The sequence below is a fragment of the Dasypus novemcinctus genome, chromosome 10 (genome assembly GCF_030445035.2).
Source record: "Dasypus novemcinctus isolate mDasNov1 chromosome 10, mDasNov1.1.hap2, whole genome shotgun sequence".
Lineage (NCBI taxonomy): Eukaryota > Metazoa > Chordata > Mammalia > Cingulata > Dasypodidae > Dasypus > Dasypus novemcinctus.
This window is the reverse complement of record NC_080682.1, coordinates 23098098-23170186: the sequence shown is the minus strand read 5'-3', so window position 1 is coordinate 23170186 and position 72089 is coordinate 23098098. Positions and strand designations below refer to the sequence as shown.

Here is a 72089-nt window from a genome sequence, read left to right as displayed (position 1 = left end):
TTTTTATGTTTCTAAATTTTATCACCTTAAAAATATTTAAAATGCACATTTGACCCAAATGTGCATTTTAAATATTTTTAAGGTGATGAAATTTATATATATATATATAGTCTATTGATGGTCCGCTCATCTCATTCCTCACTTCTCTGAATTCCAGAATGTATCAGTCATGGTTCTCCAGAGAAAAAGAACCAACAAAACAATGAATGTTTGTATGTATTAATAGAATTGTTACAAGGAATTTGTTCATGTGATTGTGAGGTCTGGAAAGCCAAATTCTGCAGAATGGGCTCAGGGCTGGAAATTCAGGTAAGAGTGATGTTGAAGTCTTGAATCAGAATTCCTTATGCTGAACACTCAGAAAAGGCTGAGGGAGTTGTCTTGAAGCAAAGTTTGTTCTGAACACAGGAAGCTTAAATTCTAGCTCTTAAGATCTTTGGATTCAATGAGGCCCACCAAAATTATTAATGATAATCTCCTTTCTATGATGTCAATTGTTTGGAGACTCTAATTTCATTTGTAAAATAGCTCCACAGCAAGAGCTATTTTAGTGTTTGACAAACAACAAACACCATAGTCATACTTGCTGACTCATAAAATTAACCAAGATATTTCATTATTAGAATTTATTATTTTGGCATAATCCAGTAAAATATAAATTCTATGAGTGAATGTGATTTTGGAGTTTGTCTTAATAAATAAAATGCACATATACAAAATTATGGAATATGTGAAAAAATCAATCCAAAGTGTGGTTCACGATAGTCATACATTTTTATTTCTCAATTATATGTATTTTTTTGTTTTTAAACAATTTCTTTTCAGTCCACATTTTCCCTTCTTGAAGAATAGTCTCAAGTCCCAAAAACTATATTAATCTTATTATGAGCTCAGAAATTTTTCTTAACAGGCTATCTATGCCAAAGCAAATCAGAGAGTTAAAAACTGAGTTTCACTTACTTTGCTTAAATGATGGTGCATAGTTGAGAATTTTCTCTGTCTCTAATTATTTGGCTCAGAGGAAAGCATAAAATATACAATGGTGGTTTTTTTTCTTTGTTTGAAACAGAAAATAGTTGAAAATGATATAAACATCTGTCCCCAAAGTATTGTAGTACCTAATTTAATATAATTAGAAGAGTGTATATTACATCAATGAAAAGTATATTAATTATTACAATTTTGCTCATCATCTTTATACGTATATTCTATTAATGAAATGTACCTTATCTATATAGAGGCTTTATTGAGATTTGGGTGCTCTGCAGTGAGAATATTTTACCCAAGGATATTTTCCCTTTTGAGACATTATTCTTCCTTCTTCACCCATATAATATTTTTTAAATCCATTAAAATTATATTAGAGAATTGTCAATATTATCTTCAGTTTCTCTTAGTAGCTTTACTTCATATTCCCCTAAATTTTCACCTTTAATGAATTCTTTAGCCCTTCCAATCAGGTATCTTATATATCTTCCTTTTTATTCTTCCTTCTGTTCTCCATGTTCTCTGAATTTTTTTTTCTTTCTAACATTGATTCTTTCTAAACTGCCTGCTATCCTTGGAGTATGGCCATAAAAATCAGCAGGTAGTACATCGTGTATATTAGAAGAAATGAAATAAGATCACGTGCTAATTATCAAGTTTATCAAATCCATTTCACACTTACTTCCATTCATCATAGTTAACAAGAAATATTTATCCCAGTAGAAAAGGATAATTACAGCAGAGCAAATAATGTTTTCATGCTGTCAAAAGGATACACAGAAAATTTTCAGTCTCAAACGTTCTTTACACTGTTGTTTTTGGCTCAGAAAATGCAAAGAAAACAAAGTTGAGAAGATCCTTTTCCTTAAAGAAAAAAAATAAAATAAGAACAAATGGTTTAAGGACAGAGCTGTAGAGTATAAAAGTGTTTCATTCAAGGGAAGTATGAGGTTGATAGAAGCACAAAGAGAAAGTCTTTGCTTGGGACCCAAGGAGATATTAATTCTGTCTATTAAATATATTATCAAATGACATTTGTTTTTGTTATAATTTTTCTAGAACAATATTTGAGGTTGAATATTAAAATCAAAGATCATGGAATATTGAAGATTCTATAGCAGGCTTTTTTTACTTCTTTGTTCCTTAAGCTGTAGATTAAAGGGTTAAGCATAGGGATGACTAAAGTGTAAAACACAGAGACCATTTTGTCACTTTCAAAAGAGTGAACAGAGTTAGGTTGCACATACATAAATAGTAGCGTCCCATAGAACACAACCACTACAGTTAGATGGGAAGCACACGTAGAGAAAGCTTTTTTCCTGCCCTTAGCTGAATGCATGTGAAATATGGCTATCAGTATCAGCAAGTAGGACACCAGGATTAATAGAAGGGAGGAAATCAGATTAAATGCTGAAAATATTATGATCAGTAATCCTATTTCTTGTGCATTAGAGCAGAGCATAGCTACCAAGGGAACATCATCACAGTAGAAATGATTGATGACATTAGAGCCACAGAAGGTCAATGTGAAAATCTTAATGGTGAACAGCAGAGATTGAAAGGTGCTGTAGAGGTAGGGGATACCCACAAGCACATGACAAAGACTCTGGGTCATGATAACACTGTAGAGCAGAGGGTTACAGATGGCCACGTAGCGGTCATAGGCCATGGCTGACAAGATGAAAAATTCACTGATAATGAACATAAGGAAAAAGGCCAACTGTGTGGCACATGCATAATAGGAAATGGTATTTTTATCCATGACAAAATTTACCAGCATCTTGGGACAAATGACAGTGGAATTGCCAAGATCAATGAAAGCCAGATGTCTGATAAAAAAATACATAGGCGTGTGGAGGCGGGAGTCCACCTTGGTAAGGATGATCATGCCCAGGTTGCCCACCACTGTGGCCATGTAGATGATGAGAAAGACCCCAAAGAGAGGAGCCTGGAGCTCCAGGTGCCTTGTTACTCCAAGTAGAATGAATTCAGGCAGCACAGTCAGATTCCGTTGGCCCATTTTATCCAGTTGTCTCTTCAGGAATCAAACAGAGGAACTGTTACTACATTTTATGTAAAATTAAATAAACAAATTCTATTTTTTGTAGACATAATGTAGATTCTTTTTTATAATGGTGGTAGAAAATAAATTCCCACATCTGATTTTGCAGCTAAAATAAACTATAAAAGTTCCCTTTTCCTAATATAGGAGGCTTCCATATAAAACACAAGGTGCAATAATTGACAGACATAGATTAAATCTTAATAGAGTCAAAATATATATACACTAATAACAAAACCATGTATGTTTTAACATAGAAATACTAGAGATTATTTATGTACCCAATTACATAAGAGCTTTACTTTAATTTTTGTATGATTCTTTTTTCTTTTCATATTTTTAAAGAAAGAGGCAGAAAAAGGTAAAACAAATGAAGTTTATATTTCATGGTCCCTCATTTGCAGTTCAAAGACCCTGTTTGGAGCCTTAGTTATGCATTCACACAGTAATATAAATTTATAAGTGTTGTCATCATGATGATATCTGTCTTCTACTAAGGCCATCATCTTGTGCCAGTGTGCCTTCTGCTGCATTGTACTTGACCTAACATTTGGTGGCTTCAGAATATCTACAGGAATTTCTGGGGCCCAACTGTATGGGAATGGTTTTGAAGTTTTATTTGATATTATTGAATGTATTTATGTAGATCAAATCAGTGACATATATAATAAAATGATGCTACCTGTTCTCAATGTAAATGACTCCTAAGGGCACTGAGTCAGGGGCTTAATTAACAAAAATCATTTTATTAATGGATTTTATTAATTATCTGACCATTATCAGAACTTTTCTAATTGAATTTTTCTGTTTGTACCTTTTTCACTCTAAATGCATATTCATGTTTATGCCTCAAATTTCATTTGGGATTGTTTTAAGGCCAAAATTTGTATAAACTTCAAGAACAAATATATCTGGTCAATACCTGCTAAATTCTTTGGTTTACAACAACTTTCAGGACTTTTGGCTATTTAATTTTATATGCATTGTTTTCCCTGATACACCACCATGGAGGTGATAGTCTACATTGCATTTAAAATACATTTATGAATTTATTACAAAATATACTGCAACCTTTTTTCTGTAACTGTGAAAAGGAGAATTTATAGAATATAACACTGTGATTTTCAAAAAATTCTGTGATAAAACCTACCCTTTTTTTCATACTGTTAAAAAGGGAAAGTCAAGAAATCTAGTGGATCTGTCCTGATTGGAGGTAGAAAAGCTGCCTTAGCCTAATCCATTTGGAATCCTTTATAAATTCATCTTAAAGTCAAGTTCCTCTCAGTGTTAACCTAGGATTGCACAAGCACGATTTTCAGTTGCAATAATAATGCAGCTCCATCTATTCAGACAAAAAATGCAGGATGGAATTATACAATGTAGTGTAATATTCAAGTTTAGGCTACAAAACTAGCATGTAGGGACTTTCTTTCCACCTTCCTTCTTTCCCTCAACTCCAAGGTGCAAGTTAAATTTGGCACAGTTGAAGCCCAGAGCCACCTGGAGGCAGCTGTCAGGTAAGGAGGATTTTGGATCCTCTGGCTGAGTTAAACTTTACCGAAAGTGGCAGCTATTCTACGATTCTGCTCAATATAGCTCTTGATTTTCTCAGCCTGGTTAAGGAGATTGGAGGCAGGGCCTGACTGATTGCGATTCATACACGATCTCCAATTCCCCTTTCAGGACAGGATTGCTGAATCTACATTGAGCCTCATTTCCCATGTAGGCCCTTCTTCCACAGTGTAAGAACTTTAAGCTTATGCCCTTTTAAAAATTTCATCCCATATTTGAATTTTACTGTTCCTACTACCATAGGATTTTACTTTAGAACAGGTATGCACTGGATTGTACAAATGAATTCAGAATTCAAGTTCCAGTTACAGTGATTTGGTGTGTTTCAATATTTGCTAACAATTATTCTACTGCTTATTGAGCCAGCTCGATTTTCAGTGTCAGTAATTACTTCTCTGAAAATATTTGGATTCTTTTACCCTGCTCCTTCCTCTTGATATCTTATATTTTCTGAATATGTTAATAAGTGCGTTGCAATACCTCCTGTTGAGAATAACAATTAGAACAGACAGTCGACAAAAGTTTGCAAAGAAAAACTGAAATTATAATGTTTAGCCATGATGTTATCCTATAGGACTTATGTTCAGTTCAAGAATTCCTCCTAAATTCCACATCTCTTAAAATTCTTAATACTAATCAGTTTACTCAATCAAGATATAATGCAGATGCTGGGTAAAGTAGATCCAGTAGTAAGAGACTGGGTGGAAAAACAACAGCAAAAGCGCAACTATTTGCATGGGGCATACTTATTGATAAATTATTCCATTTATCAACTATGTATAGGGTATACTAATACTAAAACTATTTATATTTTATCATATCACTGGATATAATTTTACTAAAAAAATATTTATCATATACCAAATATTGCATGGGGCAAATTTATACTATATTTGTTTTTAATCTATTTCAAATGTCACTGGGTTTCTATATTGTATCTGGCAATCCTAACCTTAAGATTCTATTAGATTAAATTATTGATGATGTTTTCAGACACTTTATCTCCCTCTGGACTTGTATCCAAATGCCACTATCATCTCAAACAAAACAAATCTTGGGCACATGCTCATTTCATAGGAGGTAATGCTGGAAAACACTATACTGCAGGAGTGAACCACAATTAATAAAAGAGATAATATATGCTTGTACAGTACTTGATGAGATTAGCTCTCAGAAAACATAAGTGTCTATAAGCAGAAATTTCCAATATCCAAGTATAATCAGAATCAAAGACAATACTTACCCACTCAGCTTACATCAAGTACTGGATTTTTTTTCTCCCAAATTTCTCTTTTCTGTTCAGTAGGAATAATTTATGGTTTCAGTATCTCATTATGTTGCTCCCTGAGGAAGCCAAGTGTGATTCATTCTTATGCCCAAATCGTCTGAGAGACTAAAATTTGTCCTCATATAACTGCTAATTTTGTAGGGCTCTCTACATATACCCCAAAGAGAAAAGATGAGGGGAATTGAAGGAAGGAACAAAACAAGGTAATTATTTGAATAGTCCACGGGGACCAACAGTATGTAAAAGTACTCATTCACTCACTTAGAGTCACTGACTAAAGTTACAGTGGGGAAAAATAGGTATCAGTTCAGCCCAGCAAAACTGAAACAGTTGCAACATTCTTAAATAGTAGATGGCATTATAAAACGTAAAGAGTTTTTTTCTTGAATTTTTTAATCAAAGAAAAATATGAAGTCACTATGCTAAAATATATCTTTGCGAATTGAGAGTTCAGTAATTAAAAACATGTTTACAGGCAGTTGATTTTCAATGAGTGTTAAGGCCATTCAATAAAGAAATAATCCTTGAGAAACTGGATTTCTATACACCAAAGAACAAATCTTATACCCTTTCTCATACCATATGTGAAAATGAAGTTAATAGGGAAAATGTCCTTCATATACAAACAAATACAAAAACTCTTGGAAGAAAACAAAGGAGAAAATCTTCGTGACCTTAGATTGAGCACTGGATTCTTAAATATGACATCAAAAGCAAGATTAACAAAAGGAAAAAATAGATGAATTGGAATTTGACATACTTTAAACTTTTGCATCTCAAATAAAGTTATCAAAAAAGTGAAAATACACCTATATAATGGGAGAAAATAGTTATAAATCATATATCTGTTATGCAACTCAAAACCAAAGACAATCCAATTAAAAATGGCAAAAACTTAGAGACTTTTTCTAAAAAAGATATGCAGATGTCATGAAAAGATGCTCAGAAATGATACGTCCATTGTTAAATTGAATGACTTCCCTTTATTCCAACTTTGCTAAAATCATTTATAATTCATGTTCAAAATCTTTTTCAATGATTGAGATTATCATGCTTTTCTACCTTGTTTTCCTCAATGTGCTGTTTTACATTATTTTTTAAATGATAAACTAACCTTGTGTTTCTAGAATGCCCACCATCACCATGTATTTTCCTTTTAATACATTGATTCCATTGCATTTTTATTTATGTTCATTATTGTTTGAGTCTTTAATTTTTTTCTCCTAGGTTTTTTTCAGGTTTTGAGATCAAGGTGTCTGGCTTACAAAATAAGTTGGTTGTGTTCATTTCTATATTATTTTTGAAAAAGTTGGAGACAATTGGCAATATTTTTTCCTCAATTCTTGGTAGTATATATCTAAGGAACTATCTGATGCTGGAGATTTCTTTGCGGTGAATTTTTATCCTATTAAAAAACCTTCATTTATGGCTAAGAAAATATTTTTAAAATTCCTTCTTTTGTCAGTTTTGGTAAATTTTATTTTTCACATATGTTGTTCATTTTTTCTAATTTTTAAACTTGCATATTTCTTCATAATGTTTTCTTGCTATATTGTTACTGAATGCTGTGTTTGCATGTGTATTCCTTCTTACAAGAATGATAATGGTTTCATACCTTATGTTAGTTTTCTCTGTCTCTGTGTTGCTGTCTCTAATTTTCACTCTCTGTCTTTCTTATTAATTAATCTTTAGAGAGGTTTATTGATATAATTGCTCCCTATAATAAAACAATTTTCTCTCCTTTCATATTATTTATTATTGTTTCCATTATTTCCTAGAATTGTCTAATTGTTTTTATTATTTCCTTCCTTCTTAGTTTGGATTTAGCAGATGTTTCCCCCACCTTATATTTGCTAAAATCTGTATTTTCTATTATTCATACTTGAAAGTATACTTTTTCTTATTAGCACTGCCTTTAACTAAATAACAAAAAATATGACATTTGGTAGTTTATTATCATTTACATTGTAATCTTTTCTGATTTCCCCTATTTCTTTTTTAAAAAAAATAGGTTACTAGAAATTTATTATAATTTCTAATGCTTAAGGGTTTTGCATACATTTTATTAAATTTCAGCTTAACTCCATTTAGTCAGATAATGTACTCAGCAATATATTTTTGAAGTTAAATTTAAATAATATTATATTTAACTTTATAAAATGTAATATTTAGTTGCATTTAATGCATTCATTATACTATGCGACCACTGTAGCACTCTCATTTCAAAGCTTTTTCATCATCCATGAACAACCCTTCTTCATTTAGCAATCACTACTTCTCTCCATCCCCATCCTTTCAGCCAATAATCTGCCTTCATTCTCCATGGAATTGTCTATGCTGGACAATTCATGTAAAAAAAATCATAGAAAATGTGAATTTTGATTTCTGGTTTCTTTCACTTAGCATAATGTTTTTGAGTTTCCTTCTAGTGGTAGCATTTATCAGTATAAATATTTAATCCTGTTTTTTGACTGTATAATATTTTATTGCAAATATATACCATAGTTTGCTTATTAATTCATTGTGGGTTATATTTTGGGATGTTTCCACCTTTTGACTTTTGTGAATCCAACAATGAACATTTGTGTATGACATCTGCTTGAGTAGCTGTTTTTAAATAGGAGCGGAATTGCTAAGTCATATGGTACTTCTATATTTAATTTTGGGGGAACCTGAAACTGTTTTCTATAGTGGCTGCACTATTTTACATTTCAACAGACAATGCAGGAGGGTTCTTGTTTCTCCACTTCTTACCAAAACATTTTATTTTATATACTATGTTATAAAAGCCAACCTATGTGTGTGAGGTAGAACTTCACTCTGGTTTTGATTTGATTTCCTTAATGACCAATGCCATTGTATATCTTCTCATGTGCTTGTTTGGCATTTGTATAACTTTTTTAAAAAATGTCCTTTCAAATTCTTTACACATTTTTTAAAATGGGTTCTTTATCTTTTGTTGTTGTAAGACTTCTTAATATAACCTGAATCTTAAGCCTTTATCAGATAAATTATTTGAATATATTTCCCTATTACTTTGGTTGTGTTTCCCCTTTCATGATAATGTCCTTTGATGGACAAAAAAAATTCATTTTTGCAGCTTAATTTAGATTTGTTTTTTTTTTCCTTTGCTGCTTGTACTTTGGGTGTCAAATACAATGATGCATTGACTCATCTCTGGTCATTAAGATTACCTCTATGATTTTTTTACTTGTTTTATGGTTATATCTTTTATATTTAAGTCTTTGATTATTTATGAGCTAATATTTCAATGTCAATTAAGTTAGGAATTAAACATCATATTTTGAATGTAATTATTCAGCTGTCTCAACATCATATGTTTCTGTTTTAATTTTCCAAGTTATACAATTTCTCAAAGTGGCTTGGCTCTTTCCTAAATATGAAGTCTTTCTATATTTATGCTAACATTTCTGCATTAGTTCATTATTGTATATTGTAACATTGTCAGATATCATGACTTTCAATAAAATGAGGGAGAAAATGCACTTTAAATGCAGTAAAACTTGTACTTTTCTCTTAGAGATTCAAATGCCTGGGGAGACTACAATAACAACAACAAAACATAAAGGCTAAGAAAATTCATTTACTTCTTTTCCCAGCAATTTTATAGGCTAGATCAAATTATTTTAACACACTATCTATGCCAAAGCAAAGCAGAGTGAAAATCAAATTTAGTTTGCTTTCTGTAAATTATACTGCATGGTTGATAATTTGCTCCTATCTTTTTGAAAATAGAGAAGATGTAATAACTAATTGAATATTTCTGTCTAGAGTTTTTGATGACTAAATATAAAATAATGAGAAAATTTTATGTCCAAACACTCTACAGTAATTCAGTTTAATTTAACCCACAATCCTTTTATGTATCTTCTATTAATAAAAATCCTTTCTTCCATATAGTAGCTTTACTCAGTCTTTTTGGATTATGTGCAAAGAAAATACTTTACCTAATTTGATTTTGCTCTTAAACATGTTGTTCTTTCTTCTTTAACAGTAAAACATTATCTAAATCCATTACACCTTGTTGTTTTCACTTCTTGACTGTTCTCTGTCTCTGTTCATTATGTACTCTCTAGGTCTGATCGTCTTCTTTTTAGGAGGCACTGAAAACTGAACCAGGGACCTCCCATATATGTGGGAGGTGTCCAATAACTTGAGCCTTCTCTATTCCACATTTGTTGTGTCTCTCATTGTGTTTCCTATTGTCTCCTCGTTGCATCATCTTTTTGTGTCACCTCGTGCCAGCTTGCTGTTCTATTCGTTTTCTTTAGGATGCAACAGGAACTGAACCTGGGACCTTCCATGTGGTAAGCATACACCCAACTGCTTGAGTTGCATGCTTTTTCCTCATTTGCTTTTGATTTACAATCCCCTGATGACCAATGGTGTCCATGTTATTTTCATGTACATTTTGCCCATTTGTAAATCTTTTGAAAATTATCTACTCAACTCCTTACTCCATTTTGTAATTGAGTTTTTTGATGTTTTATATTAAATTATAAGAGGGCATATATAATCTGAATGCTACACCATTATTCAGTATATTATTAGCAAATATTCACCAAAATATTTTACTTATAATGAGTTCACACTCACAGGAATGGATTAACATTAAGAATATAATTTTCTGCAGTACATACAGTTTCAGTCTACATCGGCATTTAATATAATTGATGATTCCATGTACTTGATAAGTTTCTTCTTTTTCGTTCTTTTCAAGATTCTTTCTTTGTGTCTGTTTTTTGATATTTTGATTGCAATTATTTTAAATTGTGCATCAACTTGGGTTTCACTTTCTTGAAATTAACCGAGCTTCTTGGAGGTGTAGATTTATGTACTTAATAAATTTGTAAGTTTTAGGTCATTTTTCCTAAATATTTAGTCTATTCAATTCTCTACTCCATCCACCCCACTTCAAGAATTCCCATTATGAATACGTTCATATACTTAATGATATCCCAGAAGTATTCAGTTTTCATCTTTTTTTTCTCTGCTCACCAGAATGGATAATTTCAGTTGACCTATCTGAATATTTCCTGGTTTTAGTTGTCTCCCCAAATCTGCAGTTGCGATTCTTTATGAATTTTTAAGGTTTTATGTATAACTTTCAACTCTAGAAATTATATTTGGTTATTTTTATATCTAACCCTTTATTGATATTCTCTGTTGAATCATCATTTTCTTGTTTTTCTAATTTTTGTTCATAATTTCCTTTAGTTCTTTGAGATTATTTAAGGCAACAGATTTGAAGTCTTTGTCTAATAACTCCAATGTCTCTTCCTCCTCAGGGACAATTTCTGTTGATTTGTGTGTGTGTGTGTGTGTATGTGTGAATGGGTTATTCATTGTTGTTTCTTTGTACCCCACATTTTTCTTGAAATATGACATTTTGAATATTATAAAGTGATTACTCTGGAAATCTGGGTTTCCCCTACTCAGGATTTTATGTTTGTATTTGTTGTTATTTGTAGTTCTTATTTTTTTGCTGATGCTTTAAAACAGTTTTAAAGACTGAATTTTTTGTCAAATGGGGTATTTGAATGTTTGATCTTTAAAATTTGGATAGCTGGTGGCTTGACAGATTTTTAAAAAACACCTTGAACATAAAAGAAAGAAAAAAAAAAAAAGAGAAAATACTGCCTTATTCTTTGGAGATTAGCTCTATGATGGGGTGCTCCCGAAACATTTAGCCAGTCTGTTTACAACTCTGCCCCAGTCTTTACTTACAGCTTGTGCTGAGACTAAAGGTTACCTGGCAGTGAAAGCACAGTATCTCCTTAATTTTTCAGTTTTGTTTTTTTGGTGATTGTTGTTTTGTTTTTTGTTTTTTTGTTTTTGTTTTTGGTTTTGTTTGTGTCATGAGCATGTGTCTTGCACTCAGCAAGTCTGTGGCTTTCTATATTCTTTGTTATACATGATAGCTTTTCAAATACTTTATTTTAGAAAGTAATTCCCTTCCCTCACTTTTGCCCACAAACATGTGCAGTGTCATGATATGCCACAACTGTATCCTTTTGCTACTCATGGCAGCAGCTTGTTCATATGCCTTTCTTTGTTTCTGAAGAATTACTTCTGCTTAGCCCCTTTTCTATTAAGACATTGTTTCAATTTAGATAAAACAATGGCAAGCACCAAAACTTGTATCAGTTATTTGGGCCACATCCAAACAGGTCCAAATAGACAAACATAATTGCTGGGAATAATGTTTGTTGTAACATTATTCCTACAACCACATATCCATTCTGGAAATATGGGCTGATGAGGTCAAAATTGCCATGTGCCAGTGAGTAGTATGGCAAGGCATTTTATTTTTTTATTTTTTTATTGACTTTGTAATAATATTACATTAAAAATATATATATATGAGGTCCCATTCAACCCCACCACCCCCACCCCACCTCTTCCCCCCCCAGCAACACTCATTCCCATCATCATGACACATCCATTGCATTTGGTAAGTACATCTTTGGGCACCTCTGCACCTCATGGTCAATGGTCCACATCATGGCCCATACTCTCCCCCATTCCATCCAGTGGGCCCTGTGAGGATTTACAATGTCCGGTGATTGCCCCTGAAGCACCATCCAGGGCAGCTCCATGTCCCAAAGACGCCTCCACCTCTCATCTCTTCCTGCCTTTCCCCATACCCATCAGCCACCATGTCCACTTTTCCCAATCCAATGCCACCTTTTCTATGTGGACATTGGTTTCGTTGTGTCCATTGCACCTCTATGTCAAAAGGAGGCTCAGATTCCACATGGATGCTGGATGCAATCCTCCCACATTCAGTTGTAATCACTCTAGGCTCCATGGTGTGGTGGTTGCCCTTCTTCAACTCCATCTTAGCTGAGTGTGGTGAGTCCAATAAATCATGTTGTAGGTGCTGGAGTCTGTTGAGGCTCAGGACCTGGCTATCACATTGTCAGTCCAGAGATTCAAATCCCCTAAATATATCTTAAACCCCAACACTTACTGCAACTCCAGCACATTAGCATGAAAGTCTTATGAAGAGAGATCCCATCTGAGTCCAGATTCATCACACATAAACACCAAGAGTAGAAAGCCTTTCTTTTGTGGCTAAGTTGCCTTTTTCTTGAATTAGCACTTTTGTGTTTGCTACAAACTTTTGTCTATCTTACAAAATTCTAACAAAGTCGAGGTGACATATTGTTTATTTTTTCAGTACTTCTGTGGAGCTTTCTACTCTGCCATTTCTATTGTCATTCCTATATTCATAACCATTTTTAAAATGAATATGATATGAGATAAGGGGAAATGATCAAATAACATTAAAAAAACATAGTCTGTCTCATGATTTATTGAGAATTTTCATATTTCAAATTAACATATTTTGTTGCTTAACCCAGATAGGAAACTCATTTACTGGTTTCAGCAAAATTTAATGTGAAAAGAATTATGTCAAGGATTTTGTGAGTTTATTGTATATTGATGGGAATAAAGAGAAGATCATATACTATGCTGAAATCTTATTTTACCTCCTACAGTACAGTTCTTTCTTCCCACTGCAGTAGAAACCAATTTAATTCCTCCTTCCCCCAGGTACTCCCACCTTTTTGTATAAGCCTAAATAATCACTAAATATAATATTCAAAGACTCATATGTTAGAATAATATACTGTTGTCTTTTTAAGAAAGTTTATTTTCCTAACTTAAATAGATAGAAATATAAACATTTCTAGTCAAAATGCTTTCAAGGTTATTCTTACTTCCATGATATAGTAACTAGGACCAGACTTAGCTTCCTACTATAAACAAAGAGAAAACTGCACAAAATGTAGTAAAGAAAAGTTTTGACATTGAACAACAGGCAAAACAAGACTCTGATTCCTGAGAGGCAGGAAACAATGTGATACGCCCCATGATAAGTCTACTTAACTGCCTGAGGTGCTTTCTGGAATTCAGGACAGTCCAAGCAGGTAACAATGGCCTTGTTGAAATGAGGAGACAAATACTGGACTCTGGGAAATCAGTGGAAATGAAATACACCAGACAGAGTATATGTAACTCAGGAAAAAAGCACCAAAAGTATAAAATAGACTTTGCTCTAGAATACTAAATATCCATTCCAATGTGAAAGTACACAAGGCTGTGAATGAATGACTATGTATTTATAAGCTGAAAATTTCAAGGTAAGAGAGGGCAGGTAGACATGAGAATTCCAAACAAACAGAGCACTTGTTGAACACTCAGGCATCTGGTAGAGAGCATGGCCCACTGGGTGGACTGTGGCAGAGTGTGGGCTATGGTGTGGACCATTGACTATGAGGTGCAGCAGTGCTCAGAGATGTATTCACCAAATGCAATGAATGCCTCATGATGATGGAGGAGGTTGTTGTTATGGAGGAAGGAGTGGGGTGAGGGGGGTGGGGGTTATATGGGGACCTCATATTTTTTTAATGTAACATTAAAAAAATAAAGACAAAAAAATAAAGATCACTGGCTTGAATAAAGACATGAGTTAGAAGAAAAAAAATCTACTGTAAACCCCACTTAAATAACTTGAAAACCATTGTCAAAAGAGATAGCTTTTCCTTCTTTAAAAATTACTGCTCTTTAATTAACAAATACTCTCTAATGAACAAATACAACACTTATCAGTATATATTTTACAATACACAGCTTCCAACAAAACATTAAATATATGATTAAGTGAGAGAACATGTTATTTCTAAACAGGATATCTATCAATCAATTAAAATAGATCCTAAAGTTAGAGTAATGGTTAAATTAACAGGCACGGTCTTCTTTCAAATAGTCATTTCTAAAAATGAACATAGGATAATCTTTTTAACTTAGTGTGTAGCATACTGCCCAGAGTATACCACACCCCAATAAATATTAAATAAATGTAAACCAGATTTCTAATAGAATTGCTCCAAATCCCAGCTACATGTAAATTGAACATAAAGAAAGGCAACTGAAAAATGTGTTTGCATACAATGTGTGTTGTGTTTGTTTTCATATGCATATTGCTTCCTTATATTCTAACCATATGTTTTAGGAATTTCACTTTTCTAATGAATTCAAATATTTTTTATTATTGTCTCTACTACATTTTCCTGAATCCATAATTTCCCCATAACTTGCTTGATGTTTTTGTCAACTCTTTATAATACTGATTAATAATTCATGTTAGTGCAATGCATGATTCATGGGCAAATATATTTTCAATTCTTAGACATGTCATAAATTGCAGTGCATGACTATGATCTGAGAAAGTATGAAGACATTTTCTAGTCCCTGGCAGAGAATAATGGTGGGGCACAAGGAGAGCACATCAGTCAAGTCGACATGAAGACAAAAATCAGCATCTGAAAAGGCTGACGTGACTGGAATATGTGGAGCTGATTACTGGAGTGGAGAGAGCTAGGCAAAAAAAATGACTAAGAAAACTGCATATTCTGTTTGAGGTTTTGGTTGATCCCTCAGCTTTATACATTGGGGTGAGACACCATAAAGCTGTGTGAAGGTCAATTATGAAGACTCTTTATGAAGAAAATTGACCATACATCACATAAGGTTGGGAAGCAGTTGACTGAAAATCTAGGTCATACAGTGAAAACAGCATAAGGTAGAAGAGCTAAACTGTCCTATTGGAAAAAATTCAAAACCACATTCTAGTAGAGCTCAAAATTAACCCTCAAAAGAATTAAGTTTATTTGCAGGTACACAAATTCCTTGCCAAAACAAAACTCCATACTTTGTAAAGAAGTAATTTAAAAACACAGAGATTCAATAACATAATTTTCATAATGTCCAGCATCCAAAAAATATATTTTGATATGTTAAAGAAGCAAGGCGATGTTACCCATAATCATGAAAAAATTAATCATCAGTAATATACCCCAGAATAAATGGCTTGATTTAATTAGCAGGTAAGGGCTTTAAAACACAGAAATATTTAAAAATTTAATATTTAAATGTGAAAATAGAATCAAACAAATAAAAAATAGAAATAACCAAAAAATTAGTTTAGTTTCCAAAGCTTAATGTAATATCTGAAATGGAAATTTCACTGGGTAGGATTTGAAGCACATTGGACATTGAAGAAAAAGAAATTAACTATAATACCAAGCTATGGAAACTATCCACAGGTAAGTAGAAGAGAAAAGCAAGAAAAGAGTAAGCAATTTGAGAGAAATGGGATATGATATCAGCTGCTGATGAATATATTAATCTGAATTCAAGTGGAGAAGAGTAGAAGAAATAAAATATTTTCAAAAACATAATGGCCAAACACATTGCAAGTTTGATTTAATCTATAAATCCAGATCTTAAAGTTCAAAGTCCTTCTGAAAGTATAAACACATACACATATAAATAAACAAAACATCATAATAAGTTGCTCATGATCAACTCAAAAGACAAATCCTCAAATTGTTTAGAGTAGAAAGATTGTGACATCACATGAAGAAAAAAAAGAATGAAAGCAGCCTTCATGAGGAACAAGAATCTAAACCAGATAAAAAAAAAAAAAGGAGCACCCTATTTAATCATCAGGAAAATATGTCAATCTAGGATTCTACATTAAGCAAAAACATTATAAAAAATTGAAGACAAAATAAAATTTCCTGATCTGCTTCTGCAATTGACCATGAATGTTTTTATCAGACATGCTCCCCTATCATTAAAAATTTATACCTGAAAAAACATTATGTGACATATTGCAAAGAGATCAAAGCAGCCAAATATTTAAGAGCAACTGACACTAACTGAATGGGTGTTTTTCCCATTTTTATATCTTTATATTTAGGGCAGGCCCAAATTGCATCATTCACATAGAAATCTCATATGTAATCCATACTCCTGACCTGGAGAACAAGAAGACAGAATTTGGGACACCAAAGCCACAGGAAAATCAGGAATGAATCCCGGAATGGAAACAGGTAGAAGGAAACCCCCCAGAAGTCCCTTTGGGTTCTTGCCTGGAACCTGGAATTGGGGTACACATGGAGATGGTGGTGAGAAAAAGCGTTTATTAAGGCTGGTGGGAGGACAGGAGATGGGGGTGTCTCAAATCTGCCTTCCCTGAAAAAGGGAGGGCAAGGGATTTTTTATGGATTCAAACAGGGAATGGTGGAGTGGTTACCATCACAATGGAAAGTACACAGAAGGTTGACTCTAGTGTTGAAATAACCATAGGCAAGGGTAAGTTTAATCTAGCCAGTTTCAGTAATTCCAGGTATTAACTTTTGACTATTCTATCATATACTTAAAAATATAAGACCAAAAAAAAGATCTATATAATGATCAGTAATCATAAACATTTGTTAATTTTTAATCCTCAGTCACAGTATCAGGTTTCATTTTTAATTTAAAACAAGATGGATATTTTTGTTTATTAGCTAAGTGACTAAACATTAGGTATGGAAGATAAGACTGCTCCAATCAAAACCCTGGTATTTGTAGAAACTAAAGTGAGGTAGATTTAAATTGTGGTTCACAGACAGAATATTGTGAAAAAAATGATAAAATCTCTGTCCGGTATATTGGCCTTGAACCCTGTAGGTCTGGGACAGAAACCAGTAGCCAAGAGAAGGCTAAAAATATGAACAATATTTTACTACTATCCCAAAACAATTTTCATTTTTAATGAAATGTTAATCTCCTGTTAAATTAAAAAAGAATACACCAAATTTAAGGAGAATATTACAGAATTCAGATTATCTCCACAGAATAATAGTAACAAGAGACAAGTTAGAATCTAACATTTTTTGACATACAAATCTATAGGAAAATTAGAACAGGGCTCTAAGTGGGAGTATGGAATGATCATTTATCTTGCTTTCTCCTGAGCCTTCCTTCTGGTTGTGGCTTCATTAGCTTTCTCTCTCCCTCCAACCCATCCCAACCCTTGAGGCAAACTTGTTTCTATTTGTGGAGATCTTGGGTGGGAAAAGGATGTCCCTTCCTAGGGCAACACAATTATGTAAGTATCATTGAAGGATATTAGACCCAAGAATGTTCCCTGCCTCCTTCCCAGAGGCAAATAGTTTTGATTTTATCCTTTCCTCAGTAGCAATTCTCTGTTTAGGAATAGGTGTGGAGAATTTCTCTTCCTCTCCTATAGGAAGAGAACTTTTGTTTTTAAAACCCATCACCACCACCTATAGCACTTCCTGAGAAAAGATGGTTTCCTACTCTAGCCCCAAAAGCAGATAGGTTTGGTGTTATGCCTCCCAGAGAGACATCAGATATTCATTTGATTCCTGTGTAGCTGGATTTTGTCTAGGTTCTTGACTGTGCTGCAGAAATGAATTTCAAGAGCATGTCAGATTAGTTAGGTCAGTAATTTATTAAGGTAGGGAGGGAAGAGAGATGGAGGAAAATAACAGTTCATGCTCCCAGATAAAGAGAAAGGGACTGAAAAGTGATAAAGCTTGCTGAATTACAGACTACAATTTCCCATTATAGATTATAAATCCTTGAGTTTATACCCATGTTTACTTGCTTATTAATCTAGACAGGGATGAAGAAGGCCAGAATAGGGGTCCAAAGGCAAGAGAGAGCAAAAGAGGCTTTGTGCTTGCTTTTTAAACCACTAATTAAACTGCCCCTTTGCTAATGGCATGGGCGGAGTCCCACCTGTTTCTGTTTTTGATTGATTGCCCCACCCATCAATTCCCCTAGGAGGGCCAATAATAAGGGCCCTGGAGAATATCAGGAGCTCCTACTGGCTTCCAGAGGAAATATCATTTGAATTAGATTTCTCGCAAGAGTCTTCTAGTAGCCATCTTGTGGGTACCGAATGACACGTGGGCTTCTTGCCAGGTTCCGGATCTATCTACTGATTCCCTATCATCCTAATATGCTTCACCTAGAAAAAGAAATACAGGGCCTAAGTATATATAAAATGAACACATGATAGTCTAAATGGAAACTTTTAAGAACACACAAAAATAAAGGTTTTAATAAATGGATTTACAAACATTTCAGGATGTTAAGGTTTGCATATAAAATAAAATTGGATAATAGAAGCAAATGACTGATAAATTTAAAGCATTATAATACAATTGTATGGAAAATATAAAATAATAATAAAATGAACAAAATACATATAGTACCACTACTCCACAAAATCAAAAAAAATTAATGAGAGGAATGAAAGAAAACAAAAATAAATGGAGAGATATATACGCATGTTGGAAAACTCAGCATTTTTAACATGCCAATTTCCCACATGTTCATGCAAAGAATTAAAAATATCATTCAAAGAGGCTGATATTCACAATTGAATTCTAACATTTTGCTTGATAATGCAATATACCTACAATAATACAAGTTGTACAAGAACAAAGTTGGACTACTAATACTGTATATTTCCAAGCCTCAGTAATCAGGACAGTATGTTATTGGCCTCGTTAGAGGTTCCCTATTGTAAAGTTCACAATATTTGGTTAACAGACTGTGACACGAAGAAAGACAATGGGGACTTCATGACTGATTGAGCAAACCATAGCCGTGTGTCTAAAAGCAACTAACTATATCCTCACAAAAACAAAGAAACCACCGGGCAACAGAGCAGGTTGAGATAAGAATCATCACTCCCTCCAAGGTCCATCAGCCCCTCTTACAGTCCAAGAGTATATCACTTGCCAGCCCATTTGCCAGTAACCATACAAGGGAAAGAATTTGCTTTTTCAACCCCTCATTGGGCCAGGCTATACTCTGTCCCTAACCCCCTCCCCACAAACTAACAATTCCTCCACATTTTGTAATACTGTAATACTGTATAAATTCTTGGAAAGGGTGGGCTGTAGTCTATTCTTCAGATTCCTTACATTGGGAGAGCTTCTCAATAAACTCTCTGCCTACAATCATCAGTTTCCATGTCCCAGTGAGCACCTTTTCTCTAATAATTCCAAAATTATAAAATAAAATCATGAAACAGAATAGAAAGCCTAGGAATAGACAAATACAGATAGAGTCAATGATTTTCCACAAAAGAGGTCAGGGAAATTCAAATGGAAAAGAAAAATCCTTTCAAAAAATGATGACATATTAACTTGGTTAGCTATACTGAAAAATTAAAAATAAATAGGTAAATAAATAAAAAATAAAAATCTTAACTCTCTTTCAGATGGTTTAAAATTTTATTTAGTTAAGCCATAAAACTAAGCATAAATTTAAAACAATATTTCCAAAGGAAAATATTGGCAACTTAATGGAGAAATGAAATGGAGAATATATTCACAATGAACATCTAAAAAATGGTGTTATATCTAGAAATTAATTAAAAATAAAATGTAATCTAGTTTTAAAATGAGTAAAAATTTTAGACATTATAAAAAAGAAGATATATTTTTGGTCAGTAAGTAAATGGAAAAGTGTTCATTACCATTAAACACCAGTTAAATGAAAATAAACAATGAGATACTAGTTTCTGCAAATCACAATCATTAAAATAAACAAAACTTTCTACACTATATTTTTAAAAGATTTATTTATTTATTTATCTCCGCGTCCCCCTCCCTGGTTGTCTGTTCTCTGCATCTCTCTGAGTGGGTAGCGCCATTCTTAGGCAAGCTGCACTTTGTTTCATGCTGGGCAGCTCTCTGGCTCACTCCTTGCACATGGGGCTCCCCTACACAGGGAACACCCCTGCGTGGCAGGGCACTCCTTGTTCGCATCAGCACTGCACATGGGCCAGCTCCACACGAGTCAAGGAGGCCTGGGGTTTGAACCGTGGACCTCCCATGTAGTAGATGGTCACCCTAACCACTGGGCCAAATCTGCCGCCCTCTTCTACATCTAATATTGACAAGGATGAGAAACAAACATAACTCGAATACACAGTGGCTGAGCATGTAAAATGCTGTAAATTTTGGAAAGCTTGTGTTTATGTTTTATAAAATTAGATATATATTTAGATATATATTTACCTTATTACTCATTAATTCCACTCAGATATTTTCCAAGATAAATGATTTGACATGTCCACAAGTATAGAAGAATATTATTACTAGGTATTTCCACAATAGCCCAAAATTCAAATGTCCATTAATTGAAGAGTGGTTAAAGAATTATCGAATATTCATACAATAGAATAACACACACAATAAAAACACACCATGAATTAATCTTTAAAACAATATGTTTTGATGAAATAAAAATCTGATTGGTAATATAAAAAACACACTGAATTATTTTTACCCATTTTTTCATTTAATATATAATCATTTTTTTCCTTAGCCAAATGCCAAAATCTATGTCCTCATTGACATTTTATGTTATGGATTATTCATAATATAACACAATTCTAAAAATACTAGAAGTCAAATGAAAAGGATAAGAGAAGCATATGACAAAACAGATCATAAATAGACAATAGACATTAAAAGGTATATAATGTATATTCCTAATAATTTTGTATTGAAGTGAAATTCAAAAAGCATAAAGTAATCATCATAAAGAACACTATTTGGTAGTATTTAGTACACATAAAAGTAGTGCAATCACCACCACTAATTCCAAAATCTTTTCAACGCAAGCAAAGGAGAGCCTCTACTGATTAAGATGTCTCCTCATTCCCTCTTCTCAAGCAACTCGCATCCTGTAATCTGCTTTCTGTCTCAATGGATTTACCTATACTGGATATTTCATATAAAGTGAATCATCAAATATATGACCTTTTACATTTGCCTTCTTTTACCCAACATAATTTCAAAGTTCATCCACCATGTATCATACTTCATCCTTTTGTATCACTGAATAATTTTGGCATTACATGGTATTTTGATCAGCCAAAGTGGTGCTGATACAAAGTTCCAGAACTCTCTTGGGTTTTATGAAAGTTATTTATTTGGGGTAGAAGGTTACAGTCACAAAGCCCTAAAGAGTCCAACTCAAGGTACCATAGGAAGTACTTTCTCACCCAAAGTAATTGGCAAGATGGCAGGTGAACTCTTCCAAGACTCAGCCTTCCTTCTACCTCTTAAGACTCTGTGGTCCCAACTTCTTCTGGCCTCAGCCATAGGATGGCATAAGGTTCATCTCTCTCCCTGGTGTTCATTTCTTTCTAGGATCAGCTGCTCTTGTCTCTTCGCAAGGTCAGCTATAGACTATCAGGCTCATCTCTCACCCCAGGGCCTCTGCAGTGTCTAAAGAGCTGTCTCTCTTATTCTGCAATGCCTTTTACTGCGTGTCTGCCTACCAAGGGGGCAGCCACTCAATCCCCTATTGACATGGCTGAATCAAAGCCTTAATTTTAATTTAATCAAATAAACAAATGTAACCTTTAATTTAATACTATCAAAGGGTATCATGCCCAGAGGAACCAACCAGTTTACAATCATAATCAATATCTTTTTGGAATTCATAAATAATATCAAATTGCCACACATGGATACAGCACATTTAGTTTATCTATGTATCTGTTAGTGGACATTTGTGTTTTTCTTATCTTTTGACTTTGTGAATAGTTTTTTATGAGCAATCCTGTAAAAGTATTTGCTTGAATACCTGTTTCAATTTTCAGCTATTTGGGTATATAAGAGTATAATTGCCATGTCATAGGGTGTAATAGCCCAGATTTTCCAGAGAAATACACGCACATATATACACACATATCTTAAGATGCTAATTATAGGAATCAGTTCCTGTGACCATGGAGACTGTTAAATCCAAATTGAGTAGGGAAAGCTGAAAACTGAAACTTCATTGAAAGTGATGTTGCATTCCCCAGGAAGAGTACACTGGCTGAAGTAGAGATAAAAATTCTTTCAGACTGCTGAAATCCCCAGTTACTGCTTTAAGGCCTCCAACTGATTTGATGAGGAGAATCCTTTCATTTATGTGGGAAATCTTCCTTGGTACTTATAGATGTAATCTGCTATAGAAGAAATCAATTAAATAATGATTTAAATCTATCCATGAAATACGCTCACAATAACAATCATCCAATGTTGTTTGCTTGAACAAACAATGGTGCACCATAACCTAGACCAGTTAACACATAAAAATAACCATCAAAGTCCACCCCGTCAACAGAAACTATAAACATCTAATTAAATGATCCTTAATCTCGAAACAAATTCAATAATATAGTTGTACTTCTGCTTAATGTAATTCAACTGTCCTGCATACAACTGGAAATGCACCAACCCTTCCCCCAGAATGTATTGTAAGTCCTTGGGTGATATTCATTCTTATCCTTTATACCAGATAACTTAAATACCATGGTATAAGTAATGCAATGTACATTACATGATAAGGAAAAAAATCACATATATACCTTTGCATCAAAAAGGAGGAAATACCCATAACAATTACAGTCCTTGTTTATTCAACTGCTTACAAGGTCAGAGATCATATTTATAACTACCTTCTTCCACTACCCATTCCATATTCTGTTTATCCTCAGCAAGCTCCTCAGTGGATCATGGTTCTTTACAAGATGGGGTGAACCAAAACTTCATTCCTGAAGCACACAGGTTATTAATAGTCCTTGCCTCAATTGAGTTGCCATAGCTTTCCATTGACTTCATTCACAGGGAATGATAACACTAAGAAACATCCTATTGAATTCCCTATATTAGTTTAAAAGCTTACAGTTCTGAGGCTGTGGAAGTGTCCATATCAAGGCATCATCAAGATATGTCTCACCAGTTGCACTGTGGGCAATCAGGCAAATGGCAGGGCATAATGGAAGCACTGCTGGTCTCCCATTCTTCTCCAGGCTTACTTTCTCCCCATGCTCAGATGTGGGAGATGAGGCATATGGCTTATTTCTCCTCTCTCCAATTGGACCTTGTCTCTTTCAGCCTCAAAAGGGCCTCTTTCTATGCCTCTGTGCTCCCCTGATTCCAGCCTCCAACCTCTGTAACCTCTCAGTCTTTCAGGGTTTCTGTCTCTGCCATTTTATTCTGTGTCTGAGACTTTTATTCCTTCATTTATAAAGGACTCCAAAGAAAGATTAAGACCCACACTAGGTGATGTTCTACTGAAGTGATCTAGTCAAAAGGAAGTTCCCTTAACAGAATTTAATCAAAAGATCCCATTCACAATAGGTTTACACACACAAGAATGGATTACTCTAAGGACAATATCTTCTGGAAACTACCCAACCTCAAAGTGTTACAGACATAAATGCTATTAAACTCTTAATAGATTAAAATATACTGTAAATATAAATTCTATATGCACTAGGAAACAAAAAAAGCATGTGACTCATGTTATTTCAATATTTGCTTTATTGTGGTGGTCTCAAACAGAACCCATAACAACTCTGAATTATGACTGTATAAACACAATGGTATATGAAAAAAGAAGTTATATAAAAAAATACAACATGGATGAACATTATTGAGAAGTGGTGGGATCTCAGTTTAGGAAATACTATAATTGGGGTATTTTTTGTTATATTATTATGTGTTTGTCATATCAAAGGAGAAGGGATATATATAGCTCATTTAGAGACATGGACTAGGAAAGAACTGGCTTTAATTTAAAATCTTTTAATTATTTATTGTGTGACTTCAGAAAAATGATATAATTTACCTGATCTTGGTTTACTCTGAAGATGCAAGTAGTAATATCTATTTCTCTGTCTGTACCAATGATATATTTATAACATAGGGTCTACAATATATTTGTCTTTGAATAGCAAAGTAAAAAAAATCATATGTATAATTATATCATTTACTATTTCAATCTGACTTTGCATTTTTCCAGTTTTATTAAATTGAGCTGAAATACTTTTTTTTTTCCATTGTCACCTTAATCATTTACTCTAAGTGAATGAGTACCTTAACATATGTGTATCTCAATGGGACTGTATATATCATTTGTGTTTTGTTCCTTTTCTTGAACTTCCCATCACCTTTTCTCACTGGGTGATGTACTATAAGAAAATTATTATTAAGAATTGTGAATTCATAAGCTTTCTAATCAATAGTCTTTTGTTTTAGTCTAGAATTGTGAATGATTAACTTGTCCTTGTCCTTTGGAATGTTATAATGCCTTAATGCAGGCAGACCCATCATCTATTACCCAAAAAAGAAATGTTTAAGAACTAAATACCAGACATGATATTTGCACGTCCTGTTTGTATCTCCTATAAAATAAAAAGTTGAAAACCTTTATGTTCCTGTTCAGTGTACCATGAACAGAATAGAACAGAAGACCCCTATGGACACCAGTCTCTCCTGTGGAGGGCTGGTCACACCCCTCCCCAACAGATGGATTCAGTTACTTTCGATGAGATCATTCTTTACAAGTTACAAGACATATTGGAGTTCTGAGGTTTGGAACCTCTTAAAAGGGATGGTCCCCAAGTCTCTAGTGGTAGCCTCACCCAGGAGGGAATGCTCTGCCTGGGACCTTTGTTCCAATCAGAACTCTGATCAGTTGCAAAGTGGTTCCCCAATCATATGAGAGATCAGATGTTGAGTTTTCCCCTGACTTGGTGAGTGGTTGTATATACTTTCATTCTTTCCTGTGTCTTTAATTGATTACCATATTTTATGGTTGCTCAATTGTTATGATCATTTGATAGAACCTGAAACTCATTTGATTGAATCAAGTTGCCTTTGCATAGCATTTAGAGTTTTTGTCTCTTCCTTAGCAAAACATTTAATTAAACTGCCTCTGCATAACATTTAGAATTTCTGCCTCTTCCTTGGCAGAACACTGGGAATATATAGGGTGTCTAGGATAATTAGCAGATACTTTAAAACATTTTTTAAAATGTCTCTCTGATGATATAGGAATAATCAATGAATTACATGCTACCTCCTTAGGGAACATCACAACTGTGGAGGGAAATTATAAATTCTTCCTACTAAAGGAAAAGCATATTTTGAGAGAAAAAAATGGACTCTTCATTAAAGGTGGATTGATAAAAATTCTCTTTAATTCTGATGATCACTTGGATTCTTGGGACTCCCTGCTTATGACTGCCTACACTAGTGTGGTTACTGACAGGTGATTTCTTCAAGTACATTACTTATATTCATTATCTCATTTGTTCAAATGACAAAGATTCATTTGATTTATGTGACCTGATAGTGGCATTTAGATATTACAAGCGAAGATGAATATACAAAAATCTGAAAATTTCATCACTTATCTTATCTAATAGAATCTATTAAGGTTAAAATTGTCAGATGTTATAAAGGACACCCAGATTCATTTGAATTTCAGACAAACAACAAATATTTATAGTGTATGTTCTAAATAATATTTGATAAATAAAAAAGATTCTTTTATAACAAATATGTACCATGCAACATTTGACAAACTGGGAATCAATTTTAGATAAGCATTTCTCATGAAAACCTGTTGAAGCTTTAGTTGTTGTGGTTGTTGTTGTTTTGTGTGTTTTATTTATTTGTTTGTTTGTTTGCATGTTTTCCCTACTGGGTGATAATTCCTGGATCTGGGCTTTCAGAATAGGCAATACAGACTGAGTAGACTGATAAAGAAATAGGATGCTTTTTATGAATTATGGAGCTGCTGAAAAACCCTGACTCCAAAATAATTCTAACTCATATCACCATGTCTAAAGATTGAAAACTCAGCTATCTTTTGCATAACTCTGTATTCTGTGTGCTCTTATATTTATCCTCAAATGAAGGTATTAAAATATACACTCTAAGATTTTCATTACTGTTCCGGGGTATTGTTTTCCATATGAGGAATGGTCAGGGCAGAAGAATCCAGACATTTTAGATGGTAGATAGTAACTGAGAATGAAAATGAGATAGACTCAATAAACACTAGAATAATTCTTAGCAAAGCCTTGAAGACATCATAGTGTTATATATTCAATATTGGAATATCAACTCCTTTGTGGAATCCAGTGTATCTCCTATTATAAGCAAAATCCTGAGATAACAGTCCCCAGGAAATGGCAAGTTTGAGGTACAGTTTTCAAACAGAGATAGGTTTATAGTTAGAATGAGGCTCAGTAGTGAACAGAGACAAATTCATCTAAGAAGGGATGGAGGTGTCCCTGATTTAAGGAATTGCCCTGTCCCCCAGTATTGTCAATCAGACTGGAAAAATAGACATAGAAAATTAGCAGATTTCTAAATTTTCTGATACTCTTCTGAAAATTCTAGGCAACACAGCACTGAAACTCATCTTTCCTTGACAAATGCCTCATGTTGGTGACTTGAGACTGCAATTGCTGTAATATTTAGGGCCTCCATAATAGTTAAGACTAAATATAGAAATTCTATTACATTATAATAATTTTATCCTGCATTTTATGTGACTGGATATATTAAACTCTATTTTCCTGTCCAGTTGAAAATTAATGCTCACAGAAACCTTGGTTTTCATTGAGTACATACTGAATATGAGAGACGTTTAAAAGGAAATACAAGTGGATTAGGATAAAGTTGTTTCACTAGTTACAGCCAGAGAATTTCCAACTTCGATTTACTGATTTGCCTTGAAAAATGTAGAAATGAACAGACCAGAATTTACCAATGGAAATATTTGAAAATCATAATGCTATACTCTATAAATTCTTCATTGCAAAGTTCTAGAAATAAATGATAGCTTGCAAAATATGACATATGAAAATCACAAATAAATATTTTAAATGTCTTATAGACCTTATCATTTCCACAATATTATATTAGAGGAAATAGACATAATATTTAAGTAGTCAAATATCTTAATAAAGCATAATTTTTAGCAAGCATGCATATTTCTCATTGGACTGGACTTTTATACAAGTTGAGGGATTTTTAACAAAAGATCAATAGAATTATAAATGTAAATATGAGCATAAATGCAAACATCATTTCAGAGAAAAGTTAGACAGAAACAAATTTCAGATGTGAAGACACTATAATGGTCATATAATTAATAAAATTCATAAATTAAATTTTAATTAATTAAATAATTCATATCACCCTACAAGTAGTAGGAGAGCTTTAGAAGTCAATTTCACACAAGGAAAAGTATATTGCGGTCACCCCTCGGGCTGAAGTGTGGTTTGCTGGCCTGGCAGGGGAGCGGCCGTGGTAGGCCTAATTCCGCTGCCCCCATAATAGGGTGGCTGGTCGGACTCACCGCCACCCCTGAAGGAAGCTCGGCATGGGCGCAGAGTGCCCTCGGGTCTCCCCTTCTCGGCAGCCATGCTTCCACGGCCGCCCCTCCTCCCAGATGGCACCACCCGATGCCTTGTGGGGCGGCACCCTTCTTCTTCCTTCTCCCTGCGCAGGTGCAGGGCGGAAAAATCCAGCCCGCCCTTTTCCCCTCCCCCGACAGCAGCAACAGCCAGGCGTGGGCAGAAAAATCCAGTCTGCCCTCCACCCCAGCAACACCAGCCACCAATCCCTAAACCCTGCCCCTTCCCCCAGCAACAGTGACAGCCAATCCCTAACCACCACCCCTCCCCCATCCAGTACCGCCCACTGACCTTTCACCGGCAACCAATCAGAACAGGGCATGGCTTCGACCAATCAGCCTTCCCCAGCCCCTATAAAACTGTTGCCTCTCCCTCAGTAAAGTGGACTTGGGTGTTTACCTTGTCTCCGCGGTAGTTCTTCTGCCGTGCGCCCTCCAGTCCTGAGAGCGCCCGACAAGGGCCTGGCCTCCCTTGTCCCCAGTTCGTCGCCGGCTTCTCCGGGCGACCCCTTCGTCGCCGGCTTCACCGGGCGACCCCTTTGTCGCCGGCTTCGCCGGGCGACCCTGTCAGCCAAACCGCGCAAACCCTTGTGAGACCGATCCCTCGTCTGCTGCCGGACCGACCCCTCGTCCCAAGTGGGACCGACCCCTTGTCCCAAGCGGGACCGACCCCTCGTCCAGAGCTGGACCGACCCCTCGTCCGCAGCCAGACCCCACCTCTACCGACAGAGCAAGCCGCCACAGTTGGCGCCCAACGTGGGGCCAGGCAACTCCACCACAGCCTCACTCCATAACCTGGCAGCCCTACCCCCTCCTCTCTTCTCACCTTGGGACTTCTCTCGTGCAACATTGCTGCTACCTGAGCCTTGGCTACCTCATATGATCCACGGCGGTCTGGGAGAATCGCTGGATGGCTTTCTCCTTCCATGTCGGGGGCTTATACCGACCCGCTATGATTAAGAGGAGCCTTGGATTTCTCGGGAGCACGCGCTTGCATGTCTGAAGTAACCCTACCATAGCCCTACGCTCTCCTCTCTTCTCACCCCTATCTTTTCGCTCTGCATTGCTGCTCCCGAACCTTGGCGACCTCATACGATCCACGGCGGTCTGGGAGAATCGCTGGATGGCTTTCTCCTTCCATGTCGGGGGCTTATACCGACCCGCTATGATTAAGAGGCGCCAATAAAACTCTCAGGAGCGCGTGCCTGAGCACCTCCACCCCTGCCTTCACCTCTGCCTCCTCCCCTCCATGCTTGCTCCCCTTTGCCTTGCTCCACTGCTCGTCGTCCTGCCCTCCCCTCGTCGGGGCCTTCTCTTGGCCCGCGACCACTGTCGGAGTCCCATCGGCTCCGACCCCTCGTCTCACCGTGCACCTCGGCTCCCATCGCCGCGCTCTCAAGGTAAGGGCCCCTTTTCTTATCGGCTCCAAAAGGCCATTAGCAATGAGTAACATCCTATCTGCTAAGCAAGCCCCACAAGTTCGGGCCCTCGCCGGTCTCCTAGACACTCACCGGTGTAAGATCTCTTTTAAACAGCTTCAAGTATATTGGGACCTTCTTCTCCCCTTTAATCCGTGGCTTACCACGTGTCAGCTTTGGGACCCGGACACCTATACTCGCCTTATAGATAGGGTCACTTTTGCTGTGGAGCAGGAAGGTAAAAGATCCTCTCCTGGCTTATTACAGGCAACATGAAGTCCAGAAGAAATCTTGAAGGGTATAATCTATGATATGCTATATAAAAAAGGATTTAAAAGCAGCTATACCAAGAAAGTAAGAATTATGAGTCAACTGTAAATAAATTATATATTTCTGTTAATGTGTTGTAATTGTTCTGTGTTTGTCTGTCTGTTCGTTCAATGTCAACGTATATTGTGATACCTCCGGATGGTAAATATAAATTACTAGAAATCTTTAAAAGAGCTCTATTCAAATGGCCAAAGATTAAATAAGCGCTTATATTAATACTTAAGTTTATTATATTAATACATAAGTTTAAATGTTAATAAGATATCTACAATTAAAAAAAAATTGTAAGTCTTAATTAACAAAATTAACTGTACGTCTTCATAAAAAGTTGTTCTTGCCTAGATTAAAATGAATAACTTATTTTTCTTCACAGGATAATATAAAGAATGTAAAACTTATATGAATATTAAAAAGGTTAAAAGTTTGTAAAAATGCTAACAGAAATGTAATAAGTTTTGCAAAAAGACGTATTTTGTCCTAAAGTAAGATGGCTAATTTTTCATAAACTCTTGAAATTTAATTTGCATGCGGCAAGTGTAAAAGGTATTGTGATAACTTTACGTAAGGGAATGTGTTCTGTAAAGATAAAATTTATCTTCAATAGTTTACATTAAGGTATTAAATGGCTAATTCCAAAAGGTCATTCTTAAATATATATATATAAAACTAAATTGATGATAATAATAATAAAAGGTAATTTTATAACAGGAAAGATTAACAGCAACCAAGCTCCCCTGCCAACTTGCTTTTAGGAAACGGTTTCTAATATTGCATGCTACTAAGTATTTAAAGAGAAGTTATTCTTAAGGAAACAGAAGATGATTTTGTCTTTGCAGCCATTGTCTATTTAGCAACACCCCTCGCTATGGGCCTAGCCACTGTTGCGCCGGACGATTGGAACCTTAAACAAAGACTCCTCCTCACTGTCATCTTCCTATCTATCGTTACTATATTTACTGCCCTCATTCTCCTTCGTTTATAAAGCAGTCTCCTACAAACCACAAAGCTTCTGTCTTAAACATACCATTCTCAACCCTATCCTCTAAATGATCTTCTCACTTCCCCCACAGCCTTTAATACTCTATTTCTTCCTTATAACCTTTGCTTTCTTGATAATATTTTCTGCCATCTGTCTAGCCACTACCACCCCAGAAGATTGTAACCACGGCCCCCCATGCCGCCATCGCTCTCAAGCAGCTCCAGCCCCGCGAAACGGCCCGCAACCTGCTTTCCCCGGCCTGCGGCCTGCTTTCTAGCATCTAATGAGGTTTCTGCTTTTAACAGCTCCCCATACTTCTGCGGAGCTTCCTCCTGTCTCGACCTCACTCCTCTTCTCAGCCATCCAAAGCGTCCTTTCTCGTCCCCCGCCCCCCTCCTTTTTTCGCTTGACCCCCTACTGCGTTGCAGATTGGGCCGCCCCATGTCGGCCCGCCCCATTAACATCGGCCTCTCTCGCGCCCGTGAAGACTTTGGCCTTCTTATTGTCCTCGCCTACGTCTCCACCACTCCCGACGCTGCCGCCACCACCGTCGCTGGTGCCCTGACGCGACTTGTCCTCACCGCTGCGATCCTCCAGACCATCGCACAGTCTGCCTCTACCGCTCTTCGCCGCCAAGAAGAGATCAACTACCTGTAACGTGCTGTCATTCGGGACTTTTAACAGCAGATGGACCTTATAGCCACCGAGATCAACAAGAATTGGACATTGGCCACCCTTGCTTGCAATGGCAAGATACCGCCCCCCAAATTGTACATTTATATCCCCGTCATACTCACCTCCCTCTTCAGCCCCACTTCCCTCATTGCTTACTGCCTCTTGGGCCTCAGCTACTTGTTGCTGCTGCCATCCTGGCCCTTATTTGAAAAGAAGGGGGAAATGCGGTCACCCCTCGGGCTGAAGTGTGGTTTGCTGGCCTGGCAGGGGAGCGGCCGCGGTAGGCCTAATTCCGCTGCCCCCATAATAGGGTGGCTGGTCGGACTCACCGCCACCCCTGAAGGAAGCTCGGCATGGGCGCAGAGTGCCCTCGGGTCTCCCCTTCTCGGCAGCCATGCTTCCACGGCCGCCCCTCCTCCCAGATGGCGCCACCCGATGCCTTGTGGGGCGGCACCCTTCTTCTTCCTTCTCCCTGTGCAGGCGCAGGGCAGAAAATTCCAGTCTGCCCTTTTCCCCTCCCCCGACAGCAACAACAGCCAGGTGTGGGCGGAAAAATCCAGCCCGCCCTTTTCCCCTCCCCCGACAGCAGCAACAGCCAGGTGTGGGCGGAAAAATCCAGCCCGCCCTTTTCCCCTCCCCCGACAGCAGCAACAGCCAGGCGTGGGCAGAAAAATCCAGTCTGCCCTCCACCCCAGCAACAGCAGCCACCAATCCCTAAACCCTGCCCCTCCCCCAGCAACAGTGACAGCCAATCCCTAACCACCACCCCTCCCCCATCCAGTACCGCCCACTGACCTTTCGCCGGCAACCAATCAGAACAGGGCATGGCTTCGACCAATCAGCCTTCCCCAGCCCCTATAAAACTGTTGCCTCTCCCTCAGTAAAGTGGACTTGGGTGTTTACCTTGTCTCTGCGGTAGTTCTTCTGCCGTGCGCCCTCCAGTCCTGAGAGCCCCCGACAAGGGCCTGGCCTCCCTTGTCCCCAGTTCGTCGCCTGCTTCTCCGGGCGACCCCTTCGTCGCCGGCTTCGCCGGGTGACCCCGTCAGCCGAACCGCGCAACCCCTTGTGAGACCGATCCCTCGTCTGCTGCCGGACCGACCCCTCGTCCCAAGTGGGACCGACCCCTTGTCCCAAGCGGGACCGACCCCTCGTCCAGAGCTGGACCGACCCCTCGTCCGCAGCCAGACCCCACCTCTACCGACCGAGCAAGCCGCCGCAGTATATGTCATTTAATGAAACATGTCGCTGATTTTAACCATATAGATACACTTGCTAAACCTCATATGAATTATTAACTGAATTCCCTCTTAGTTGGATCACAAAAACACCTCTAGACATTACAGTGCAACTTTATATTGGAGAAATACAATAGGGCAGAAGACAGAATGGAAAGAGAAGGTGGCTTTCTATTAGTCATGTATATGATCATATGCTTTCACAACATATACAAAAACCAATCACTGTACGAGTATGTTGCTAAGGTCACATACAGGGCATTGGTCATGCCCTGAGACTTAAATTTCATTTGATTCATCTTTCCTGTGTATCTTTCATTCATAACATCAAAATGTCATAAGAAAGCTCATGCAAATACCAAGTATACTAAGAATAATGGTGATCTCATTGTGTAGATGAAGTAAGAGTTTGATATTTCTATATTAACACCTACGTGTTTTTAGTATCTATGGATATACTCCAAAGAGTGTTGATCCTATTTAGAGTTTAATCAATTTTGTGTCAGTGCAAAATGTGTTCCCTTTGGATCTCTCAGTTTGGGGAAGAAGTTATTTTAACTTCAAAATCAGATGTGGAGATTATTTTTCTATCTGTGAAGAAATATTCTCCATTTTGTCTACAAATTTTAATATTAGATAATATCACAAGAAAGTTAATAACAAATACTCTGTTTGTTTCCAGAAAAGGTAACTGGATAAAATGGGTCAACAGAATCTGACTGTGCTGCCTGAATTTATTCTCCTGGGAGTCACAAGTCACCCTGAGCTGCAGGGTCCCCTCTTTGGTGTCTTTCTCATCATCTACATGGTCACAATGGTGGGCAACCTGGGATTGATCATCCTGACCAAGGTGGACTCCCATCTCCACACACCTATGTATTTTTTTATCAGACACCTAGCTTTCATTGATCTAGGAAATTCTACTGTCATTTGTCCCAAGATGCTGGTAAATTTTGTTGTGGATCAAAATACCATTTCCTATTATGCATGTGCCATGCAGATGGCTTTCTTCATTATATTCATTATCAGTGAAATTTTCATGTTGTCAGCCATGGCCTATGACCGCTATGTGGCCATCTGTAACCCTCTGCTTTACAATATTATCATGTCCCAGAGAGCTTGTCTTGTGCTTATGGGTGTCCCCTACCTCTACAGCATCTTTCAGTCTCTGATGTTCACCACTAAGATTTTTACATTGACCTTTTGTGGCCCTAATATCATTAGCCATTTCTATTGTGATGAAGTTGCCTTGTTACCTATGCTATGTTCAAATGCTAAAGAAATAGAAATGTTGGCCATCACATTTTCAGCATTTAATTTGATTTCCTCCCTTCTGGTAGTCCTAGTGTCCTACATATTGATTCTGATGGCCATATTTCAAATGAATACTGCTGCGGTAAGGAAAAAAGCCTTCTCTACATGTAGTTCTCATCTGACAGTGGTGGCTGTATTCTATGGATCTCTGCTGTTTATGTACCTACAGCCCAAATCTGGTCACTCTGTTGATACTGACAAAATAGCCTCTGTGTTTTACACTTTAGTTGTCCCCATGCTTAACCCCTTAATCTATAGCTTAAGGAACAAAGAGGTTAAAAATGCCTTCCACAGGGTCTTTAAGAATATATGCAACATTTATATTTGATATTCACTATATTCAATATTTTCAATATCTTTCTAATAAAATGTGGCCAGTGCAAATATACTTGAAAATATATTTTTTATTTTTTAATATAATAAACTTTATTGTTTAAGAGGTTTAGATTACAAAAAAGTTACATCAAAAGTATAAGAGATTCCTATGTACCTCCCTCCCTCTCCCACATCATCCTTATTTTTTAAAAATGTAGCAGTACAATTTATTATGACGTATCTGTAAAAGCCACTTATTTTAAAAAAAACATATTTAAAGTGACTCACTTGTGGTAAGGACTAACCTACCTACAGTAATAATCTAAAAAGTAAAACTATCATTGTGACATTTATCAGTATTTCACATATCTAACAAATAGGAAGCAACTACCGTTGCTATAATTTCTTTAAAACCAAAAACATAAGCACAAATCAAAATTAAGAGGAATTTTCGATATTCACATTTACATGCATTTTTGACTGAACTTTCAAAAATTCCACATGTAACAAAACCACAACTTTGAATCTAAATGAAAATTAAGAACCTTTAAGCCTTGTGACAAACTTATACTCTAAAAAAGTGAGGAAAACAGACTGAATAGTAACAGCAGTATATTTCTAGGAGAGAAAGTAATCACTTATTTCCTTTCTCATAAAACAAAAGTCAGTGAGTCAACATTTTAGCAACACTGCTAATTATTTACTATTCAAGAATTCATTTTTCAAGTTGTGTATTCAACCACAATTTGGATTAAATTAAAATAGAGGAGAAAGTGGCCATGGTTGCTGCTGAGGGTAGGGAGTAGGAAGAAGAGATGTGATATGGGGGCATTGTTAGGACTTGGAGCTGTCCTAGGTGGTACTGCAGAACAGTTACTGGACATTGTATGTCCTCCCATGGACCACTGGGTGGCCCGGGGGAGAGTGTAAACTATAATGTGGACCATTGACCATGTGATGCAGCAGTGCTCAGAGATGTACTCACCAAGCGCGATGAATGTCCCATGATGATGGAGGAGCTTGTTCTAATGGGAGGAGTGGGGTGAGCGGAGTTGGGGGATATATGGGGACCTCATATTTTTACAAAAAAATAGAGGGAAGAAGAGATGTGATGTGGGGGCGTTTTTGGGACTTGGAGTTGTCCTGAATGATGTTGCAGGTACAGATGCTAGACATTATATATCCTGCCATAACCCACTGGGTGGATTGGGGGAGAGTGTAAACTACAATGTGGACCCTTATCCATGTGGTGTGGCTGTGCTCCAGGGTATGTTCGCTAAGTGCAACAAGTGTGCCACAGCGGTGGTGGGGTTTGTGGATGTGGGAGGGGTGGGAGAGGGGGTTGGGAGGCATATGGGAACCTCTTATATTTTTTTGAATGTAACATTTAAAAAAATAAAGAGCGTGAAAAAAAAAAGATTTGGCTCAGAATTCTAATCTTAAGTGTAAACATTTTAGATTTATATGTTTCATTTGAAAACTTATCTTACAAACAGGACTTTTGCCTTGTTTCTCCAGAATAAGTGTCCTTGTCTAAAACGTTAAATGATAATCAAAAAAGACATTGAAATCATTCATGCTATGCATTTTCCTTCATTGCACTTTGATAAAAACAGAGCCATCTGGTGTTGGAGTACTATCTTTCTTCTCAGTTACAGTCTCTGCGGTCCCATAAGCATTGTTTTATATGCTTTATAAGACACAATAAGCATTGTTTTATATGTTGAAGCTGTCTTCTGTTTCTCAGCAATAGCTGCACAAACAGTAACAATCTCATCACTTGCAAATTCGTTGTCAGGAATTGACTTTGGTGAGAAATCTGTTACTTAATGATGATTATTCACTCTTTTTAAGCCTCTGTGTCACTTTCTGCTGCTCCTGGAGTATTGTTGCAAAAAAAAAAAAAAAAAAAAAAATAGGTCTTCTTTCCAGATTTCAGCATTCATTGGATAGATGTGAAGTGCTACTTGAAAACTTTGAATTGCTTTGTTCATTTTGCCCTTCGGCTCTCTGTTGTCATATTATTCTATAGTCTGTCTGCTTATCCTTTAGTTTGCCATTGCTAATAATCTTCATTTCTAAACTTTCCTCCGAATCTCTTGCCCTTTTTTTCTTTCAGGCTGCAGCATTCCCTTTAGTATCCCTTGCAAATCTGGTCTTTTGGTAACATACTCTATCAGTTTTTGTTTGTCTGTGAAGACTTTGAACTCATCCTCAATTTTGAAGGACAGCTTTGCTGCATACAGAATTCTTGGCTGGCATGAAAGTATTTTTAATAGGCACAATTTCACTCTTTGACTCCTAAACAAAGAGTAATTATAAGGCACAAATAGATTGTTTCCCTTATATTCAGAATTTAATCCTCATAGTTAGATAACAATTAAATATTACTTCTTTCCTTCTGTATTAGTTAATTTCTCCAGAGAAACAGAGAGGAGACATATTATTCTATAAATATTAAAAGTTTTATTTTAAAAATTGGCTCACTGAGAATGAGGATTGGCAAGTCTGAATTTCATAGGACTGGCCACAAGTTGAAAATCCCAATGAAGGTGATTCTGAATTCCACAAAAGAAAGGGGATTGCTAGAATAGTGATAAAAATTCTTCTTCCTGCTGTCTGAAATCCTCAGTTCTCCCTTTATAGCCTGCAACTGATTAGATAAGAAGACTCCTCAAATTGCTGAAGGCAATGTCCTTTGTAGTTTGTAGATGGTGGTTTGAAGCTGTATGTACTCCAGACAAATATGTTCTTAAGTCTAATTCATTCTTGTTGGTGTGGACCCATTTTAAGTAGGACTTTTTGATAAGGCCACTCCTGTTAAGCTGTGACCCAAGTCAAACAGAATGAGTCTTTTTTTTTTAATTACTCTTCCCTGGCCAGTTGTCTGCTCTCTGTGTCCATTCACTCTCTGTTCTTCTGTAACCGCTTCTATCCTAATCAGCAGCACTGGGAATCTGTGTTTCTTTTTGTTGCATCATCTTATGTCAGCTCTCCGAGTGTGTGGCGCCATTCTCAGGCAGGCTACGCTTTCCTTCTTGCTGGGCGGCTCTCCTTATGGGGCGCCCTCCTTGTGTGTGGGGCTCCCCTACACGGGGGACACCCTTGCATGGCAGGGCACTTCTTGCACTCATTAGCACTATGCATGGGCCAGCTCCACATGGGTCAAGGAGGCCCAGGGTCTGAACTGTGGACCTCCCATGTGGTAGGCTGACGCCTTATCCACTGGGCCAAGTCCACTTCCCCAGAATGAGTCTTAATACTCTAACTGTAATACTTTGTAGGAGAATGAAATGCAGACAAGGAGAGAAAGTCATGGAAGCAAGAAGCTGAGATCAACAAAAGCCAGTAGCAAAAGGAGAGACCAGCAGATGTTTCCATGTCCCTTGCCATGTGGCAGAGAAGCCAAGGATCACTGCCAGCTGGTCCTCAGGAAGAAAGCACGACCTTGATAAGGCCTTGGTTTGGATATTTTCCTGGCTTTAAAATGTAAGCTAATAAATTCCCATTATTTAAGCCAACCCCTTTCATGGTATCTGCTTTCAGCAGCCTAAGAAACTAAAAGAGATTTAATAAACTGACTAATGATTTAAGTCCAACTATGATATATCCTCAGGTAACAATCAGGCCAGTGCTTGCTTGACCAAACAATTGGATGTCATAACCTAGTCAAGTTGACACATTAAATCATTCCTTGATTCTGATTATATGATTCCTTATGTGATTTCATAGAAGCTCATTCATCCTCTGATGGAATACATATTCTTCATCTATAAACTCTGTGCATGCTTATTTAAGCTTTGTTTAAGGACATGGATTTTCTCAATCTTCATTTTGTTTTCTGACCTTAAAATAGCAGCATAAATAAAATTGAAACAAAGAGTTTTCTTTGTGTCTTGATGACACAATGAAGTACTTTTTTGTCCATCACTTATCAGTCATGTCTACTGTGAGGTTCATCCCTTATTACCTATGCAGTCCTCAAATATGTATAAAACTTGCCAACTTTGATCTGTCAGTGATAAATATGATTTTTTTCCTCATGAGAAACTTAGTGTACCACATGCTCATTCTCATGGCCATGTTCCAGAAGCACGGATAGCTGTTAAGAAAAAAATGATTGTATAATGAAAGGGAGGGAAATGACAGGTGGAAGAGAGTTGTAGAAATAAGGGAAAAAAGGAAACTTATGATGCTTGACTGGAATTACTAAAAGATTTATTAAAGGTGATAGTTGTTAGATAACCTAATACTGAAAAAGTAATGTATGAACCAGGAAGAAATGGAAAATGTTGACATATTTTCATACCTATATTTTTGTTACAACTCAGCTCGTGAAGGGCATGAGTTGGTGTGACCACAAGACTAAAGAATACACCTGACTTTAGTCAGGAATAAGACAGGAGAGTCTGATGGCAGCAGTTCAGAGAAGGAAAATAGTGCTCTGCAGAGAGATGAGAAAATGCGGGGTGATATACGAGGGGTTCAGAACAAGGACATTCCATAGGATATGAGAACAGAGTTCCTGCTATAGTCACATGAAGTGTACATATGGGGTGTGGTGATGTGTTCACTATGCTCATAGAAAGGACATTTACTTAGGACATTTACTGCTTTGGAAAGATTATAGTTTATGATACTGTCTATGCATTTCCACCTCTCTGGAGAGGGTTGTTAACCTTGAACTTATGTCTAGATCACACAGGCAGCTACATGCTGGGGAATTAGGAAGGTCTAGGTCCCCACAACTTTCAATAGATTGGAAATGTTGTACTGGAAAGTCCAACATGTAAATAGGAAAAATTACTCCAGGATATATATATATATATAATTGCTTAACATCCAAATATTTTTGGAAAAGGCACTATGAGAAAAATGGTGCCATGCATTAATAGAGAACTATAAAAGGAGGATGAGGCAAAATCTACTGAATTAATATACATTCTACTGATGTAATAAACACTTTTCTGATTAATATATATTTCATTATAACACATCTTTGGGGGGACAAATATTTATATCATTTTATATCATTTCAAATTCTTATTCCTTTCAAACAAACAAATAAACCAAACCTCATCTTATTTTTCAGTACTTTCTTCATCTTAAATAGGGACTTAGTCAAATAGGGACTCGGTACAAGAGAAAATTCTCAACCAGTTTCAATAATTTACACAAAGATGAAATTTATCAAAGATGAATGCTAAAACCCTAACTTCTAAAATGGTAAACAAGATGGCTGCTGTAATAAACATGTAATTAAAATTTAGCATAATGCCAGCAGTCCTTTGTTTTGGTCCAGGGTCAATATAGGCATTGAGTTTCAACTCTCAGAGAAGCTTACATTTTTACATCCAAATTGGAATTTTACCTTCACATGCTTAAAAATTAAATCATATTTGACAAAACTACAAAATTTACATTATCCATAATAATGAACTAAGATAGAGAAATTATCTGAAACATAGAATGATTGAATACTTTGGAAAGAACTGAAAAAGTTTGTGGAATTAGAGCCTTCAATTTTAGAAAAGCTACTCTAGTAAAACAGAAGATACAATTATTTATTTGAGATCATACAACTATTTTATAAACAAAATTAGAGATTTAGGGATAGTTTTAATTTGGATTGTTAAAGAGCATAATAATAGCATTCTATGTGTACTTTACACATAATATAAATTATGTATATGAGTAGCTATCATAAAAATAATATTTAATGTATTCAAAATAAAAAACATGGAAATATGATCTAGGGATTTAAGACAATAAAAATCAATTTAAAGAAACTAAAATAGCAATGAAAAAGAAAAAGAAGCTCAAGAACATTGATTTCAGATGAAAAATGTGTGTGTACATGCATATACATACATAATATGAGCTAAATAGGTGATGATTAATATGAACTTCAAGTGGGATGGAATTTTATATAACTTTTTTTTCCTACCCTTTGGCTCTTGTGAAAAGTACTTCTATGAATATTTTGTATAAGTATGTTGTGTAAGTATCTACTTTCAGTTCTTTTGTGTATGCACCTAGCAAAGGATTGGTGGGTCACATGGTAATTCTATGTTTAACTTTTTGAGGGGTGACCAAACTCTTTCCCAAAGAGGCTGCAACATGTTACAAACATACACAAAGTACAAAGCTTCTAATTCTTCCATATACATTCAAACACTTATTCTGTTCATTCATTCCTGCTTGTGCTGTGTCTAAAGATGAAACCCTTGCCAGATATAGCTGGGAGTCCTAACTAAAAAGAAAAAATCAGATTTTTTGCCAAAACACGCTGCTGGTCAGAATACTTTCCTCTCCTTTTAGTAAGTTATTTTTTTTTCTTACAGGCAGTCAAATTTAACCACAGTCAAACTCAGTCACTGACAGCGTGTGCAGGCACAGACATATTGTGCCCTTGTGCCTTAAACAATCCCTGAGACACTAGGAACAAAAATCACTTTCCTTGGAATCAAGATTATGGAGATAAGGAGTTATTGGAAGCAAATAAATTGTGAGGGGTCCCTCAAAAGCATAATAAATTTGGCCTTCTGGTATATTTCTACAATATATAGACAGTAATATAAACAACTAATCAGAATATGCCAGCCTGAATCCCCATCACTGTTACCACTTCTCTTTGTTTTCATCCTATAAGTCTTCTTTAGTTCTTTATACAGGGAGACAGATTTGAGTTTGCCTCTTGTCTCCTTGCCAGTCTACTTTCCAATAAACCTCTTTCTTTTTCCCAAATCCTGATGTTGTGATATTGGTCTCTGTTGGTGTCAGGCAGTCCTTGCTCAGTAACAAAGATCAGCAGAAGGTAGAAAATTAGGGTTTTCTCAGGTATTTTCTGAGCATGTATATTGTCCTGGGCATCTTGTGCCCTCTTAGATTTCCCCTTATGCACAGTGGCTTTTCAAAGACTTAATCCTGAAACTCTCTCCACATACATATTTATGTCCGCAAAATACAATATGTCTATTTTTAACTTCAAGTGTAATACTTTGCCTCAGGTGGCAGGGACATCTTCCTTTGCCTTTTGATATTTTCCAGGAGCACCCTCTGTTTAGCCACTTTTCGACCCCAAAAGACTTCTAAGTTAGACAAAACAAAAGCAATTGCCTTGATATGCTTAATCTCCAAAAAGGAACAAACAAATCCATTCCTTGCTAAGAAAGTCCATCTACTCATTCTAGAACTAGTTACCAACACTGGGAAAACAGGCTACAATTAAAACAATACCACTGTGATGGGAAGGTAATGGAATTAGGCTAAGCTAAATTGACATAAAATTCTCTTACATATTTATGTCAACATTTTCTTGATTGAGCATACATTTGGTAGCTTTAAAGCTCTGCTTCTTTTCAAGAGTTCCAAGTTGATTCTGACAATTTTTGTTAATTTTTATTTTAGTGTTTCTGTGATGGGACATGGCCTTAGAACTTCCATCTCTACCATTTTAACTAGAGTCTCTTTGTTAATATTAAGACCAAAAAAGAAAATAAGAAAAAAAGGAAATACATTTAAAAATATTTTCACTTATGATCTAAGGGTTTATTGAACACTTAAAATTTTCAAATTAACATATTTAACTGGTCAGCCCAGATAGGAAATTCGGACCATTAATTAATTTCAACAAAAATTCATGGAAAAAATATTATTTCAGAAATTTTATAAATTTATTTTATATTTGGGGAGATAGAATATCATATTACACTGAAATCATGTGATATATACCCTGCTCTGGACTTTCCCCATCCATACACAGCGTAATGTTCGGCATTTTTACGTAAGCCATACTAGACTTGAATCACAATATGCAAGCCTCATAAGATGCACAAAAAGGTTGCTGTCTTTTTAAGAAAGTTTCACTTCACATCGAAAATTAGTAGGCATATAAATACTTCTAGTCAAAATGCTCTCAGGTTAAGCTCCCTTCCATTATATAGCAGTTAGGGTCAGACCTAACCTCCACCATAAACAACTAGAAAAACTGCATAAAGTGTAAGAAACAAAAGTTTCTAAAACAGGCAGAACAGAACTGTGATTCCAAAGAGATAAGAAAGGATAAGAGCCCCTAGATGTTCTTGGCTACCTACCTAAGGTACTTTCTGGATTCCAGTGCAGTTCAAAGCAGTAAATAATGGATTTCTTGGAAAGATGAAACAAGTAGTAGATTCTGTGGAAGCTGTGGCAGTCAAAACTTAGAGGACAGAGAACCTTTGAAGAGGGAACTATTCAGAGAATAAGCTTCACAAATCTAAAATAGGTCTCCTTCAGTTTATGGCTCAGTACTAAATTGTGCAAATTGCAGTGAAACTCCACAAGCCAGTAAAAAGAATAATGAAGGATGTATCAACTGAACAAATCACAGAGCTCAGAGAGGACTGCTTTAGAATCCCAAAGAGCTAGAGAATATAGCCCTTGTTGAACACCAGGGCATCCAGTAAAGATCCTAGAGGAACAAGTTTAAAGCTACCCATCTAGCTTGAAAACAAGCTTCAAAAAAATGCGATGCCTGATTGAAAAATTAACTTTCTTTTTAAGCACACAACAAAATATAGCATGCATTAGCATAAAATTCACAATATTCAGCAACTACTCCAAAATACTACTCATATGAGCAAGTAGGAACAAGTATTAGTAATTAATAAGATCCTGAAATAACTGTTGTGACAATTAGCAGATATGAACTTTAAAACAATTATTAAAAATGTGTTCAATATGTTCAGTGATTTAACAGAAAACAAGAGCAAAAGGGGAATATTAAGAAAAGATTAAGAAATAACCAAAGGAATTTTAGAGATGAAAATACAATATCAGATATGAATATAGAATTAGTGAATGAGAGTAACAATAGATTATACACTGGAAAATAATAGACAAGTTATTATAGTACAGTAAAGATTATACAAAATGAAGTTTTTTTATTTATAATATCCAGCATCAGACCCTGCAATATCATTTAGAACAACTCCAATGTCCCAAAAATGTCCTCTCATCACATCTCTTCTTCCCATTCCCTGCCCTCAGTAACTACTGTGGCCACTTTCTCCTCGTCAATGATACAATTTCTTCTGTTAGTAGTCACAAAAGTTTTATAGTAGATTATCCGTAAGTCCACTGTAATCCATATTTTATTTTATTTTATTTTATTTTATTTTATTTTATTTTTTGAAAGCAAAGTTTTTTTACTTGTTCATTTCTTGCATTTAAAATATTCTTCGATGACATCTTTGGCCTGAGATTCTTTGCCATTGTCCTTAGCAACCACCCAACTGCAGCCAACTACTTTACCGGGTTTGCCCTCTCTGTCGATTTTACAGAGGTCTACCCATTCACCTAGTTTCTTGTTGTCATCAACCTTAATTAGTTGATCTGGTGCTCAGCACAAAGGGCCTCCACCAGTTTGACACACATGGGTTCATCCCAGTTGGAGGCAAGCACACAAAGATGGGCTTGGCGCTTGTCTAAGGCTTTGGCAGCTTCGCAGATCCCACGTGCTAGGCCATCGTGGATGAGGGCAGTTTTTAGCACCTCTTGTAATGCAGTGTTGACATCCATTACACCTCCAGCAACAATGCCTTCCTCGGCCATGACGGTGGGTTATCGGTGGAGTCGAATCTTGAAATCCCCCAAGCCTCCGACTCCGCGTAGCTCCGCGGCGACAGGGAAAGAGCCTGTAATCCATATTTTATTCCTTCATTCTGTGGGCCCAGGGATGGTGATGCCCACTCCATCCCTATATCATGAGGGGGCTTAGATTCCACATGGATGATGGAAGTCAGAGAAAAAGCAAAGTATTGAAATAAACACAATAAAAAATTAGTCTCAGTGATCTGATTAACAATAGGAAGGTATCTAACATGCATTTAACTATAGGCCCAGGAGAAAAGAATAGAAGGGGGCAGAAAAAAAACATTCTTAGCAAGAATTTTTCCAACTTTATAAAACAAAACAAGTATAATCCCAGAGGTATAAGGGCTCAAAGAACACCAGACAGGATAAACAGAACAAAAACCATGCCAAAGTACATAGCAGTCAAATTTCTGAAAACCAAGACTAAAGAGAAATCCTTATAGGAATCCAGAGATAAAAGATATACTGCATACAGAGGAACAAAGAAAAGAATGACCACAGATTTCTTGGCAGAAGCAATACCAAGCATAAGATAATATCTTACATCAACCTACAATCTATATATCCAGAAATAATATCCCTATTAATGGATGTATATATTAAGTACTGCATAATTTCTTTGGGGGAAGTTATACTTTCATTTACTTATGCATTTTATGTGAGCGTGTATGTGTTTGTTTATGGGGTACCTCCTGTGTTAATGATGTTGTCTATCTGAGTCACTAACAAAAGAATATTTCTGATGTTCAGTGTTTGGTAATATTACAAAATTTACTTGCTGTTATTAATAGAACCAGGTACAAAATGCTTTTAACTTTTTCCTAATGGGATTTTCAGAGAATAATTAACAGATACCCAAGACACTGTCCCTCGAGGTAATTATGCGCCTTGTGCTTATTCTTGAATCAAAGTAAAACTTCAAGAAAATAAGACTCGAGGGGCTAGACAGACACTTAAATCCTTGTTGAAACAATGAGGTTTAAAACTGAAGAAGGTCAAAGCTGATTCTCCATTAAGGTGAGTATAAAACATAGGTCTTTGGAAGTTTCTCAGGACGTACAGCACACACTGACCATCCCAAATATCTTTTCTTCCTTTCTTTCTTTCTCTCTTTCTTTCTTTCTCTTTCTTTCTCTCTCTCTTTCTTTCTTTTTCTTTCTTTCTCTTTCTTTCTTTCTTTCTTTCTTTCTTTCTTTCTTTCTTTCTTTCTTTCTTTCTTTCTTTCTTTCTTTCTTTCTTTCTTTCTTTCTTTCTTTCTTTCTTTCTTTCTTTCTCACCTCTCTTTCTCCTTCCTTCCTTCCTTCCTTCCTTTTCTTTCCTTCTTTCTTTTCAATGTTATATTTAAAAAATATGAGGTCCCCATATAACCCCCACGCCCCTCAGCCCACTCCTCCTACATCAACAACCTCTTTCATCATCATGGCACATTCATTGCATTTGGTTAATACCTTTTAGAGTACTGCTACCCCACATGGACAAAGTAAACCCCAATATCTTGAAGGGCTTGTGCTCTGCAAAACTGCATCTTTGATTGCAATCTTTACTTCATCATTAGAATTATTATTCAGGAAAGACTTTTTTTTTTTTAAGATTTATTTTATTTACTTCTCTCCCCTTCCTTTGCCCCCACCCCATTTGTCTGTTCTCTGTGTCCATTTTGCTGCGTGTTCTTCTTTCTGTCTGCTTCTGTTGTTGTCAGCGGCACTGGAATCTGTGTTTCTTTTTTTTGTTGAGTCTTCTTGCTGTGTCAACTCTCCATGTGTGCAGCACCATTCCTGGACAGGCTGCACTTTCTTTCACCCTGGAGGCTCTCCTTGAATGTGGGGCTCCCCTACACGGGGGGGAGGTGGGCACCCCTGCGTGGCAGGGCACTCCTTGCAAGCATCAGCACTGCACATGGGCCAGCTCCACATGGGTCAAGGAGGTCTGGGATTTGAACCGTGGACCTCCCATGTGGTAGACAGATGCCCTATCCACTGGGTCCCACTGGGCCTAGTCCACTTCCCCAGGATAGACTTCTTATACTGTGCTTTTGTTTTATAACACCTTTGTTTTCAAATTATCTTACACTTCAGTCATTGTATTTCAGCATGGATCTTTGTCTACCCTTATTTCCCTGGTGTCCTTCTTGCTCCACTGTTTATTTCCTGTCTATTGGGGCTAACTTAACAGGAGAGGCAATATGGTATATTCATAAAAACCTATTCTCAAGGCAGAATGCTTATGTTTGAATCCTGACTTCACCACTTATTAGCTGAGCGATCCAGGTTAAGTTATTTAACTGTCTGTTCCTCTATTTCCTTACTTTCAAATGCGGATAGAAATAGTACCCACTTCATATTGTTATTTTTTGGATCATATGAGTTAAGGGAAAGTGCTTTAAAAAGTGCCCAGCACATAATGAGATTTCAAATAGTGGTGTCTAATCAATTTTATTCTTATTTTTACTTGGTCTCTTTGCATAAATTTCCATTGAAAGTTCCAAAGTAATCAAAATGACTGGGTCCTTGGTATGCAGGAGAGGTGTATATGATTGGGGGATAATTCTGTATTTTTTTTTAGGTGATACTGGGGATCCGGAACCTCATACATGTGAGTTTTGAGCTCAACCAGTGAGCTACATGAGCTCCACAGGGGTGATAATGCTGATAAATTGATTCAGTCTGCAGAAACAACAGACAGATGAATGTAGTCTACAAAATTATAAACAGAATTCTAAAATCAGCATATTATAACATTAGATTTATATTGCTATAAGAAGCCAATTTCATTGTGAGAATTATTAAAACCCATATTTAATGGTCAGAGCTTTCCTAATCACCACCTGATTCCTCGCTTCACCAGTACCTTGGAAAGTCTCTTTATGTCTTGCTACTTTAAATAGGTGCAATAATTGTCAATAAGGTAAGAATTATGATTTAGGTGTAGAGTTCTGTTTTAAAAATTACTTGAAATTTTTAAAGGCTGAAATAAAATAGATATCTCTTTTGACATACTTAAAAGGACTTTATGAAAAGAACTAAGACCTCAGAGATGCATCAAAACAGGCACATAAAAAACATTTAGCTCCTTCTAAGGCATACTTGAAGAAGTCTCAGTTAATTGAGTGTTGATGTGCATAGTTTGGGCCTGATGGATGGAGAAATCTCAATTTAGAATTTGAGACAGAGAAAATTCCCCCAGAACTTGTACATTGTTCTATGTTCTCTCACTCATAGCATGTCAACTATAAGTACTGATTTTATGCCTTACACAGGTCCCCAAGATGATCCATATGGAAAAACGGAATCATACTGCAGTGAACCAAGTGACTGAATTTATTCTCATGGGTATCACGAACAACCCTGGGCTGCAGGCCCCCCTCTTTGCAACCTTTCTCATCATATACTTGGTCACAGTGATAGGCAATCTGGGCATGATTATTTTGACCCATTTTGATTCTAAGCTCCACATGCCCATGTACTTTTTCCTTAGACATTTGTCCATTACTGATCTTGGATATTCCACTGTTGTTGGCCCGAAAATGATGGCAAACTTTGTTGCAAAAAAAACCACAATTTCCTACAACTGGTGTGCCACTCAGTTAGCAACCTTTGAGTTTTTCATTGTCAGTGAACTGTTTATTCTTTCAGCAATGGCCTATGATCGCTATGTGGCAATCTGCAAACCTCTTCTATATGTGGTCATCATGTCGGAGAAAGTATGTTGGGCTCTAGTACTTATTCCATATCTCTATAGCATATTTGTGGCCCTATTTGTCACAATTAAGTTATTTACATTGTCCTTTTGTGACTCTAACATCATAAGGTATTTTTATTGTGATTGTCTCCCTCTTATGTCCATGCTGTGTTCTGATACACATGAATTAGAAGTCATCATTTTGATCTTATCAGCTTGCAATTTATTCCCTTCCCTCTTAATTGTTCTTGTATCCTATACATTTATTTTTGTGTCTATCTTCAGAATGAACTCAGCTGAGGGAAGGTACAAAGCCTTCTCTACCTGTGGCTCACATCTGACATCAGTGGTTGTGTTCTATGGGACCCTATTATTTATTTACTTGCAACCCAAATCCAGCCATACATTTGATATTGATAAAATGGCCTCTGTGTTTTACACCTTGGTTATCCCTATGTTGAATCCACTGATCTACAGTCTGAGGAATAAAGAAGTAAAGGGGGCTCTAAAGAGAGTCTTAACTAATCAATGCAAAATTCCTGCTTAATATTGTAGTGGTCAATTATGAAGATCAATAGAAGAATGTTTGTTTAATATTATTTTAGACTAATTATTTCATCAGAAACTAAAAATAGTTGAGCAGATTAAATTTTCCATATTTACTCTTTTTCTGAGCAAAACATTTCCTTTTTCTCTCTCCCTATACACTTCTTCTTCAATAGAAATAAATATTGCAAACAGAAATTATACATTCTCAAAGTTTCTCAAGGTAACATCAAAACCTATATTATTTATGAATAAGGCAAATCATACCAAATTTTGTGTCTAATTTAGCCTTGCAGATGTAAACTGTCTTAAAACTCAAAACAGAGTAAAATTAACCAGAAAGTTACTAATACATATTTTATAACAGTCACTGTTTATGAAAGATAAGATCAAATGATGAAAAACATGTAGACTAGATGGGAGGCAAGAAAGTAAGACAATGAGTGATTATAATATGAGAGAATGGTTTCAAGAATAAAGGCTAAATGATAAAACAAAGCATACTACCTATGGATGAGGTTTTCATTCATATAGAATCAACACTTTATATCTTTAGGAAAGAGTGGGCATTTGAGAAGAGGTTTAATTGGGGCCATGAGGAAAGTGCTTGATAATTCTAGATCCTTGTTTACAGATCCTCACAGTAAAGCTTTCATTTGTTGATATAAGCATTCTGATACACAGGCTGACTTAGGGTTTGCAAACTCATGAGTAATTTATCTGGTTGCTTACTGGAGTAGTATCCATGTGTTTAATAGTCAGGTAGCAATAATACAGATTACAGAATCTGATATATTCAAGGCTTTCTGGCATTTTTGTATCTTTATTGTCTCCTTCCTGAGCTTGTATACACAGAGACACTACCTTTCATAGACTGTGCTAATAACACAGTGTTTCACTACTTTTACATACTCACTAAGCAAATGAATTGCCTCTTTATGACTTAGTATTCGACTCACAGTTTGAATAGGCATTTCTCAAATTTTTAAAATGTATTAATCTAATCATGCTTGTTAAAATTTGCACTAGAATTAGAAGTGAAAATTGTAAGGAATCAAATCAAAATGCAAATCATGATCTCTTGATCCCACACCAATATTCTTCACTTATGTTCCTTTTTTAACATACTGGATTTTACTTTACCGAAAACATAAATTGAATATAATAAAAAAATATGTAATTGTTTTCTCCAATCATATTTATTCTGTTTATCTTGTTAACTTCAATTCATGCACCTAAGGATATTTAATACTATGAATAAGTTTAATTTTCTAGTTATGTCTTATATGATACAGGGAAGATTTAATATTTTAATCATGTCATTTTTTTCTTTCTCAAATCTTTCATTTCCATCTGTGGGGGTCCAGTGGGTACCAGGACCCTGGTTCCCCCTAAGGAAAACTCACCATGCAGCACACACCCACCAACATACCCAAGTACACAAGTTAAAATGTAATAAACCTCCCCACAGGGAAACAATGTACAAATAATATCATAGACTGTAATTTTCTCCAGGCTGTATAACTAACCTCACCAGTCCCCATTTATGTGCTTCATGTGACTCTAGCAAAACCTCTGTTATGAAATGTCTTTGTTCTTAGAATACATATTGCCCTTCATTTTCCCACCAATTTGTGGAACACTATCTTCATTGCCTGGACCACTGCCACCAGAAAAATCTCTCCTGTCCATAAGTCCCAGTAAATAAAACTCAAGTCAAACACATTGCTAAGTGTGTTCTTTGGTCTTGAAATTGCCCAGACCCGTGCCTTGCAGGAGCTGGGACGTAACAACTGGTGAGCCAGCCAGGAGCCTGAAGAACCCCCGGCAGTAGCAAGCATGAGCTCAAATAAAGGAGACTCCACAGGGGAACTCCCAGTTTGGCCTACGATGTCCCTGTGGGGAGGGGTGGCTGCCCTCCAGAGTGAGTGGGGACTTCCAAGAGAATATGGGGATGCCCTAAAAATGTCTGCAGGTATACTGGCTTTACTACAGCAGGTAGCAAAGCAGCTGCATTTAAATAATTAAAAAGGAGACTGCCAGATAGTGATAGCCATAGCAGGTGGCTACTAAGGCAGAACAAGTGGCAAAGGCCTCTGTGTGCTCGTTAGAAGAAAAATAAAGTTAGAAAGGGACATGTGCCTGGCACAGGCAAAGATAAAAGATTATTTAACCAATTGGCTATACCAACTAATGATCAGTTAGAATCCCTGGCTTGTAGATATTCCTGGGCTATGGACCATAGGTTGCTTTGAGTCCATGTCTGGTAGATATTAACAACCCCTGAGTGGGAGCTTATGGAATGGGACCCTATGGACTCCTCCTCAGTTAAGGAAAAAGAAGAATGTAATGAAATAGGGAAATACAGCCTGTGAAATTAAAAATCATAGTTTGTCCTATAACCCAATTTAAACCTTTTAACAGCCTTAAAATGAAAGTAATTAATCCAATTACCAAATTTCAGTAAATAAAGAAAAAACACTTAAAAGGCATGAAAAGATCTCTTCTAAATTTTGAGAATTGTAATATATGTCTCAGAACCTGGCAGTCAGTATGCTTTTAAAGCCACTCACAATTTTAAAATCTTATTTTAAAAAGGGGGGTTAGCCTCTTATAGAAAAAGGAAGAAAGAAAAATATTTCTTGCATAAACTATAATTGTTCTAATTTTATTTAGCTTGGGTGTAATCTCCCTAGGTTTATACAACACTGATAAAATAAATTAGCATTAAATTATTAATCTTTAAAATAATAAAAATTTTAAGTTCATGTTTAATAAAATTTAGATGTGTCCCAAAGTGAAATGACTAGTTTTCACAGAACGAAACAAGAAATGTAAGACAAAACTTGAATGAATAAAAGAAAATTTCATTGGTTGCTAATTGTAATTTAATAGGCATATTTACAAGTAAAAGTAATTTAAAGTTATAAAAAGTTTGCAAAAGCATTTTCTAAACTGAAATGTTTAGATATCTAAGTCCAGGAAGCCATTATTAAATAAAAACCTAAATTGATATTAATAACAAAATGTAACGTCATATCAGGAAAACAAGTCAAAGGCCACCTCAATCTGCATATTAAGGTGGTAGCAGGGAAAAAATAATCTTAATTCCATTGGGAATCTTAGGTTTTCATAAAATAATGGAAAAAGTATTTTTTCCTATACTACTAAAATAAAATACCTATTAATTAATGTAGTATGGTAAAAGTGTAAACGTTAAAACTGAAGCACTAAAAATAGTTAAGTTCATTTCATCTGTTATAAATTGCATTAAAAGTATATAAAAATTAAAAGTGAGACTTTAGTATTGTCAAATTCTCTTGAGCATTCAAACCAGGCCTCCAGTATCCTGCATAGTGCCTCTCCATTTCAGTTATTGGCCAGGTCAGTCACTATGACCCTTAAAACAATAAAGGTATTTACCACATCTCTGGATATGCTCCTGAAGTAAATGGAAAGTACATTGCTGTTTTGGACTCCTGAAGCAGATGGCAATGACTCAGTATGGCCAGATTTACAATTGACATTGCCTCCAGATTGGCTCTGTTTCATAGTGTCAAGGGACCCTATGCACCAGGCCTGTAAAATACTAGCACCTCCCTCCAAGGTCAACAGTGCTCAGCATGCTGGCTGTGTAAAAGACATACTGAGTGGAGCAATAATAGAACTTAAACAAACACAGTTGGCATTATGCCCTGCTCCCATGGAGAGACAATATGTACGGTATTGCAAACCTAAAACTTAAATCCATAAACTGCAATTCAAAGAGGAACTTTTGCATTAATTCATGCACTTATTAGGAGTAAGTACTGTACCTATATATCTGATAAATATAATATCTCTTTTTTCTAAACCATTGCAGAAGGATATTAAACATGTTAAACATCCTGGTAAACCTAACTCATTTTCTAAGTGGTTAATAAATGTGCATATTGGGAAGCAGACTTGGCCCAGTGGTTAGGGAGTCCGTCTACCACATGGGAGGTCCGCGGTTCAAACCCCGGACCTCCTTGACCCGTATGGAGCTGACCCACTTGCAGTGCTGAAGCACGCAAGGAGTGCCGTGCCACACAGGGCTGTCCCCGTGTAGGGGAGCCCCACAGACAAGGAGTGTGCCTCATAAGGACAGCTGCCCAGTGCGAAAGAAAGTTCAGCCTGCCCAAGATGCGCCACACACACGGAGAGCTGACACAACAAGATGATGCAACAAAAAGAAACACAGATTCCCGTGCCACTGACACCAACAGAAGTGGACAAAGAAGAACATGCAGCAAATAGACAAAGAGAACAGACAACTGGGACGGGGTGGGGGGCAGAAATAAAATAAAATAAATAAATCTTTAAAAAAAATAAATATGTATATAATACAAAAGAATAGCTCTCTTAAGTATACTGTCTTTACTTTTTTTATAATATGCTTGTCTTGTTTTTGCCTTTGAGATTATGTCTAGGGCAGTGCCTCTCCTCGTCCTCTTCTAGCTGTCCACTGTGGAAATTGGGGGTGGCAGTTTATACCAAATCCAGCAGCTTTTTTATCCTTTTAGTAGGACCATGTCTTTTCAAAATTCTAAGTTTATTTCTTCCAGAGTCAATGCCTTTCAGAACAAAATATTAGTCATGTAGGAATTTCATCCAGTTCCAATCACATTGCTGGACCTAACTTCCCTCAACTTCAGTAGAATAGCCAGAGAGTTTCACACCTCATCAGGCAGGGACAACTGCCCCTAACTAACAGGAAGGAGCTTCAGAAGAATGACCATCACTCTTTGGGTCTCTTAAAGGTGTAAACTCTCTGAGGGAAAAGGTGAGGCAGGTTAGTATGAAAAATAGGAAAGGCAGCTGGTTAAAATAAAACCTGCCGAACACTCTGTTCACAAGTTCAAGTTTAAAAGTCCCAGACTCAAAAAAAAAAAAAAAAAAAGTTCTGAATAACTGTTAAAAAAAAAAAATGCCTCCCCATTGGTCTCATAAAAGCTGACAGGTAAAGGCAAAAAAGCAATCAATCGGTACAGCAAATAGCTTGGATGTTGTGTATGTCTGTGTGAACTCTCCTTATGTCAAAACTAGTTTTTGATGTTACAGTAAAAAACTCAGAAAATTAAATAGTGGGAAATGCATGGTATTAAAAGCTTCTCATAATATTCCCCTACCTAGTACTATATTATGTACTAATGGAAACATTGCTTGTATACTCTTAGTCCAGCAAGATCTGCCCCTTATCGTTCCTTAGGCCATAACACCTGCAAATTGGACTGCATAAAACACCTCACTGACATGGCAAAATACAACCCATCAACAACTTTACAACAAGACATTCTCAATGAATAATGTCCAATGTTACATATATATTCCTGATCACTCCCATAATTTCTCACAAGTTTTAAATCATATGTAAGAACACATAAGTCATATTGATAAATTAGTTATTGATCCCCTATCTAACTGGTTTAACTCCCTCTCTTGGCTTTGGCAACATGTCTCTGCAGGTTTACTGGCTTTTAGTAAAGAACTCTTAGTATTCTGTTGTATGCTTTACTGTTGCAGAATGTGAATGTATTGTTTGTCATATGGACAATGCAAGCAGCTGGATGAGGATGAATTATGGGGGCCAGTGGGTACCCTGGCCCTGGCTCCCCCTAAGGGAAACTCAGCCTGCCGCATGCAGCCACCTGCATGCCCAAGGACACAAGTTAAAATGTAACAAACTTCCCCACAAGGGAAACAATAAACAAATGGTATCATAGACTGTACTTTTCTCCAGGCTGTACAGTTCCTTCCTATAATAATATCACCAGACCCCATTTATGTGCTTTATGGGACCCTCGCAAAACTCTCTGTATGAAATGTCTTTGTTGTGAGACCCTGTGTGTTGCCCCTCATTTCCCACCTTTTTGAAGAGTGCTGTCTTTATTTTCTGAACCTCTGCCATCAGAATCTCTCCTGTCCATAAGTCCCAATAAATCAAGCTCTTGTCTGACATATTGCTGAGTGCATTCTTTGGTCTTGTAGCCGCCCCCACCCATGCCCTTCAGGAACTGGACTGCAACAACATCACTTTTCACAACCACAAGTAACATTAAATAATATTAATATTACTGTCCAATATAATCCATATAGAATGTGCTTTTAAAAATATATTACATTAATTTTCCTGCAATTTTCTTTTACTTCTTGAGAATTCATCATCATCACCTTTTTAGTTTATAAATCTTTGCTTGATTACAGAGTAATTTCTTTGCTTTTTGCCACTATAAAAAAATTAATGTTGTAATAAAAAGCCTTGTCCCCTTAAGTTGATATGCCAATACTTTTTATTTCTCAAATATGAGCTTAAGGTTCTTCCACAATCTATGTGTTGTGGGGTAAGATTTTTACATATACACAAAATAATATGAAAGTGCTATAAATTGTGATTTTTTTCAAATAGTGCTTTTTAAAATTTTTATAAAAGGAAACTAACATTTACTGAAATTTGTCTGTGTATGTGATGATAAAATTTCAAAATGTCAATAATAGTTGTATGATATTAGCTAACTGATATCATAGCTACAAAGTGAAGGGTTCTCAAACATAACCTCCTTTCTGTAGAAAATGTGAAATATTCCAGACTTTACAGGCCAAGCTATTATCTGTAATAAATACAGAACACATTTTCATCATAAAACTATAATGATAAATAGTTCCAAAAGCATGTTGCCAATCTACACATAAATCCTTTTGAGTATTTGTACCTACATAAACTTCTTCACAAAATTATAATCCTAAGATTTCTTTTAATTATTTATTTTCATGCTACATGCAATTAATGACCCAAAAGCTTTTGGCTAACAAACTGTACTATACTTGTATTAATAATTAAGTTGCAATAGACACAAAGGGACCTAATGACTAGATTGCATGAACTCAGCAACCAGTTATTTCTAAAACATCCTTAAGTTTGATTTCCTAAATGAACTCAAAAATGGATTCCTTCAATACTTACTCCATGGCTTCTTTATTGTCATGAAGAGATTTTCTCAGTCCCCAGTTTTCCATATGGAAGAGGAAGCCATTCTGGCTTTAGGAGATTATAACTGGTTAGGTTACAAACAGGCTTATGATATTTACCATTTTATCTCAAGCATCCAAGTGGCTCATTCCTTAATTTCACATATATGGTTGAGACCAAGCTACAACTTTTAAGGACACTCAATTTTAAGTTAGGGATCAACTTTTAATAATAAAAGTACAGTAACTTCTACTTTATGTGACTGTTTTTAGAGCAGAAAGGCCTACACCCAGTCTCATGATGTACAAACAAGGTCCCCTTGTGTCTGACTTGAGGTCTGCTTCCACAGACTAGATGTGAAACGTCAAATGTATTCAAAACAAGTTTATAAAAGAACAAAGTTTAAGGAACTACAATGACGATTTCAAGACTTACTATAAAACTATAATAATAAAAATAGTACAATATTTTTTAAAGATAGATAAATAGATCAATAGAATTAGAGTCTTAACACATACAAATGCATGTTCAATTGATGGTTTAATAAGAAGCCAAAGTGACTTAATCATATCCAGAATACATAAATACCCCTACAAGTCAATAACAAAATGACAATTCAATAAAAATAGACAAAATATTTGAACCAAAACTTCACAGAAGAAAAAATGAATGGACAATAAACACATGAAATAAAGCCCTGATATCCTACATCATCAGGGAAATGACATTACAGTAGTAATGAAATACCACTTTCTACCCGCTAGGTTAGATAAAATTTAAAATAATATTACCAAATGTTGACTATATTTGCAGCCTCAGGAACCATCAAATGTTGTTGACTGTTGTGGAGAATGGTATAGTCACTTCAGAAAACAATTTGGCAGGTTGTAATAAAGTTACCATATGTCTCAGGACTCTCCTCCTCTATTCTTACCAAAGAAGAATAAAGGCATGTGTGTAGAAAATTACTTGTATGCTAATGTTCATGATAACTTTATTCATAATAATTTGAACTTGAAATATTCCAACTGCCTATAAACAGAAAAAAGCAAACAAATTGTGGTATATTTAGAAAATCAATACTATGCAGCAACAAAACAGCATCAACTACTGATACATCCAATAGCATGGAAGAATTTCAATAACACTAAGTCAAGCAAAATAAATCAGTCATAACATAATATATTATTTTATTTGTATGATGTTCTAGCATAGGAAAAATTAAACCCTGGTGATAGAAATCATATCAATTGTGGCCTGGGATATGATGTGGGGGATTAACTGCAAAAATACATCAGGGAACTTTCTTGGGTGATGGAAATGCTCTCGATTGGGGCAATAATAAAATAATTGTTTTCATTTGTCAAATCCATTCATGCACACTTATAATCTCTGCAATTTATTGTATGTAAATTTTACCTTAATAAAGTTTTTTAAAGAAACTATTGATAAGTAACCTGTTGTTTACTATTTTTAATATTTTCAGAACCTTGCCCCAAATTTCTATGTAATACATAAAAATCAAGTCTTAAAGTTTATATTACATTAAATATATATCAATATATATCATTATATTTTACTTAAATTTCTCTGATATAGAAATAATTCCAGTATTTTTCCTACTGAATAATACCCTCATGAAGATTTTTGTTTATATATTTTAATAACTTTTATTACTTCTATAGACATGAATTCAGACATGAATCTGCCCAATGAATATATATGTCTCTCAAACTGTTTTGGGGTTTCAGGAGAAAGGTTTAAAATAATTATGTTCCTCCGTTCATAGCATGTCATCATATTGGACCTGTTAATGTGAATTTCTTTTAAAATTTATTTCTTGCTTCCTTTTAACTTTATTCTTCTGTCCATCCCTCCTGTCACTGCCAGGTAAGCAGCCCAATATATTTAATGTGAATCTGCTTATTTTCTTGTCTTTTTACAAAATGTATGATTCTGTTTCATGTGTATACATCTACACTTTATATAAATGACCTTGTGCCATCCGTATAACTCAACTTTCATCTTTCAATTCAAGGTCTGTAAGGGACAATCTTATGACACACCAGAAAGGAAGTATTCCTACAAATAGGACTAAAGCACCACAGAAGAAAACTGTCTCAGGGACAATTCCTTTCTATATAATTCTATTAGCCATCACACGTATTATATATATATATATATATATATATATATATATATATATATGTATATATATATGTGTGTGTATATATATATATATATATGTGAAAGCTGCAGTATTTTAAAACATTGTATTTACCTGGAAATCAGAAGATATAATCTAACCTTAAGAAAGATTTTGATTTTAAAATCGTTTGTTAACTTCTTCCCAGGAGTTACTTTCTACTTTTTTTCTTACTACAGAACATGAAAAAAGAAAAGAGTAAAATAATATTTTAATTGCACTAGGGTTGTTCTTTGAAGGATGCATCCTGCCTTTAACCTCTACTTTACCACAATCCCTTGGATAATGACCATGCTAACTGTATTACTTGAGGCAAAAGGGAAGAAAAATCCCTTTTACATAGAATCACTACATAACTAAATAAATATAGTTTGTACTAATTTGACTATAAATATTTCAGTCCTAACTCTTCAAGGGTCAATTTTTACAAAAGCAATTCCTGATTAAAAATAAACTATTTAGACGATTCACTCAATCACTGTGTCCCTGAGATGCCATGGAGTTTAACTCACTTCAATAATCACAAGGACTGTCACAAAGAGGTCCCAAAGGGTGCCTGATTCAATTCCCAGTGGGGCTCTTGTTAAAGAAGGAATTACTGGCGGCACCTCTCCAATATGGTAAAAGGCAATGTGAGGATTCCAGAGTCACTGTTTCAGAGATAGGGTCTCAAAAGCTTATAAAACCATAAATTCTTACTGCCTTGAATATGTAGAGACTCACTAAGAACTAGAAGCAAGTCCTCCATTAGAGGTAGGTAGAAAATATTTATCTTGCATTTGTATAATAGACATTAAGAAATCCAAAACCTGCTGTTTAAAAATGAGCCACTTAATTTCTTTTTGGAAGGCCCTAGGTGCTAAGCTTAATCGAATAATACAATGTTTATGCTGTTTGTTTCCAAGACTTATAGCAATTTGGGGGAACATAGGGTGTCAATTATGACCCAGTTATGTACGTTCCAAGTTAGAATTGGCATCATTATTGTGTACTTAAATCAATTATATCACTAACGAAACAATAGATTTTTGTACACAGAAACTGTATATATCATAATATTTTCACAATGTTAACTAAAATAAAATTGGACTTTTCATAGGATAACCTGTGAAATTAAACTGGATATGCAATTATTCATACTCCAAATGGTGCCAATTTTTTTGAGATTATAAACATAGATCATAAATTCTCTCAGGAAAATCATCTATTATCTGATAGCTTATACTCAAATGCATATAAGCCTAAAATGGAAAGACTGCAATAATGGAATATGTTTAGGTAGGCTACCTATTTCCCCATCAGAATAAATTCTCGTACATTTTAGTGGGGAAGATATCAAAAGAATCTCCATTTGAAGAGAGTAGATCTGATAAGAAGGAGCAAGTTATTATAAAACAACATAACCCTAAATTTCTGGTTTGGTGGGTTAAAATTCTATAATATTCTCAAGGGGAATAAAGCTAGGAAGAAAATATTCATTTCCTGGGTTGTCCTTAAAATTATAGACCAAAAATAGAATGCTCAAAACTAATTTTACATTCTTGTTTTTCTCCCTTGTCATTTGACACTGATTGAAAAATCTCAATACATGAACAATATTTGCAAAATATAAATTTTTAAAGATAACATCACTTCCTAGCCATACAGCACTGGTTCTAACTTATAGACAACTCACCAATATTTCTTCAATAAGTCTTCATAAGAGGGAAACTGCTTAGAGTAGGATCAAGACTGGTATCCTTAAATTTACAAATTTAATTTCTTAGCTCCATTTCACATTAATTTCATTTCCAGTTTCTTATCACATGAGGCCACTTTTATAAATTGTGGGAAAATTTATTTCATATAAGATGCCACCTGTTGCCTAAAATGGAGTAGTCCTAGGGGAAACATATAAGTAAAGATATGGAAGACCGGAGATGAAAGTATATGCTCAATGTGTGGCAGGTAGGGGAGCATAACTAGAAAAGTGATATGGACCTGATTATGGAATGTGTTGAAAATGAGACTAAAACAATTTTAATTATTTTAAAGAATATCTTAGGTTACATATTTTATGTACTTAAAAAGCTTTAATTTACTGCCATTTGCTTGTCCACCCAATCTGAGAGAATTGAGACATGGAGACTAGAAAGGATATTATTACAATAATCACTGGCACTCTTCTGTTAATGAAATCTTGACATAAGGAAGTAGAAGAGGGGAATGCATTGTATGGGAAATAGTAGAGCCTTGAAAAGAGAATGTATTGAAATTGACAAATAATTCAATGTAGGTCTTTGAAAGAGAAAATTAGGTAATAAATATGATAGTTGTGATTTAAAATGGTGGTTTAAAGTTTTACAATTGCATTTTCAAATGAAGGTAGCAAGTAAGCCACTAGTACACTAGATTTCAGGAGAAAGAATGGGACCAGTACAATTTGGAAACATTCATATTGGCTGATAACTGAAATTTGCTATGTTTGTCAAGAGAAGGAAAGAAGAGAATGAAGGCTGAAGATAAATTATTAGAAATTGCAAATATACAAAAGGCAAAATAAGACAAATGCATGAGTGGGGATACAGAAATAATATCCAGTGTTTTGGGACAAAAAGGCAAGCTAGAATATCAAAAACACAGGGGTAGTCCTCAGTGGAAAGAGCTGCAAATTTGATAAGCAGCATATAATGAATTATTTTATACAAATAAAGGAAAAAGTGCAAAAGAGTTTAAACAAATGCATCATTATCTAGGATGATGTTTTTCAAGTATCCACATACTATTCACAACATTATGTTCTAGCCTTAAATAATAGTTTGCTTAATGATTACTTAAATATCTCACAAACACCTTAGCATGTTCAAAATCTCATTTTGATCAACCTCACCACTGTTAGTTTCTTGACTGCTAAAATAAATACCATACAATAGGTTGGTTTAAAAAATGGGAATTATTGGCTAGCAGTGTTGAGGTTAGGAGAAGAAGACCAAAATAGAGGCACACCAAAACTGTGTTGTTCTGGGGCTGACTGCTGGTGATCTTTGGTCCCTGAATTTTCTGGCATATGACAATACACATGACAATGTCTTTTTTCTTCTCTGGTTCCTTTGACTTCCAGTTTCTTCTTCTCTCTTTAATTGTCTCTTTCTATCCCTGAATTTCAATCCTTTTACAAAGGACACTGGTAATCTGTATTAACACCTAATGTGATTCATTTGGGACATACATTAACTGAAATAATATCTTGAAGAGATTTTATTTACAGTGGGTCCATAGTCACCAGAATGGGAACCAAGAACATGTCCAAACTGGGGTACACATTTTAATCTGTCACACCACCTTAAACCATTTCCTCTAATATTCAAAATTGTCTTGAACATTCACCCAGTTGCAAAAGGCAAAGATGAGTGGGTGATCCATTCTCCATTTCCATTCCATCATACATATCTCATATAATTCATTATATTAATTTTGTTGAATATGTCATTTTGTTCTGTGCCAACTGCTTTTTTCAAATGTTCCTTCTTTCTATCTCCAGCTCCTTAACTTTGACCCAAATTAACATTATCTTTCACCAGGAACCCTATAACAACTTCTTGACTTATTTCTTTACTTTTGCACATATCCCACCTCTACTTTTTTCTAATTATATAATTCATCACTTCCAGAACAGCCAGAGAAATCCTTTCTAAAGCTAAAGGCAATTGACTTCATTTAAAACTTCTCAATGTCTTACAACTCATTTAGCATAAAATACAAAAGTTATTGTGGCCTAAATTATGTTCCCACTAATTTTCCAGTTCTCTCATAATTCAGTCATAATGGCCTCCACTGTATCTTTCCTTAAAAACAACAAAACTAAGCTCTTCTCTACCTCAGCACATTTTCAATCCCAGAATGTGTTTCCTCTGATTTATTAGTTGGTTCCTTCTCCTCCTTCAGGTTTCAGTTCAACTGTTACCCTCTCAGAATACCTGCCTCTTAATATTTTATGGAAAATAATTCTCCCAGATTGTAATGATATATATTTTCACTCTCCGAACTTATCTCTATGTGAAATTATCTTGTTTATATGTTTCCTTATCAGATTTTAATTTGTCCTCTATCTTTGGAAAGGAAGATTTATGAAGTCAAGGAAAAGAGATTTATCTGAAGCTTGAACATTACCTGGCACAGAGCATGAATTCAACAAATATTTGGTAAATAAGTAAAGAGAATGATTCAAAGAAAGTAAGAGAAAGAACGATGTTTGGTGTCAGAATGAATCTGGTATCAGATATTCGACAGAGTTAGGTGCTATCTTGGTTTTATTTCAAAGATTCTTTTTATGCTGTCATTTCAATGTTTTTCTTATTGCAGAATTGTTTCCTATCCTTCTTACTAATCTATTCTTTCTAGAAGAGAAAAAATAGCCACATCTCTTCACTTTTAGAGTTCAGGTATTTATGATGATACAGTCTTGATTCTCTGGAAATTAACTTGAAATCATAGATAAGAAATTATGACAGGACTTTTTTGGAAACACTGGAAATATTGACTGTCCTGGAAAGAGACTAATTTACTTTGTTAGGTGCAGGTGACTATCCTTAAAATAAACAACTACAGGAAAGTATTCAGCCATATTATAACAACCTATTAACCCTTTGACAAATATATGTAATAAAATTGTCATAGAAACACTATAAAATAAGAATGTTTATTATTATTAAAATTAAAAAGATTAATTTTTAAATTTATGATATTAAAGACTTTTAATTTTATAAATAAAAAAGTAACAGTATAAAATTCTGTAATAAAAAGTGTTTAAAAGTAAAAGAACATGGAAAATATAAGGAATTTCAGGAAGAGAAAAGATCACAACAGAGAAGGAAAAGGAAGTAGTATACAATAATTCATAGTGTAATGAAATTACAGGAATAACATTTCAGAGGTGTCATTTTCACAAAGCTGAAAAATCAGTAACCTCAAAAATAGATATGAGTACTTATCTCCAAGTATTCTTCTCCAAATAAATAAAATAGAAAATAAGAAAAATATTAATACATGATAATGGAATTGATAAATTAAACTACACTTAGAATACAGAGAATGAAGTAGAATTGTGGGTAGAATTATCTATTATGGAGATGCACAAAGAAATATCAGATTAAGTAATAATAAGAGCCACATTTGTTATCTCAAGGTATTTTCCCTCATTGCAAGAGATATAAGATATTAATCATGGTTTCAAATGATTGCAAACTAATAACATTGCCATAATTTATTAAGATTGAGAGAAAGAAAACTTCCCACGAATGTTGCACTATTCTGGATTGTATCTATAAATTTGCTTTGATCTCTCCAAAATAATTGCAAAGTTTACCAAACTTAGAGGCTTGGATTTAATAATTGAGTTAGAATACTACATAATGAATTGTTCTTGTAATCTGAATGCAGTCCTAGAAAATAATTCCTTGAAATTTATAATCACTTCTTTTCGTGCACATACAGATGAAACTCCAAACTCTTACATGGCTCCTGGAAATTTCACTCGGGTGACAGAGTTTATTCTCATAGGTGTCTCAGACAGTCCAGAGCTCCAGATTCCCCTCTTCCTGGTCTTCCTGGTGATCTATGGGCTGACGGTGGCAGGGAACCTGGGCATCATCACTCTCACTAGTGTTGACTCTCAACTTCAAACTCCCATGTATTTTTTCCTCCGACATTTGGCAATCATCAACCTTAGCAATTCTACCGTAATTGCCCCTAAAATGCTCATTAATTTCTTAGCAAAGAAAAAAACCACCTCCTACTATGAATGTGCCACTCAACTGGGTGGTTTCTTGGTTTTCATTGTGGCTGAGATTTTCATGCTAGCTGTGATGGCCTATGACCGCTATGTGGCCATTTGCAATCCCCTGCTCTACATGGTAGTGGTGTCTCCAAGGATCTGCCTTCTCCTAGTATCCCTCACATACCTCTATAGCTTTTCTACAGCTATTGTGGTTTCATCATGTGTATTCTCTGTATCTTACTGTTCTTCCAATGTAATCAATCATTTTTACTGTGATAATGTTCCTCTGTTAGCATTGTCCTGCTCTGATACTTACTTCCCAGAAACAGTAGTCTTTATTTGTTCAGCTACAAATTTATTTTTCTCCATAACTATAGTTTTAGTATCTTATCTCAACATTGTCTTGTCCATTTTAAGGATACATTCTTCAGAAGGAAGAAAAAAAGCCTTTTCCACCTGTGCTTCTCATATAATGGCAGTCACAGTTTTTTATGGGACACTGCTATTCATGTATTTGCAGCCTCAAAGTAATCATTCATTAGACACTGATAAAATGGCTTCAGTGTTTTATACTCTGGTGATACCCATGCTAAATCCCTTAATCTATAGCCTGCGAAATAAGGATGTGAAGGCTGCTTTAAAGAGACTCCTGAAAAATCCACGTTCTTCATTTAAATCAGTGTCCATTTAGAAATCTATAAGTAAATGAAGAGATGATTGATAGTTTGTCATTATATCCCAGAAAGTTAAAGTTAAGGAGTCAAACATATTCATATGCCTTAGAGGCATGCCCTTCCTATACATTCCCCCATTGCTGACACCCTGTATAAGTCATCTCCCCCTCCACTCTTGTGACTCTTCTGTGATACAAAACCTCTCCACAAAAATGAAGTCAACAAAATAACCAAATAATCTGAATTAGAAAATTAAATACTTTTATTTAAAAAATAACAAATGAACAAAAAAATACTAAAAACAGGGTTACACTTGAGCCTGGGAAATAAAAGAGGCTAGGATATGGCAAAAATTTAATTAAAATTTAAGCTGAAGTTATTGGATTTGTGAGATTAATAAACAAATAGTGTATTCACTAACTTTGCCAGGAGCAAGCAGGTAGGATGGAGTAAATATTTCTAGGAGGCAAGGGAGATACAAGGTAAAAAAATCAAATAAGTTTGAAGAGAGCAACAAAATATGGATGAGAGAAGTAAAACAATTTAATTATTTGGTTTCTTTCATACCTTCTATTTATGTATGGTTGGGTATAGTACACTACTACATTTCAAAAAACCATAATGGATTGCTAAATCCTTGTTACTGGTAAATTAGCCAAATTGTACTGATAAGTATATTTAAAATATAAAGCCATAATCTTTTTAATATTTTTAGTGGAAAATATAACCTATTGAGTTTAGAGTCTAAATTCTAAGAACCAGCATATGTTAGAAATTGTTTTATTCCAATTAATAGAATTTACACATTTTTTTGAAAAGGCACAGAGCACCATCAATGAATATGTTTTCATCCTGTATACTACTTGATTAATAAATTTAGTTGATTCTGAAAAGATTTTCATTTATCTCTGCTGTAACTATTACTTTTCTATTGTACGTATAATAAATATACTGGATTATGGTATTCTTAGACATTTAGAGGACTCAATTTAGGAAAGCTCCACAAGTGACAAAAAGGGAAAATTTACTTTGATTAAAAATTTTGTTCCATTTTCTGATAGTTCTTGATCAGTGAGTGTACATCAAAATCTATTTTACAACTTTGATTATAAACAGGTGACCAGGATATATCGCTGGCAAAAAATCAGAATCACCAGATGAATGTTAATTAATCTGCTATCTAATAAGATCAAGAGGTAATTATAGCATTGCATTTTAGTAATGAATCTTGACAAATAATCATAGAAGACCTGAAGAAATAGATGGTCAATCAAATAAGCATTTAATGAAAATGCTCACTTTGCTTATAAGAGGTTGAAGTGTTGAGTAGTTTCTTTCAGTACAGACACAAAAATTTAGACATATTTATATCAGAAAAGAAATGTAATTATTCAAGACAAAATTAGACTCAGAGACATGGAAAACTATAATTTAATGTATTTGAGTTTGCTTTAATATTGTCACACTTATTACAGTTTTAATCTCTTTTTCCCCGTGATTGGAGAATGGAAAGGTAGGAGAAAGCTATCTTGGATAAGGTGAGATTTTAAATGAATATATATAATCTTATCTCAGTCCTACATTGTTGGTCATTTTCCAGTTTGTTTTATTATATTTCCATCCTAATATGAAACACCTATAATTTGAATTCCACAAAATTTAAGATGTAACAAATAATTTTTTATTCTTCTGGTGTAGAGTCATCTTTGGATCCTGTTGAATTATTTCCTAGTTGGGTCTTCTATTTAAACACAGTATAAGTATGACCACATGATAAAGAAAAATATTTGTATCATCACACTAAATATATTAGCAGCTATTAAGATAGTCTTCAAATGGAAATATTTGGATTTAAGAAGCAGTGCTTAGAAGATCATTAAATTGTTTGTAACCAAATAAGGCCAATGAAATATGTTAGATTCAGTCAGATCTATAATACACTGAAGACAGCTTTTTTGCTGAATTTTAAAGTCAGTTCAGTTAAATAAAATTATTATTTTTTAATGTAAACATTGTTAGTTCAATCCAAAGTGATAATAAATTAATGTCATAATTTGTATGTGTACAGTAACCATGATGGCATTTCCAATGATGCAGAATAATAACCCTCCTTTGAAATTAATTTACTGACAAATATTTGAGTCTCTAAACTAGCCATTGATCTGATACTGTGAAAAATATCCCAGAAAACACCTGACTTCATTTGTACCCTGAAATACAGAGAGAATTTTAAAAACTTCAGAGCTTGATGATAAAGTTGTATACATTTAATGTGCTTTTAAATTTTGTGTTGAAAAAACTAACAGTGACATGATTTTAACTTTATTTGGAAGGAGATTTCTAAGTCTCTTTCTTAATTTTCAGAAGTTTCTTCCAAACACTTAAGAGTAAATATTCCCCAATTCTGTCTTTTTACTTTTTATTATTTATTTTTTACCTCCTCTCTGTTTTTGAATCAAGGGAATTGGGTTTCATCTACTTCTTTCATTTGTTACTCAATTTTGAGAAAGTTGTCACATTAAAAAAAAAAAAAGTAGAAAAGAAAAGGCCTAGAGGAGCTAAGAGGACACACGGGAAAATCACTACATCTATAAATGTATAGACAACCTTATTACCATGTAACTAGAAAGAGTTTGTAATACATATATATATGTATATATATATATATATAGAGAGAGAGAGAGAGAGAGAGAGAGAGAGAAGAAATGAGAGGTTAGAAGTAGGAAGAAGTATTTCTCCATATTGGTAATTTAAAAAGATATTATTTCATGCCAAACAGTATGATATAAGAGGGTTTCATCAAAGCTGGCATCATTGGTGAAAATGATAGAATCCCAGAACAAATAGGGTAAGATGAAAAATCCAAGATGAATGAACTGGAGAGTAGAAGTAGGAATGCATAAAAATACAGTATAATATTCATATAATATGAGTTGACTGCATTTTCTTTGTGTTCATACCCTAAATATCACTTAAGGATCACATAATGAGAAAGGCTTCCTGAATGAGCAACATATTACCTTAACAGACAGTAAGGTTTTAGAATCCAATGTGGTATTTCTAGCATGTTACTTGGGCACATTAAACACAGTGATACAAGAGGACACAGAAGAACACACAGTGAATGAACACAGAGAACAGACAACTGGGGCAGGGGTGGGGGGATAGGGAGATAAATAAATAAAAATATATCTTAAAAAAATAAACACAGTGGAAAGTAAATAATCAGAAATCAACATGTCAAACACTGAAACCTCTCCTGAAAGCTGGTGGCTTCTAACACGCAGTTGAGACTGGCACACTCATCACAATTTGCTTATTACAACAGAAGTCAATGACAAATCCCTTGAGCAAAGAAGAAGAATAAGATTAGAATCCATGGAAAGGTAAAGTTGAAACAATTCTAAGACTAAGGTAAAAAATTATCGCAATTCCTAAAACAGGAAGACATTATGAGAAGTTAAGAAACAGTTGGTCCTTACTTTGGAGTTTGTGTTCCTGAGTGTGATGGAGTTGGACTCAGATGTGATCTTTGTTCACAAGCCTCCCCTGTTACTTTTACTGGTCCTGTGGTTGGTGCTGGGGTTTGGTGTATACTCAGGGGACCCAAATCTCTGGACTGTCCATGTGGTAGCCAGGCCTTGAGCCTCAACAGACTTGCAACTCCTACCCTCTGGTTTATTGGACTTACACTGGCCAGCTAACAGGGAGGTGAAGAAGGTCAACTACCACACCAGGGAGCCAAGAGTACCTACAACTGCAAGCAGGAGAAATGCATCCATCATCCATGTGGAATCTAAGACCCTTCTCGATATAGAGATGGAGTAGACATAACCATCCCAGGATCCACAGGATGGAGGAATAGAGTATGGATTAGAATGGACTTACTGATATTCTATCCTGGAACTGTTGTGATTAGCAATGGAAGAAAATATACCACTGATATGGAGAAAATGGCCACGGTACCTGCTGAGGGTATGGAGAGGGAAGAAGATATGATTTGGGGGCATTTTCAGGACTTGGAGTTGTCCTGGGTGGTATTGCAGGGACTGTTGCTGGACATTGTATGTCCTGCTGTGGCCTGCTGGGTGGACTGGGGGAAAGAGTAAACTAAAATGTAAACCATTATCTATGTGGTGCGGCAGTGCTCAAAGGTGTATTCATCAAATGCAATGAATGTCCCATTATTGTTGATATGGGAGGAGTGGGGTGAGGGGGGTTGGGGAGTATATGGGGATCTCATATATTTTTAATGTAACATTAAAAAAAATAAAGACAAAAAAAAAGAAACAGCTATTTTTATCTATTATGACACAGTTTTGGAGGCAAAAGTCCATTTCTGATTTGTAAATTGAATTTTACAAAACACTAACTTATCAATGGAAAAATGAAAAATGCTCTAAAAATGATTGAAGTGATGAATGCACAACTATGTAATTATACAGAGTACCATTGTTTGTACACTTTGAATAGATTTATGCTTTATTAATATGTATCAATAACATTTATTTGTTAAAAAAAACAACTTAAAATTAGTAATACAACTGGAAAATATTTAAGTTTCTGGATGTTATAGTTTTCAAGAAGTATCCTATATTTCTGCCAGAGTACTTGGAGTCTTTCTAATGAGTATTCATGGCATCATGTTGCAGTTTAATGTGCATTTTCCTAATAGCTAATGGTATTGAAGATAATTTTAGATGCTTATTCATTTGTATATATTTTTGTTAAAATACCCACATTTTGTAGTTAGGTTGTCTTCTTATTGAGTGCAATTTTTCTTTATATATTCTAGATACATGCTCTTTACCAGACATGTGATTTACAAATGTTCTATCCCATTCAGTGATTTGTCCTTTCATTTTCAAAATGGTATCTTTTGTGTTTTGAAAATCAAAAGTTTTTATTATTGATAAGATTCAATTTTTTAATTTTTTTCTTTATGGATCACATTGGAATGTTATTTCTATGAAATGTTTGCCTAGCCTAAGGTCACAAATTTTTTTCTTATTTTCACTTCTAGAAGTTTTATAGTTTTTATGCTTATATTTGTATCTATGATAATTTTGGGTAAGTTTTTGTGTAAAGTTTGAGGTAAGGGTATAAGTTCATTTCCTGACATATGAATATCAAATTGTGATGGAACCATTTGATGATAAAACAGAAAATTCCTCACTGAATTGCACTGGCATCTTTGTCTCAAAACAATTGTCTTGAAACATATGGCTTTATTTCTTGGCTTTACGTATATATTTATGGCAATGGCACTGTCTCAATTACTATAGTTTAACAGAAAGTTTTGCAGTCAAATTGCATAAGCTCTGTCACTTTTTTCTTCATTTAAAAAAATTGTTCTATTTTAGTTTTTATGCATTTCCAAATGAATTTTAAAATGTTTGACAATATTGACCAAAAAAAGCCTGCTGAGATTTTGAAAGTGACTGCACTGAAATCTATAGATCAATTTGTGGAGAATTGGAAACAGATATGGCTCAAGCAATTGGGCATCTGACTACCACATTACAGTTCCCAGGTTCAGTTCCCAGTGTTTCCTAAAGAAGACAAGCAAGACAGCGAGCTGATAAGATGAGTTGGCAAGGCTAACTGGAGCAAGGAAGTGATGCAATAAGGAGACACAAAAAGGAAACACAATGGGAGGCACAATAAGCAGGAAGTGGAGGTGGTTCAAGTGATTGGGCACCTTCTTCCCACATGGGAGATCCTGGGTTCAGTTCCTGGTACCTCCTGAAAAGAAGACAAGCAGACATAGATGTTATCTGATTTTGTCTAGGTTCTTGACTAAACTGCAAGAAATGAATTCCAAGATCAGGCCACATTGATTAGGCCAGTAATTTATTAAGGTAGGGAGGGAAGAAAAATGGGAGAAAATAACAGATAGATAATAGATCCCAGGTAGAGAGGAAGGGGTTGAAAAATGATAAAATGGGCCAATTGACCGATTGCAGTTCCCCATTTTAGATTATAAATGCCCAGTTTTTACTTGCATATTGATCCAGGCAGAGCAAAGAAGGCGAGAATAGGGGTCAAAAGGCACGAGAGAGAACAAAAGGCCTTTGTGCTTTTTTTAAACAACCTAATTATTAGGCCCCTTTGCTAATGGCATGGGAGGAGTTCGACCTGTTTGCTATTTTGACTGATTACCCCATGCATCAATTCCCCCAGGAGGGTCCGATGACAGGGTCCCTGGAGAATATCCGGGGCTTCTCCTGACTTCCTGGGTAAATACTGGTCCAAGAATGGAATTTCTCATGAGGGCCTTCCAGCAGCCATCTTGGCGGTACTGTAGGACATGTGTTAATGGCAATAGTTTTTCTGCCATATTCCAGATCCATCTATTGAGTCCCTATCTAGTCTGCTTCACAGATAGCACACAATGAACACAGAGAGCAGACAGTGACTGGATACAATGGGGGGGGTGAGAAATAAATAAATAACATCTTTTTTTTTTTAATTCCTTGAGAATTACTATCTTAAACATGTTAAGTCTCTCAATCCATGTACATGACATATTTCTCTTTATATTGAGCTTTAATTTCTCACGGTTTTGTAATATGTAGTTATAGTTGTCAGCCAGAAGAGTGCTGATGCAAAGTATCAGAAATCTGTTGATTTTTATTAAGAATGTTTATTTGGGATAAAAGCTTACAGTTACAAGGCCTTAAAAAGTCCAACTCAAGGTACCATAAGAGGTATTTCCTCACCCAAAGTCTGTTGCCACTTATTGACATAAGATGGCAGGGATATCTGAGGGTTCAGCCTTCCTCTTTACTCTTAAGGCCCAGTGGGCCCAATTTCTTCTGATTTCAGCTATAGACTGACATAGAGCTCAACTACTCTGTTCTGTTCAGCTGCAAATGACCAGGCTCATTTCTCTTTGCTGGGCTGCAAGACCCTCTTCCCTGTCTATGGAGCTTCCTCCTTTTTTCTCCCATATCTGCTTCTGTGTCTTGATTGGGTATCCATTTATACAGCCAACAAGGGAGCAGTGGCTCAACCTGGCATGCCCTAATGATGTGGTCAAATCAAAGCCCTAATCTTGATTTAATCAAGTAGACATAAAACCTTTGAATTTAAATCGGTCAAAGGGTATCATGCCCAGAGGAACAGACCAGTTTACAAATTTAATCAATATCTCTTTTAGGAATTCATAAATAATAACAAACCACCACAATAGTGTATAAGTTTGTCTTTTTTGTTGAACTTATTTCTAAGTGTTTTGTCATATTTGATGTTCTTAAAAGTTATTACTTTCTTAACTTCAATTTTTTGATCATTAGTTGTTAATATTGAGAAATAAACATAAATTTGGGATGTTGATTTGTTATAGACCAGCAATATTGACCAGCCTCAGACTTTGAATATTCAAAGTTCCAATTAAGAGCTTTATTAGCCACACAGCGACTGCCTCATCCTACGCAGAGGAGAGAGCAGACCTGAGTTTAAGGGAAGAGGTGTTTTTATAGCCTTTCAGGAGGGGGGAGTTACTAGTAAGCAAGCAAGCAGGCACAGAAGTGGAACACTGCCATTAGCTGAAGATAGCATATCTGTTTTATTCTTTTCTAAAAGCCCTTTCTTGTGAGCAGCCCATGTTATTTATTGACACTCTTCTTGGGAGCAGTCCTAAGTTATTTATTGGCATTCTTCTTGGGAGTGGCCCTAAGTTATTTATTGGTACTTTTCTTGGGAGCAGCCCTATGTTATTTATAGGTACCTTTCTTGGCCCCATGTTATTTATTTATCTGAAGGCACTTGCAATTCCTATTTCCTAATGTAGTTCTATTCCTGTTTTCCCAATGTGGCCTTACCCTTACAGATTTTTCTCCTTAATCTTGTTAAACGTATTAGTTCTACATAATTTTATAAATTCCTTAGAAATGTCTCCATGGAGTATCAAGTGTCTGAACAAAAATATATTTGCTTCATCCCTTCCAAACTTTATGCTCTAAATCCTTATTGATTTCTAGTTGTTCTGTTACTGAAAGGGGATATTTTAGACTGCAGCTATTACTCCTAAATTGTTCATTTCTACCTTCAATTTTGTCCGTTTTAGCTTCATGTATTTTGGGGCTACATGTTCGGTGCGTATGTATTTATTTATGAAATTGTAGTTGTCATATATTATATTGATGATATCATTATATAAGTACAATATTTATCATTACTTTGTCTCTAGTAACATTTCCTTAAGTCTATTTTGTTGACTATAAATACAGTTAGCTTCACTCTGTCATGTTTAATTGCTACTTGTGTAGTATAATTTTTCATCCTTTAAGTTTAAACTTATT

General features: G+C 35.5%; 4 protein-coding genes and 1 pseudogene across 4 annotated transcripts; 3 read left to right on the top strand and 2 right to left on the bottom strand.

The window, feature by feature from the left end:
• Positions 1-2080: 2080 nt before the first annotated feature.
• LOC101415052 (olfactory receptor 8K5-like) lies at positions 2081-3007 on the bottom strand. Its single transcript, XM_004484677.1, has one exon. It carries the CDS (start codon positions 3005-3007, stop codon positions 2081-2083), a length of 927 nt encoding a protein of 308 aa, XP_004484734.1.
• Positions 3008-33371: 30364 nt separating this feature from the next.
• LOC101414589 (olfactory receptor 8K5-like) lies at positions 33372-34313 on the top strand. The gene has a single exon (XM_012522021.1). The coding sequence runs from the start codon at positions 33372-33374 to the stop codon at positions 34311-34313; it is 942 nt and encodes a 313-aa protein (XP_012377475.1).
• A 9183-nt stretch (positions 34314-43496) lies between these two features.
• LOC101434666 (small ribosomal subunit protein eS12-like) lies at positions 43497-43921 on the bottom strand (annotated as a pseudogene).
• A 3280-nt stretch (positions 43922-47201) lies between these two features.
• LOC101414160 (olfactory receptor 8K1-like) lies at positions 47202-48161 on the top strand. Its single transcript, XM_004484675.1, has one exon. The coding sequence runs from the start codon at positions 47202-47204 to the stop codon at positions 48159-48161; it is 960 nt and encodes a 319-aa protein (XP_004484732.1).
• Positions 48162-62846: 14685 nt separating this feature from the next.
• Positions 62847-63800, top strand: LOC101413712 (olfactory receptor 8J3-like). Its single transcript, XM_004484674.1, has one exon. The coding sequence runs from the start codon at positions 62847-62849 to the stop codon at positions 63798-63800; it is 954 nt and encodes a 317-aa protein (XP_004484731.1).
• The last annotated feature ends 8289 nt before the right edge of the window (positions 63801-72089 follow it).

Coding starts and splice junctions, on each gene's coding strand:
- LOC101415052 (XM_004484677.1), bottom strand. CDS start 3,007: ATGGGCCAACGGAATCTGACTGTGCTGCCTGAATTCATTCTACTTGGA.
- LOC101414589 (XM_012522021.1), top strand. CDS start 33,372: ATGGGTCAACAGAATCTGACTGTGCTGCCTGAATTTATTCTCCTGGGA.
- LOC101414160 (XM_004484675.1), top strand. CDS start 47,202: ATGATCCATATGGAAAAACGGAATCATACTGCAGTGAACCAAGTGACT.
- LOC101413712 (XM_004484674.1), top strand. CDS start 62,847: ATGGCTCCTGGAAATTTCACTCGGGTGACAGAGTTTATTCTCATAGGT.